The following is a 60948-nucleotide window of genomic DNA, read 5'->3' as shown; positions in this document are numbered from 1 at the left end:
CACTTTCCTCTGTCCTTTTCACCTCAGACCAAGGCAATTAGTCTCTCCATTCTGACAAAGTCAGTAATTCCAATGAAATTCAGGTTTTTGTGGAACAGAAGGTCTAAAAGACTAATGGATTAATGCACTGAGCCATCACATCTGCTGCCATGAACTAATATCCCACTTCCAATGCTAAGGAAGTGATGTGGGAATGTGTATTTGGGAAAGAACATTTAGCAAAGTGGTTAAGCTCAGCCCAAGCCCCAGATTTCCGTGGAGATCTGTTGAGTGTATCTTTTCACCAAGGAGAGGAACCTTTTATGTATCTTGAGGAAATGGAGAGACCTCAAATCACTTGGAAATTTCAAAATATTTGTTCCTCCAACGACTGTTATGTAAACCCAGTGCAGTCTCGCAGAGGAATCGTTCCTTATGTAGGTCAGGAAAAGGCAAACTCCTGCCCGAGTCTTGCAAGGGACAAAGGCAGATGCAGAAATTGAAGTATATTTTTCATTTTCCTGCCTGCTTCCCCTCGAGCAGCACTGGATTTTTCCAGATGTAGAGAAAAACAGCAGTTGCAGATATGTACAAAAGTTTATTTTACAAACAGCGACTACTTTGGAATAACAAAATTGCAAAAACATAGACCAAAGTTAGAAAACCAGCTCAGGGGGATGTTTTCTACCCGAAGCACAACTGAACAGAATTCACTAAGTGCCCCCAACCCTTCCCTCACCCCCCTCCCCAACCTGATGGAATTTCTTTATAAAGCTTTAATTCAAGATGTGAAAGACTTTAGTGGCACTGCAGTAATTTTTGATAACTACAGTTAATTGATTGACCATATTTCTATTACCTTTTCCTGACCTTAAAAACTCAGATCAGCTCTGATACATAACAGAAGTCTGATTCTGGAGCTATTTTTTCCACTAATAAGTATCAAATGGTAACAGTTCTATTTGTATATTTTGTTACACATGAGCCCTCTAGTTCTATTTTCTTAGTAAGGGACAAACAAGTTACATTTGCAATGAAAATGATGAAAGTGCAACAAATGTTACTGAAATATTTGTTCAGGACTCTCAGATGGCTCCTGCTGTTAGAAACCTGTCTCTAAATGCATCCTGCCTCGAGTAAGAAATGTATTTAATGTTAGAAGGCATAAGAAGCTTACAAAAGATTGACTGGAAAGGGTTACATGCACACACTTTGTCACTAAACTACAAGTGTAGGAAGGGGGAAAGTTCAGAATTTTGGGTTCTCATAGAAAAGTGAAAAAACCTCTGTGGCAAATTCAGCTTCAGGAACGTGCACACAAACATCTTATTCAGCTGCTGACGGACAGAAATGGAGGGAATCATCACAGTCTGCAAACTTCCCTTTGAACTTGCTTTTCATGTTTCACAAGTGTATGAAAAAAATTATCTAATTTGGGGGTAGTTTAATTCAATCAAAGAGAGAATGAATTGATGCCTAAGCGAGAAATAACCACTTTTAATTTTCAAAGCTGTTGGGGCCTGATGAGATCACACACACCAAAAAAAAAAAAAAAAAAAAAATCATTTCCAGTATTTGAAAACATTTGAGAGAAATGAAAGCATCTCCAGATATTACAGAAAGTCAGTAATGAAAACTATTATGATACAACAGAGCTAGTTAGCTCTAATCAAACAATGTTAAGTCTGTTGTGTCACTACAGACCCCAATTTGCAGGTCACATTGTGCCATTAAAAATCTGGTTCTCAGTACACAACTTTCTAAACCCCTGAAAAACTTCACAAATTATTTTACAGCAACTCAGTCAGAATATTGCAAAACTTACTCAATGGTCTTCAGCTTAAATCTATTTATTTTTTTGCAAATACCTGGAACATGGAGTCATTTTTGGTAATAAACTTTCAAAGTAAAGTACTGTCCATGCTTTTTATCAGGCAACCCAGTATTTTTGTAGTCCCATCCTTTTAACAATCTAGAGTTCAGTATCTGCAGTATCAATATCTGATATTCCCTATATGGAACATAGGATGGGATACACCTACAGGCATTTCATAAAGGAACCTCTATAGTTGGTTTTCTCAAAAAATTATCAAAAAGTGTTTTGGACAAACTCATGACACACTCAATGCTTTAACAACACCCAAGATGTGGTGGAGGATGCCAAGCACTGTAATAGGAACTGAAATGAAAGTCAAGAAGTGCTTGGAAACACTTTTTTAGTCTCTGAAGGACACTGCTGTTTATCACAAAATTCATTTTTGAAACATAAAAAGTTTAGACAAGTTGGACATTAAGCTCAAAACTCATTCACATCACACTTTTGCTCACTGCTTGTCAGTTTGACAATTCCCACTGTGCACCATCTCACCTTTTCCAGTAGAATTCCTCAACCTCACAGTTCAGGAAGGCTTAAGACAGAGTGGCAGCTTTGTTTTCATCACCTCTATCCTGTACAGAACGCAATAGTCGACAATCAAGACAGCACAGAATGCAGATTCCAGCATTAAAAAAAGCATTTTCATAAACTAGAAACGGCAGCCTTGGTAAGAAATGGACTTCACAGTTTAATAGTTGCTCACACACATTTCCCAGGAACAGGCACAAAGCCCTCAAGGTGTTTATTTATAAACAGACTCTGTTGCACCCGGAAAAGCGGTGGCAGCAATTCATCCATGGCTTGGAAAAGCTAATTCGAGGAAACAAAACTGCTGGGGTTTGGTTTTGTTTTTTTTTTAATTATCCTGTAAAAGTTGCATTTCACATAAAAAAATTAAAAAAATCAACTCAGCTGTGGAGCTCAGTCCTTCTCTCTGTGAGCACAGAGTCGAGCGAGTTCACCGGTAAATGGGAAAGTGTCAGCGAATTCAGCAACCAGCCTTCACCTGTGACACAATCAAAACAGTTTGGTTCTGTTGTTTGTTTGTTTTTTTAATATAACACTGAAAAAAATGATGGAACACAGTTTTCATCCTCCCAGAAGTGTTTTCAGCTGTATCTGCTGCTCTCACTGGGGCTCCTGTTGTTGGAGTAGCTGCGATCGCTTTCGCTGTCGGAGCCGTAGGACCTGCCGAGAAAACAAAAAAGGTTCAAAAATGCCTCAGAACTGCTTCAGGTTTGAGCTTCAAATTCAAATTTACATCGTGTGAAAAACATTGTTAAGATGGACACGGATAAGAAAAACAAACACAAGGTCTTTTACAGGGTGGTGTTTCTTATAACTGAAGAATTCGCTAAAGGATACTCAAAATTGAAATAATAATTAACTTTACGTGGTGTTGCCCTGGATAACTCAAGGCAAGTTCTCTGTAACTTCTTGCTTTTTCTTTTACAGCTAAAAACCATCCAAAATTAATGTTTTTATAAATGCTAGTAGCTGACTGAGAAATATATTCTAGCACATCTGATTTCATATTGCAAGCATCTCTCAACTAAGATAAGTTCACAAATCCTTGCTTCCTACATGTTGTATTTTCTTGTTTGAAGAAGGATCTTGAGAATTAGGCCCCAGAACCACAAGAACAGAGTGTGTGTGTGTCTCTGCAGTGTGGAAATTGTGTATTAAAATGGTTTGGCTTATCCAGAAGAATCCCAAGCTCAGCACCTGGCCAAACATCAACACAGTCCAGATGGTTTCAGACAAGCCACAGGAAATATTCCAATTACACAGAAATAAGCTTTCATTAGAGATTTTTTTTTTAGCCTCCTGCCTGCAAAGGAAGCTTTCTAAATGAAAGGTGAGCGTATCCTAATCCAATATTGCTTCTTTGAAGCTTCTCAACATAATAAGACAATGATTTTCCAAGTTTATTTCCACATTCTTTGTTAATCTACTTAATTTCCCCTCAAACACAAGATGAAAGTTGTCTTGTGGAAATGGGTGAGAGCAAAACCTTTAAGAGTTGCTATAAAGTTGGGAAAAAAATGAGTATGAGAAGGGCAGAGGATGAAAATTTACAGCAGTTGTAGAGACCTGTATGATTTATGAGTAATAGGGGACATATTAAAAGGTATAAAACCAATCATCAGTGCTATTAAATCTATATCTCTCTATATCTCCTGCTCCACCTCTGATCTCTGTGAAATGTGCTCAGTTGCACTTCTGTAAATCCCCTGGACAGAGCAGAATAGAATTTATTCCAGATTCATCAGATTTGCAGGTAAAAATATTCTTTCAAAATACATTCTAGGAAGTTAAAAATTAAGTCTGGATTTCAGTGCAATTTTTTACTTTCCCTTCCAGATTGTTTTAAATCCATATTTGCAGTTGAAAGCAAAAAGAATTTACCATCCAATGGAATTCTTTGCATACCAAGCAGCTTTTAATCCATCACAGGGCATTTGATTTAAATCTTGAGAGTTAGTTTACTGTGTAGTTTTTAAAAATCACTTAATACTATTAAAAAAATTAGAAATCATAGAATCATGAAGGTTGGAAAAGACCTGTAAGACCACCAAGTCCAACTGTTAACCCAGCACCAGCACTGTCTTCTCCATTAAACCATGTCCTCAAGTGCCATTTCCACATGTTTTTTAACATTTCCAGGGATGGTGACTGGGAAAATGTGAAAATTTTGAATGCATTCAATACAATGAACTGGAACTCAAATCTTTCTTATCCTACTTCTTCCCCATCCTCATATTTGGCATGTGAGGAGTTCTGACTTCCTCACTCACACACACGCTTCGATTTTAATTGGTTTTAATTATTACATTTTTTATGCTTGGGGGGAAAAAAACAGCACACTGGCCTTTCTTAAACATCACAGGTATGTGTTTAGCACATTTTTTCCCCACAAATCCAGTGCCAAACCACACCTGGATCTCCGATCGTAGCTCCGAGACCGTCGGTAGCTGTCACTCCTTTTACTCCTGCTCCGACTCCTGCTGTAGTAACTGTCATATGTGTAGGACCTACTTTAAAGGGAAAAGAAGGCAACTGTAAATTTATGATTTCTTGTCTAAAATGCTATTTTATATGCAGGCTCAAATGACATTTACATACAGAGATGAAGGGCTGGCTAGAAATTACTTTTGGAGGCTGCGGCAAACAATTCCGTGCTTTAGAAAAGTTTCAACACAGCAACAATTATCTTCAAAGCAAAAGTAAAAATGTCAAATTTACTAATCTAGAAAAGACACAATAAGCATCCATAAAGTTTTGTGGTTTCTCTTTTTTGTAGATGCTGTAAAAACATTGTTTGCTAATTTGAAAACCAGCAAAGTGATTCTGTTTATAACTCAATTTTATTTTAACAAAAAAGGGGGATGTGTTCACTATTTCTCATCTCGTATCATCACCTGTAACTGTAGTGCTGGGACAATTTGGTTATTTCCAGCTTTTAAGTGCCTTATATTGATTTTGCTTTGATTCAAGCTGTTACAACAATATTATAGTTTTAAGGACCACAGATCCCTGGAAGTGTCCAAGGCCAGGTTGGACGAGACTTGGAGTAACCTGGGCTAGTGGAAAGTGTCCCTGCCCATGGCAGGTGGGTTGGAACTAGATCATCTTTAAGTTCTCTTCCAGCCCAAACCATTCCAGACTCTATGAGATAAAGGCATTCTTAAAAAGTATTCTTATAAATATATATTTATATATGTATGGATATTATAGTATATATAATAAAATACGTAGCATACATGATACAAATTATTTTTGCATGTTATATGATTATAGATTAAAGTCTATTTTAAATAAATATAAATAAAAAGTATTCTTATTTTTATAAGAAGTCCATTTATTGCAGAGTTTGTACACAACTATAATCCATACCTGGATCGACTGTGATGACCATAAGAACTACTTCTGGACCGGCTTCGGCTGTAGCTTCGACTGACAGAAACAAAACCACAGAGACATCTTAAGTTAATAAAATACAAGGGAGCAGGGGGAGAGGGGGAGCAAGAGGAGCACAACATGTCTTGCAGTATCTCCAAACAGACTAACTTACCTACGACTCTTGTAACTGTGGTAAGAACTGCTTCGACTCCTTGAGCGATCTCTGCTGTACCACCCTCTGCTTCTGCTTCTCGAGTAGCTTCTTGACCTACAGTGAACAACAGGACAGAACAGAACTGAAGAGGAAGCAGAAAAAAGTTATAAATCTTTATCTTTTAAGCTAAGTATTTATTCCACGCTTGGCCATTAAGTTGATCACAGGGCAGGAGCACCTCTGAGAGCTGGGGGTGTTCATCCAGGAGAAGAGAAGGCTCCAAGGACATCTTGGAGCCCCTTCCAAGTGCTTGAAGGGGCTCCAGGAGAGCTGGAGAGGGACTTGGGACAAGGGATGGAGGGACAGGACAAGGGGGAATGGCTTTAAACTGACAGAGGGTAGGTTTAGATGGGATATTGGGAAGGAATTCTTGGCTGTGAGGGTGTTGATGCCCTGGCACAGGTTGCCCAGAGAAGCTGTGGCTGCCCCATCTCTGGAAGTGTCCAAGGCCAGGTTGTTCAGGGCTTGGAGCAACTTGGGATAGTGGAAGCTGGATGGAATGACATGGTGCCTTCCAACCCAACCCACTCTATAATTGTGTGACACTGTGCTGTTCAAAAGAAAAACATGAGCTGAGAAAGGAAAACATGCCTTGAAAAGATGAAAACTTCAAGTTCCCAGGGCAGGTTGTGGGAGCAGCACCAGCTTCTTACCTGTATGAATATGTAGAACTTCGAGATCGACTTCTGGAGTGACTGTAGGATATGGACCTTGTTCTGTGTCTGGATTTAGACCCAGATTTACTCCGTGATCTACTGAGGCTCCTGGATGGACTGTTGTCATCTCTGCTTGGAGATTCCTCCTCGCTGGAACTTTCTTGGTTCCTGGGCCGCCGATTGAGCCGGGCTGTTTTCCTGACCTCATCAAACAGAGACCCAGGCCTTACTTTATTCTTGGCTTTTATTTCAATCCTTAAACCTGCTGGTTTAGGCTCTGGTGCTACTGCTACACTCTTAACCTCCGTGGCTGTACTAATTGCTGCTGGTTGTAGGTTACCAACACCCTGCAAAGGCTTCCATTTATTGTCTACCATATTGCTTTGCGGATTTTCAGTCATTTCACTTTTCAAACCACAGTCTTTAGCACCAGACAGAGAGTTATTTTCTTGCCTTCCTGTTTCTTTTTCTTCTTTAACGTGAATCAAGTCTCTAATGTTGTTTCCTAGTTTGACAGCATCTTGCTCAGGGGTCTCAACCTGTAGCTCTTTTTTTATAGCAGCACTTAAAGCCTGGGGTTTAGGAGTGAGAATGACAGGAGACAAAACGTCCACATCCACCTTCCCTGGCGAGTTACGATCCGGAGTACAGATCTCCATGTTGTCATCTGTCTGAATAACGTCCTCCAATCCGTTCTGGTTACTTTCTTCAGCTTGTTTAATCTCATTCTTGCAGGCAGAAACGTTTATTCCTGAGTTTAAAGCACCAGTTGAAGCGTTTGTTTCAATGTTCTCTTTATTAAGGTTGCTGCGATCTGGGGAGGCCTCACCTGTGGTGTTTTTATCTAAAAGGTTTTCACTCCCACACGACTTTTCACCGTTTCCCATTTTATCTGTGACTATTTCATCCTTTTCATAAACTTGTTTTTTATCCTTTATGTCCCTGGTAAGCTGCTTTTCTTTTTTATCATCCTTGGCAACTGGCTTTTCATTTATCTCATCGTCCTCTTCTTCACCAAACTCGAGGGGGGGCTGCCAATGAAACATCTCTTTTCTTTTCTGGACTTTGTGTTTTTTCTCCTTTTTCCCTTTGGATTTTTCTTTTGGTTTTTTGGAATGTGATTTCTTAAGTTGTTTTTTCAACCCATGCTTGTGTTTTTTTGACTTGCCTCGAGTGTCTGCTGAGCTGGAACAGGAACTGTCGGATTCAGAAGATGACAACTGTTTGTTTGTCTTCCAATCAGAGTCCAAAAAGCCTTCGGAGGAATTGGATTGTTTCTTTATCCTTTTGGTGACACTGAGCTCTGTATCAGACCCTGAGGTGGCCTCTCCTTCTTCTTTACCAGAGGAGGGTCTGGAATCCCCCCTATTATGCCTTGCCTCTCCTCTTTCGGAATTTGACTCTGAGTCCCATTTGCTGCCTGAGTAGGATTTCCGTTTCGTTTTTGCCCCTCCTCTGGGTTCCTCCAGAAACTTCTCCTTCCCTGCTTTCCTTTTGGAGTGATCAGAATCCCGCTCACACTTGGACTTCTCCTCCCCTCTCTCAGAACTCAAGCTATTTTTATCCTGTTTCTGAGCGTCCCCTTCTAATGGAAAACGACTTTCCTTCTCTGGGACCGCTTTCGCTTTGGCGGAGCGCTCGCTGTCGCTGGAGAAGTCTGAGGATGACAAAGTGTCGCTCTCCTTCAATCCTTGGGAAGACTCATCGTAGTCTTTGGGATGTTTGTGAGGCAGGGGACTTTCCGAGCTCGTCTCCTGCCTCAGTTTGGAGCCCCGAGCTTTCTGATCGCTGGACGTGGATTTCCTTTTGTTCCCGTGCCTGTCCTCGTCGCTGAGGGAATAGTAAGACGTGGACTCGCTGTACCCCGACCGGTCACTGCGGTATTTGCTCGGTGACGGGGACCTGCCAGAAGAGCGGGATTTTGTCCTAGAGCTCGATGGACTTCTGGATCTTGTGTAGGATCTGGAGTAGGACCGACTTCGGGAGGACCTGCTCCTGGACCTCGGCCAACTCTCCGAGCTCCTGTCGCTGCGGCCCTTGGAATACCCGCTCCGATCGCTCTCCGAGCTCCTCTCCCGCTTGCGGTAGGAGGAGGAGGTGTTGGCCTCTTTAACGACCACCAGGCTGTAATTAGGTTGGGTGGGTATTAAATGGGTTGTTTTAGCTTTCATTTCCTGAATTCGCTCATAGGATGGCTTCCATGGTTTCTGCCCAGGTTTCCACCTGGAGGGAGGTGGACTGTCGCTTAAGGGTATCACAGGGAGGTTTTCTGGGACAACTGGTGGGACGACAACTTTGTCACTGGGCAGGAGAACTGCTCGGACGGGCTCGGCTGCCTTGGTCAACTTACTGTCATTTAATCGGGTTGAGATATTCCGTGGAGAACTGGGAACAGTCTTTTGCTGCCTGGGGTTAGAACTGGACCTTGACCTACTTCGAGAACGTGATGATTTAGAGGCTGATCTCGATCTAGAACTTCTTCGGGAGTAAGACCTTGATTTAGACCTGGATCTGGATCTGGACCTGGACCTGTAGTAAGAGCGAGACCCTCTGCTTGATAAAGATGATGAGCTCTGATCTTCCTTATCAGACTTGGACCAGTCCCTTCTGGATGAACGCCTAGAAGACAAGGAAGAAGAACGAGATTTCCTCTCACGATCACAAGATGACTTTGTCCTCCTGTGGAAGGAATGAGAAGATTCCACGTCTGATGAGGCCGAGGCTTTCTTTTTTTTCGTTTGCTTGTGCTTCTTGAAATGTTTCTGCTTTTTAGATTTCTTTTTATGCTTCATCTTCTTCTTTTCTTTCCTGTGCTTCTTGTGATGGCTGGAGTATCTCGTGGTGTTTAGATCAGCATAACCATTATGGGACCAGGACCTGGATCTCCGGGATGCACTTCTTTCATCCCATCTGCTTGTACATGGGTCACTCAACCTGGAAAACAAAGCAGAAAGCCCCACCCTGAGTGGAAATTCTTTTAAAGCTTTAGATAAATTAAGTATTCTTAAACTTGATTTTAAATCAAGATATAAGAACCTGACACACACACACACACGCACGCACACACACACACACTCTACTACCAGGCAATTATGTTCTGACTGAGCTTCTTACACTCATTTTAAGAATTATATCACTACCAAGAGCTACTTCTCTCTAAGAAATAAATCAGCCAACATCAGCAAATTTTGCATATTGTAGAACCCGTGTGAAGAGATTTAATGTTTTAATTACCCTAGTCTGCAGGACTTTGACCTCTACAACTGCAGGATTCTCAAACCACTTCTACATATTAGTATTATTAAATATTAAATATTACTATTATTACTAACATTAACATTGTTGTTATATTATTAGATATTAGTAAATATTTAAATTTTAAAACATATCTCAGTACATAAAAAAGAACCACCAGAAACATTTGCAATTATTCAATAATGGTTACACACAGTATTTTTCAGTTTTCCTTTTGAGGTTTCTGTCTCATAATTTGACAGAAGCTCACATTTAGTATCAAGTCAGACATTTTGGAGAGCTGGCTTCCATCCATCACACAGTTTGCAATTGCAGAAAGAACATATAACCAAAACAATAAAGGGTCGGTGGATTCAGTTGTCTCACTTGGTACCCAAAGAATCCATATCACCCAGTTTGGGGCTAAAGGAAACCATGGAAGTTTTAAGGTTGGAAAAGACCTTTAACGTGACCAAGTCCAACTGTAACCCAACACCACCACCTTGTTCACCACCAAACCTTGCCACAGAATCAACCGGGTTGGAAAAGACCTCCGAGATCATCAAGTCCAACCCTTGATCCAACCTCACTGTGGTTCCCAGCCCATGGCACTGATGCCACATCCAGTCTCATCTAAAACATCTCCAGGGATGGAGAAGCCACCCCCTCCCTGGGCAGCCCATTCCAATGGCTGAGCACTCTCTCTGGAAAAAATTTCTTCCCAATATCCAACCTAAACCTCCACTGGCACAGCTTGAGACCGAGCCCTCTTGTCCTACTGCTGGTTCCTGGGAGAAGAGCCTGACTCCCACCTGGCTACAACCTCCTGTCAGGGAGTTGCAGAGAGTGAGGAGGTCTCCCCTGAGCCTCCTCCTCTCCAGGCTGAGTCCCCCCAGCTCCCTCAGTCTCTCCTCATAGGACTTGTGTTCCAGTCCCTTCCCCAGCCTTGTTGCTCTTCTCTGGACCTGCTCCAGCCCCTCCATGTCCTTCCTGAACTGAGGGCCCAGAACTGATGTCCTGAAGAGCCACATCCATGTTTTCTCTGAACGATTCCAGGGATGATGACTCCACCACTTCCTTGGGCAGTCTATTCTTTACAATTTGTTCCATGAACTTTTTTTTTCCCCTAACATTTAATCTAAACCTTCCCTGGCCCAACTGGAGGCCGTTTCCTCTCGTCCTGGTACATCCACATGGTACATCTACACAACGTGTTAAACACTGTGTAAAAAAAACCCCAGACTATAAAATTTATGATAAGGATCTTACTTATCTCCTTTGCTCCACTTCTCCCCACTGGGAGGTCGGTAGGTCCTCAATCTCTGCATCTCCTCTTTCCAGTGAGGAGGGGTCTCACTGCTCTCGTCATCCTCGGATTCGGAACACGACCGGGATCGAGGGGGGGTGTGGTATCGCTGTGAAAGCACAGAAAAAAACCACATTATGCAGCTTTCTTACAGAGCAAACTGTGTCTTTTCATACCCAGGATGTTTTACAAAGCCTGAGGGGGGCCAGAAGCTCACCCTTTTTTCTTAAACATAAAAGGAAGGATGAAGGAAGAGGTCATGGGTTCCCAGTTACTGCAGATAACTACCTTTTTTATCAGGATGTTAAAGCACAGATGTTTCACTTCAGTTAGCAGACACTTAACTGCTCATTTGAGCAAAGACAAGCCCTATTCCAAAGTTACTGCTGTTCAGCTCTGCAGAAATGAGAATCCAGTTTAAAACACCTCCCAAGCAACAAAAAATAGAAAACCAAACAAAAAAAATAAACCACTAAAACTCTCCAAAACTCTTTCACAAAAAAGAATAAAGAAGCTTCATATTAAAGAATTATGCTTAGGAACAGCATTTAAGTAGGCAATAAGAGCTACTTGTACAGCAGAGAAAAAACCCTCTAATATAGTAAATTTTTATTTTCCACTACCCAGTTGGAGACACAATCAGGTAAACTCTGTGAGGAATTCAGATGCTCCTTGACTCAATAAAAAACACATCTGGATTTCACTCAATTATTTTGAGCCACTTTTGAAAGCAAAAGAGAGGGGAAAAAAAAGTGTTGCCCCCCAGAATAAAATCAGAAAGATGCATGTGTTGATTTATTCGTTTAATTACAAAAGTCTTTAAGATACCCTGTTTAAATAAAAAAAATAAGGATATTCTACCATACAGAGCTAATTTGGGCTGAAGGAATGACTACTTAAAAAGCTTTTACAGATGACTGGCACATAACAGGTTGTGAAGGTATCATGGATCTTTCTAATTTTCAAATAGTCTATTCAGGAGTATCCTGGAATCTACAAATAACTATTTTGCAAAATATCAAACAACTTCACCCCAAAGAGAAACTGTTGCTGATCAGATTATTAGAGATGGCAGAAAAATGTGTTTCTCCAACTGAGTGCTGGCCCTAAATGACACCTTGTTCTCCTTCTTCACTTTTTTCAGAAGTGTTAAAATGATGAAAAACATCAGAGAAATGCCAAAACCTGGCAAAAGCCAATTCCACTCAGCTTTGAGTTACTTTTCCCTAAATTTTTATTTACATCAATATGCAAAACCATTCTGTTTTAAAGGCTTTAGTGGATCCCAGGAGTGTCAAATACAAACACGAGCTGTCAGATGCAAAGGCAGCTGCCACATTTCAGGTCAAGGCAGGAAAATTCGGGTTGAGGTTCAACCACTCCACCACCTTGGTCCATGCTATGGCATCCAAGCTGTTCATTTTGTGGTTTAAAATAATTCTATCATGGGGGATCATGGTGGAAAAGTACTTCCCAAATCCAGTGGCTGTTATATAAGAAAAATCACACTCAGAGGAGTCTCAGTTTAAATCATCCTAATGAAGCTTTTCATTAGAATAACTATAGATATATTGATATCTGTATATAAACTGTTCTTTTTGAGAACTTCCACTTGCAAAAACATTTGGCAGAACCAAGGCTGCATTTTGCTTTATGGTTCCCCAAATGCCACCTGCTAAGCTGATCCAGGAAAAGATTCTCCAGGGGAAGAATATGCTGCAATCCAATAGAATCAAATGCACAATTACAGCAGCTTCTCTTAGTTTTTCCCCCTTGTACCGAGTGAAAAACAACAGCACAGCTGTGCAGCATTTTGGGCCTGGATTGTGAGTTATTAGAGAAGAAAAACCTTTGAATTATATATCAGAAAGGGCTGCAGACACTCAGGACACTGCTGAGAAGCTTGGTGTGTCTTATGTGTTGCAGTCCTAATGCTCAGAGAAAATACAAGGGAATCCAATGAATAGGGAAGAGGAAAAGCTCTTGTCACTTCTCATTGCTTTGGATCTTGTGGCTTGCCTGGGATGAATCTGCCTGAATTAGTTTCCATCTTTTAAAAGAAATAATTTCATTCTTATGTTTGGAGACTTCTTGTGGCTGAGAATTAAGCCTTTGTTTTCCCAAACTTCAAGAGAATAACAAGAAGGAATGAAAACCTGCATCACAAAATCAGCTACCTGACAATATTTCAACCTCCTAAACTAGAATGCAAATAAATACATGTGAATAAACACATAAATAAAGCATCCTACAAAGCCTCCAAGGAAAGTCAAAGCTCAAGGTCAGAGAAGACACTCTGGGTGAGAGGAAAGAAATATATAAATAAATAAAACTGTCACATACTATTGTGCCTCTTCCTTTAATTTTTCGTCCGGATTTCGAGACTGATGGTTTCTGGTCAGTCAGAACTGGAGTGGCATCAAGAAGCTTCCTACATAAATTAATAAAATATGAGCTTGCATGGAAAAAAAAAATCCAGTTAACTTAACCTAATTTTAAGTTAATAATGAAAAATATTTATCATCTTATTCATTCATTTTGAGGCAGAACTAAGAATTCAGCGAATTTTCCAAGAAATGAGACAATTTTGCAACAAAAGGCAAATCAACATGTATTTGTTTTCAAGCAAATGTGCAGCCTGATGTCTTTACACATAAATAAATGCTAACAAAGGACTTGCAAAATCCTGTTACAAGAGGTTAATTTGTGTTTGGGGCAGAAATCCTGAGGGCAACATGGGCAGAAGAGGTTCAGGACCTCAGTTCAGGAGAGCTCACAGGTTTTAAAGTCTTCTTGCTTAGGAAAGAAGAGGGAATTCAATCCTCCTTTTTACAGTTTGTGTAATATCCTCAAAAGAAATAGTTGCTAAATCTTTGGAAATATGAGTGATGTTCCAAGAAAAGAACAGGAGACTAAACCATTAGCTGAAATTAAAACAAACAAACAAAAAACCCCAACAAACCCCCATGTCTCCCAAACACAAACCAAAACCAAACAAAAACCACTCAAAAAACTCCCCCCAAAAAACCAAACAAAAAAACCCCAAATCCTCCACAAAAAAGAAAAAAAAACCAAACAAAACACAAAAACCCCCCAAACAAACAAACAAACCCACAAAACCAAAAACCCCCCCAAACCAACCCCCAAAACCCTCCTACAACCAAAAGACCAAAAACACCCCCCAAAACCAAGACTCCTCAAAAGCCCCCAAAAGCCCCCAACCCCCACCAAAAAAAAACCCCAAAAAACAAACCCCCCCCAAAAAACCCCCTAAAATGCCCCCTCAAAAAACCAACAAAAAACCCCCCAAAAACCAAAAAAAACTAAAAAAAAGCCCCAAAAACTCAAAAAAATCCCCCCCAAAAAACCCCAAAACCCCCTCCAAACCCCCCCAAAGCCCCCCCCAAAACAAACCCCAACCCCCCCCAAAAAAACTCCAAAAAACTCCCTCCAAAAAAAACCCCAAAAAACCTTCCCCCCAAAAAAAACCCCAAACACACCCCCAAAAAATCCCCCCAAAAAACCCTCCAAAACCTCCCCCCAAACCCCCCCCAAAAAACCCCCCCAAAATACCCCCCCCAAAATACCCCCCCAAAAAAATAAATAAATAAATAAAAAATCAAAACCCCAAAAACCAAAGAAAACCCAAACAAACAAACAAACAAAAAAAAACCCAAAAAACCCCAACCCAACGCCCCCCCCCCCCAAAAAACTCAAATCAAACCCCTGATTTTTGAGATATCCAGCACTGTAATGTCTTAGCTCAGAGTCCAAAAACAAGGAAACTTGACAAAGAAACAACCCAACTGCAATTTAGTGGAGGTGCAAAACACAAATTGAAATTATTCTCATGAACTCCTGACTTCCTTTGCAGCAAAAGAAGAATATTTTCTCTCAGTCTAACACTGATGAGTCCTAAAATTCCGGGTGACTGATTTTGAACTCAAGTTTCTTCTTTGGTCTAAGAAAGATGAAAAAAAATCACCTCTCCTGAATCCAAGTTTCCCTTGCAATTAAATATTTGCTGTGGTTTTACACTGGCAAATTTTTGTCTGGAATTTTTTTTTTTTTTGTTTGCATGATCTATAATTGAGTTTAATATGAGTGATCCTCGAGGAACAACGAAACCAACTCATGAGATGGAAGGAATATTACAGAGAAAACTGTAAAAAGGACAATTAAATGCTGGAATTCCAGCCACCACCTGCTCCCAGCGCTGAGGAACAGGGATGTTAACAGGAATATTTCATATTTCATGCACAGTTTTCAGCAAGGCAGAATAAAAAGCTCAGAGTTCCTTACGGTTCAGGCTCTACATTGACAACAGGCACATCTCTTCTGAGCAAAAATCTATTTTCAGGCACTGGGGGGATTTCTTCAGGACGTACCACGGGCTTGTCCCTCTTTGTGCTCACGTCCACTCTGTCTGGGACATCACTCTTGTCAGAAAGGCTGCTACAGGGAAAAGCACAGTCAGCTGTCAGCTGGGAAAACACCTCTTTCCCAAGAGAATTCCAAGATAAGCCCACCTGATGTACCAAACCTAAAGATGGTTTAACAACCCAACTGTGTTTAACAGCCCATTTCAGGCTAAAGGAAGGATGCCCCTTTATTACTGGGGAGAAGGTTCAGTCCCTGCTTTGCAGCAAATAATTTTGCTTTTAATTTATAACTTGCTATGAAATATTTTTGAATATCATCAAATATATATCAAAATCCTATTAATTTGCCTGAAGTCTCACTTGAACAGCTGTACTGAGCCCCAAATACTGTCACAAGTTGAGATCTCCTCATTTCCATGTTGCTGTAGCTTCTGCTTACAAAGATCTTGAATTCTTTCCTGGAAAGCTCTACTCAACCAGCTCAGCTTTAGGGTTTTTTTGCTTGTTTGGTTGATTAGTTTATAGTTTGTTTATAAAATCAAGCATCAAAATGCAAACTTAAATAAAAGCATTTTCATATTCACTGCAAGTGAATTCCAAGCCAAGCCCACCCCAAACCTAAAGATGGTTTAACAGTCCATTTCAGGTTAAAGGAAGGATGCCCCTTTATTACTGGGGAGAAGGTTCAGTCCTTGCTTTGCAGCAAATGATTTTGCTTTTCCTTTACAACTTGCTATGAAATATTTTTGAATATCATCAAATATATATCAAAATCCTATTAATTTGCCTGAAGTCTCACTTGAACAGCTGTACTGAGCCCCAAATACTGTCACAAGTTGAGATCTCCTCATTTCCATGTTGCTGTAGCTTCTGCTTACAAAGATCTTGAATTCTTTCCTGGAAAGCTCTACTCAACCAGCTCAGCTTTAGGGTTTTTTTGCTTGTTTGGTTGATTAGTTTATAGTTTGTTTATAAAATCAAGCATCAAAATGCAAACTTAAATAAAAGCATTTTCATATTCACTGCAAGTGAATTCCAAGCCAAGCCCACCCCAAACCTAAAGATGGTTTAACAGCCCATTTCAGGCTAAAGGAAGGATGCTCCTTTAGTATTGGGGAGAAGGTTCAGTCCTTGCTTTGCAGCAAATGATTTTGCTTTTAATTTACAACTTGCCATGAAACATTTTTGAATATAATCAAATATATATCAAAATCCTACTATTTGCCTGAAGTCTCCCTTTAACACAGCTGTACTTTTAATTTACAACTTACCTTGAAATATTTTCGAATATCATCAAATATATATCCAAATCCTATTAATTTGCCTGAAGGCTCACTTGAACTTATAAAAATCAAGCATCAAAATGCAAACTTAAATAAAAGCATTTTCATATTCACTGCTTGAAACCACAGGAGAACTTCTCATATTTCTCCCAAATTCTTAAGTTTAAGGGACTAGTCACCGTCTTTGGTTTGAGCTTCGCTTGCACCTTGGATCCTCTTTCCTCCTCTCCTCCTTCCTTCGTTTTCTGGACTGTTTGGTTTTAGTTCTTCTCTTCCTCTTTCTCCTTCTGCTCCTTTCATTTTCAGCTTCACTTTCAGATGAGGATTCTGAAGAGCTGGATGCACTGGAGGAGGACTCGGAGCCTTCGGAGTCAGAACAGACTTTCTTCTTCTTCTCCAAAGCTTAAAAGATATTTTAAATTTACACAGCATAAACCAGACCATTTTATATACATAAATATATATATATATATAAATGTTGATTCAGAGGAGCTTTGTGACCTTTTTCACGATGAGTTGCATTAAAGAATCACTATGACAATATATTTAATTGTGTCCAGCCTAAATCCATATTGGTACACACAAAAAATTTCCAGCAAAGATAAGCAAAGATCATTTGTAGTAAAAAAAAATAAACTAGTTTCTATAAAAACAATGCACAGGTTGCAAAACAAAGTTTAAGAACAAATTAGTTGCAGCCTTAGTTGTTGTATATTTTTTATTTCTAAAACTCTGTCATTCTCTCCTTTCTGCATCCTCACACCTTTACACAACCCACACTCTTGACTTGCTCTAAAAGACATAAATAACAACATTACACTGAAGGAAAGTCAAAAATTAAGTAGAAAATGCAAACTTGTAACACTCCACTGTTTCACAGCAACTGTCCAAACATATATTTAAGGGAATTTATATTCCATGAATACTTATAAAAAGGCAGAGTATGTTCACTCCATATACTGTTTATATTAATGTTATATGATCTTAAAATAAACCTTTGCAAAGTGCACAAAATCCAACTTCAAGAGAAGCATGTTTGTGCCTCCCTCTTTCAAATTCAGAAAAATAACTCCTAATTGTGAGTTTGCCACATGAATCTCCAACATGAATTACAGAGAGCAGGAAGCAGGAGCACATTTTGCAAGGGACAAATTTTAGGTCAGAAAACCTTTTTTCCCTTCACTGTGCCTTCCTCACCCACACCAAGACTGAAGTCTTGGAGGCTCGTAAGAATTGATTGAGATTAGAGATTTACCACAGTGATTTTTAGATGTTGGAATAATTTTTTATCTTCCCTGAGAGCAATGGGAAGATCCCTTAAGTTTGGGAATTCTGTGCTCACCATCCTTGGCTGATCTGGTCACGAGCACCCCGCAGTCGATGACCCGAACGTCTGCGTAGGGTCGACTTGCAGTGTCAGTTTTGAGGTTTTCTATCTGTTCTATGACTTCAAAACCAGAAATAACCAGTCCAAAGACAACATGGACGCTGCAGAAAGAAAACATTTAAGGTACAACCCATTTAGAAATGGCTCGTCGTTATTTTTCCAGCGGATTTCAGGGTTAAATGATTATTTTTCAACTGATTTCAGATGGGAAAAAAAAAATGGTGTGAAATAGAAACATTCAGCTCTTAATGCATTAAAAATAAGATTTTATTTTAAATTACTCTAATTTAAATGCTAAGATTACATGCAGCATAAACCAGAGATCCACTCTGCTCCAATCTGAGGGAAATACTTGATGTCAGTCTACTCACAGGGCGAACAGACCATAATCCCCCATCCACCCTTCCATTTTAGCAATTTTGGGCAACAGACATCAAGAGTCCATATATAAACATGACAAAAGGGCAGTTTTCTCCAGAGAAGAACAATTTATAGGTCTCTCCAAGCTCAGAATACAAATTCCCCACTGGCATTGCAGGGACAGTTATAATTCAGGAATCCTCAGTTTTGTTCTACGGCACCACAACTTCTCTTTCCTTCTTGTACTTGCCCCATAAATTTTGGGGATGAAAACATGCCTCAAAAAAGGGATTCAAAGGACTATTCAAAGATATTAAACTTGACAATTCAACTCATTGATTTATGGGCTGAGGGCAGCAACCAGTTTTTAAAGACATAATGTTAGGATTTAAGGCAATCCAAGTTTTTGTCCAGCTTTAGGAAATAAGCTGCAACTTGAAATTTTGATGGAATTCAAACTTTTGTTTCCCAGCTCGTTCTATTGTATAATCTTTCCCAGAATTAAGAATTTGTTTGCCCATTGTTGTCTACTTTCAATGTAACATGTGAAGGCTTAAACCCTTCAAACTTTAGCCACCACTGGAAAAAAGAAACTGGAAAGGATTCTTACCCATCGAGATGAGGAGCAGGTTTTGTTGTTCTGTTTGACAAACAGCAAGATGGGAAGATGGTAAAATAAAATAAAATCAGGGATTCAGATGAAGTGAAAGAGGAGAATGACACAGGGAAAAAAAAAAAAAAAGAGGTGAAGGTAAGACAAAAAAATAGTGAAAAAATCCAGTTACATACATTGAATTCAACGAATTAAAATTATTAAAACTACAGATTGTACAAACAGGCTTTTTTAAGCTTTTACATGAAATCTGTTTGAGGTTTAACTAACTGTGCATACTTGAAAGTTGTACCAAGTATCATTTTATGCATGCAGTAAACAATTTTCAAATATGTATCTTTAAATACTCATTTAATATAACTCTACACTTTGTAATCACAGAGAAGATACAATTTGGCAACAAATAACGGGTAACTAATGGAATTGAAATGGTTCTGAGGTTATTAACTTCTTAGATGACAAGGTCACTTTAAAGTCATGTATTTTAAAAAAAGAAGAGCTATGATATGTGAGAGATTCTCTGCTTCACCTCCCTCCCCCACTTCCTTCTCCCTCTCCATGTACCTGCTCGGCCTCAGGAACACAAAGCAACAGTTCTGCCTTAAATCAGCCAACACTTCAGCTCATGAACTCCCAAAAACCCACAGCAGGACATTATGTGCCACCCTACAGTTAAATCCAGACTTCCTCCCTATTTTCCAGCTCCTCCATTCAGCCTGAATGGGAAATGCAACTGCATTTTGTACCAATCTGTTTGATTCCACGACCTGGGGTCTCTGTCCTATTTCAAACCCAAAATAAAGTTACTTTTCCAAGTGAGCCTGAGCTCCTGCTGCACAGGGAACCCTCCTATCCAGACAAACATCAGAACCTGCTCAAATACTGGGGGAGAAATAAAGTAGTCCAGATCATTTGCAGTTGAAGTTACTTTAATATGTGAAAACATCTTTCCTCTCTCTCCTCCCAAGCATTATTTTGCTTTTCAAACCTTCCTCCAATGAGCTCCCCTCTCTCCAAATAAAAAAAATCAATCACAGATGCTTTTTCTAAATTTACAGTGGCACAGATTGGGTAGGATGAAGTCAGTTTTTCAGTGCTCTAATAAAATACTGCTTCTTAACCACGTATCTTCCCTGGAGTTTTGAGCTATTAGGTCACAAAACACTGCAGTGCTGGAACACATCCCAAAAGATGGAACTGTGGATCAGGAGTGTTTACACTCCTGATTTGTTTTTAAGCTCCAAATGCCAAGACCTTCCACTTCTGTAATGCTAAATAAAACAGAAAACTTCTTTGGTTTAACACAGGGGAATAAATGCTATTAAGACACTATTAAATTTCTCAATAGTTAGGGGGTGTTCTTTGGTGTTCCCTTGCTAATAAGGGGTATTCCTACAAGGAGAAAAATCCTTGCAGCTTTGGAATTTCTTTAAGCAACAGTTAACTGTGTTAACAACCTGCTGTTAAGTAAACACTTTAAGTGGGTTTAATTATAAAGCTGATTTAAAGGAGTGAAAAAAGAAGTGGGTTCCTTCCACGAAACCAATGGTATGGAAGATTTAGTGTTTGGAATTAGCTGGGAAAGGCAGCAGGTTCAAACAGAGGGGCTGTGGAGGCTGTAGCAGAATTTGAGACCAATTAAGTAAGGAACTTACTTTAGACTAGGCCTTACTGAGCAAAGAAAGGGACAGTTGGTGCTTAAAACCCATGCAGAGGTTTCTCCCATTAAACTGGCAATTTGAGAGAGAAAATGGACATGGCTTCTCTCTCCTTTCATGGAGTGAAAGCACAAGGAAAAGTGTTATCCCAAGGGAAAACCTTTTAGATGCATGACAAGGAGTTGGGAGACTGAACAACTTCCCACAGGAAGCAGATCCCCAAATCCTTGCTGTGCTTTTGAATGTTTTCTCACCTCAGTGTTGGGGCTGGAACAGGACATTTATTCTGTGAATGTGCCCTTTAAAAGAGCATTTTAAAAAGTTTTCTGCATCAACCCTTGAACCTTCAAACTTCCTCAGGAGCAAAACCCACCCCCTGCCTTTGCACTACGGAAACCTGAAGTCACGGTGAGTTCCTCCCCCAAAATGATATTTATTAGAACATTTCTATACAGAATTTCTATAATTGAAAACATTCAACATTTGCTTTATAACAGATACAATTTTCCAAGTTATGTACAGCAGGATCAATACCTTTCTTCACTCAGGTTTAAATGGGTCTAAGATACCGCTGAGGAGAAAATCATCTTTTTTTTTTGATAAAAGCATTTTATCACCCACCCCACCACCCCCCCCCCCCAAGAACTTCAGGCCTAACAAAGGGTTCAATGCACATAACAATATGATCAGAAAAACAAGAAAAGATAAAAACAGAAAGAAAAGGAAAGGACACAGCCTTAGAGGAATGAGACATTACCTTTGGAGCGCACGATGTAACACTGTTTCTGTAAATTTTACACAAAAATGGCAGAAATAAATTGTAATACATTTTCAGACAAAACTGTGTCTATGTTTTATCAAATACAAGGTTAAAATTCATATTAATCAAGTTGTATGCAGAACAAGGATGCCTAAAAGAGGGCTCTAAATTTTCTTGAGAATACAAGGTATTTTGAAAACTAAAAGTTCTCCTTAAAAAGCAAAAAGAAAACTACAGACAAACCCTGCTTGTCACACTATTGCAAAACCAGTCAGGAAAGAGAATCCTCCCACTCCCCTCTAAGTCTCAACCCAGCAATGCCCACCTTGAGGTAGGTGAATATTCCATTTCTGTGGGTTTATTCCCATGTTTGCAGCTTCCCAGGGGTTCAAATGCTCCACTGAACCCCCTCCTAAGGAGGAATTTCACAGGCACAGCAGAGTTTAAGTGTTTGGCTTCCCAAATCAAAGGTGTAAAGTCTGCAAGGGGACAACTTCAGACATTTCAGACTTGGCTGACAGCTCCCTTGCTCTATGAAGCTTTTCTAGAACTAAGAAAAATAAGTGTTTTCTTTTTCATTGATTGCTCCTGTCCAGAGTTCCACAACAACAGACCCACTGCAGAGGGGGAAAAAAGCCAAAACACCTGCACCAGTTAATACTGAGCTTTAGGGTCTGGTCTAATTCTGAGCAGCAGCAATGGTTTAAAAATGCATTAACAGTTGAGTTTAGCCACATCCTCCTCCCCCTCCCCAAAAATATTAATTATGCCTCTGCTTATTTGAGCACTGGAATGATCTTTTTGTTACTTATTTTGTCACTTATTGCACATAAAAGCATCCTGGGAATGTTTTTACATCAACTTTTCCTCAAGCCAATGGGACCTGCTGGTGTGATAAGTGCACATGAACCACTATTGCTCAAAGATAATGCAACATCAGCCCCTCTCATTTGACATTTTTGGGGTTTTACATGAATAAACTGTTCAATAGTTAGCTCAAAAGGTATTTCATTCACAGTAAAAAAAAAAAAAAAAAAAGAAATTATTAACTGTTGATTAGAAAAATACCTGTTTTGGGACACCAAAAAGACATGAACTGCTTTTAACGAGCTGGTAATATTCAGAAATAATTCGTAAAATCAAAACAAAAGAGTCCTCACAACTTATTTTATCCTTCATTTAGCAGATCAAAGTGGTTAGTTTGTTTGAATTTAGCAACTAGGCATGGCACCACGCATTTAAACATTTTTAAAACAAAAAAATAGCTATTTAGTTCTGAGCAAGCAAGCAGAGCTTGAGAGACACATTAAAGCCAACAACACCCTCAACATGGAAAAAAAAAATAAAAACCTGGCAGTAATAGGAAATCAGGCTCAAGTTTTAAATAGCTTTTGAACACAGAGGCAAGAATTTGGGCTGATAAGGAACAGAGTTCAGACTCCTCTCAAAGCTGCAATAGGGATGTATTCTTCAGCAAGCTATAGAGCTAAATACCTAGGCAATAAATTAATCATTACACACAACTTCCCAGGGAAAATAAAACAAAGAGGTTGGCTATTTTGTTTTGCTTCCTGTTGTTTCTTTATTGTTCATTCTGCACAGGCACTTCTCATTTTCTACTAAGTGTAGCTTGTCAGGTTTTGGATGACCATGGAAGCAGAGTTAAGCCCAGGTGAGCACTTGGAGGATCAAGAGTGTCATTAATTTTTTTTTTTAAGAACTTAAGACACTCATTTTCACAAGAGTTGCACTTATTTTAGTGGTGACTTTCCTTCCTGGCAGGTTGGGAATTGTCAAATGCACAATGGAGCTGCTCCAGAGAGACAAGAGATCAGATCAGCTCGAGTGAGAAGCAGAGGATGTGGCTCCAGAGGAACATTCCCCACAGGAAAACAGCCTGGAATATCCAAGACCAGACCAAGTATCCCCCCCTGGACTCTAAATCAGGGGCCTAAAGACATCAGTTGTATCTGTGCAGTGCTCTGGATGTGCTCCCCCAATAATTACTATTAATATTATATTATCAGCAGCAATTCAAAGCAGGTATTGGAGATCTAGAACAAGAAAGATGATTCTAGAGGGGTTCCTGCCAACCTCTGCCCCATCCTAGGGATTCCATATCTGAATATCCACGTGGAAACAGGACAGGTCAAGATTAACACACCCAGATGGTGTTTAGAACACCTGCAAAATACCCGAGGGTTCTAAAGGAAGTTATTCCCAGAAAAGAATCAGAGAGTGCTGCTCTCTGAACATATAAACAGCTGATTTATAGCCTGGTGCCTTACAACTGTCTTCAACACAAGCCTGGAATAAACTGCTACAACAGATCCCCTTGGGAAAAGGGAACTGAAATTCCTGTATTTCACCTGAATGGTCTCTCTCACAACGTGTTCCTTCAGAGCAGGAAATGTTTCTCAGGAACATGTGAACAGACTTGGCCTATTTCAAATATATCTGCATGAAACACATGATCCTCCCTCAGCCAAACATCCTCCTTTCCACCCAACTCCTGCTCTTATTCCAGTCAGGAAAAAAAGTGGGGGAAACCAGTGCCCCAGCACTAAACACAGCACCTCTGACATTACACAGACACACTTCTGACTCCTCATTCTACCCCTGCACCTTGCCAGTTTGCACCAGTGCTTTAATTTAAGGTCATTCCTTTCACCCTGCCCTCCCTGGAGCTTCCCAGCAACACTTCCACTGCCTTTTCCATGCCCAGTTCTCTATTGTTGCTTAGAAATTCTTCAGGTTCAGTCATGTCAGAGAAATTCCTGCCAGTCAAAGAAAGCTGAGGCTATTTTAGGATGAGTCAGATGCCTGTTTACATTAAGATGAGTCTGGAGCTTCTATTTCGGGTAAAACTGACCACTTTAAATCAACTTTTAATGATTTTTAGGCATTGCAGAGTCCTGTTGTGACTGGCTTGTCAGTGCAACCTGCCAAAGAGATTTGCTGCCTGATTAATTCCTGTAAGGACTCGTTATTCCAAGTGACACTTTTCACTGGTAAGCAGGGAAAGCATTCCTGATGAATAAGGAAAACTGTTTTAGTCAGGATTCTTGCCATTATTTCAGCCCTACTTGGACAGATATATAAAAGAAAATCACTTCTTTGCACTCCTTCTCTGTTACATTAGATGTGCACAATAAACAAGAGTTCTCAGCCCTTGTATTTATGAAAATAAATGCAAAAAATCTAAAGAAGTTCAGAAGGGGATGAGCTACTTCCCTCCCTACAGATCTAATCAATAAAATTAAACATATTCAAACATTAAAAAAAAAAAAATCTAAGGACTGCCTTTCACACACTTTTCAGGTTATACATTTGAAGAACAAAATTTTCCTAATGGTAAACTGCAGAGAAACTGAGCATTACTTGGAGTATAAAAAGCACATTTTAATTTCAGCTTGAAGTAAATCACTAAAGGAAGTGAATATTTTACTAAAGCAAAGCTGTATGGATGCACAGTACAGTCCCTGAGGGCATCAGACAAATGCTACCAAGCAAGAGTAACTGCTTTAATAAACTGCATTTTAAAGTTCAGGCAGAAACTACCCAGAGAAAACCTGCAGCAGTTGTTTCCCACTTGGAATCCTGACTCACTTCCCTGACTCCAGGGCACTGGAGTGTCATTTAAGACATCCCAGGATATCCAGGAAGCCTGGTTGGGGCAGGAAGGCAATCAGAACATCCACATCCATCCCTCCCAGCAGCTGAAAGCTGGTAGGACACCCCCAGAGCCTAAAACCAGCTCTGGATTCCTACAGGCAGCTGAGGGGAACCCACCTTCCACAGAGATAACTGTGTTTAAATCTCTTTCTCTGAATTCCCAAACTAACACTCTCTCTTCATGCTGATTTCAGGAAAAATCAGATATTTTTTTTTTTAAGAAGTCTGTATCTTTCAAAATACTTCTCTATTTGGGGAAAGTGCTCTTAAATTCTGTTCATTTATTTTCCTGTCCAACTTATAATTTAGCATCCAACACAACCTGTGTGGGGAGAGACAAAGGGGTTCAAACCTAATCAAACCAGCTGAGTCTACTAAAGCCTAAGGGGAAAAAGATGACTTTGGAATTAAATGCAGGAGAGAAAAGAAACTTTAGAGCCCTCAAATGACAGCTGCTTGACTCATGTGACATCATTAGGTTTTCATGTATTGTTCAGATAAGCTTAAAAATGGAAAATCATGGCAAGGGAACCCAAAGGAAGTCACCACGTAGTAAATAGTGAAGCAATGCCTTCAGAGAGCTTATTTATATAATATATATCTTTATATTCAGGGTATTGTTTATACAGACTGTTTTCCATATTAATGAGCACACAGATGTATTCAGATTAATATGTAAGGAAGTACAGCATCTACAATTTCCTTTGAAGGTAACAGAAACCAAGTTTTGAAGCAACTTTATCACTATGGATTGCCTGAATTGTGAAAGACTCTCTCTTAAGGTTCCTTGTGCATTTTCCATTTTTGGGACATTTTTTTTTTAGGAAGAGGCCTAAAAATGTCTCTTATCTGAACTCCATCAGATCATACTGAAGATCTTTTTCAGGCAAAGAAAAATAAAAAGAAAGATTCTCGAGGACAATTTACTCCTTTCCTGCAGACAGGGAAGCGCCATTCATTCCTCTCCCCCAAGAAAGATGGCAAAGAGGAAAAAAAAAAAAAAAGAGTTTTTCTAGTGAAGTAACTACTCTAAACTTTGCTTTTGAAAACCCCAGGGTTGTTTCACAAAGTACTTCTCAGCACAAGACTGAAGTTATAAAGTTGCTCTTTCCAAATACAAAGTGTTAAACATTAACATGAGGCAGTTTCTAAGAGGGAGGAATAATCACAGGAAAATTAGCAAGCTTAAAAATACTGATAATGAACCTAAAATACAGCTGCTTTAACCAGAAAACCCTCAATTATCAGACCTGAGTATTTACTGAAAGTAGTCATGTGTTTTCTACAATTTGAGCAGAATGTGGCTACTAGAATGGAAAGGTTTTTTTTAAGCAGTGAAGAAAAAATCTGATTATCAGCACATAATTTTACATAGTGTTGGTACTAGAGTATTGGTTTAAGCACAAGTAAACACAATTATGCAGGCATATATTAAGAAAGCATGTCAGAAACAAAACACAAAAATTAATAATAAGAATAACGATAAGCAAACAAAAAACCCCAATAAATAAAAGCCTAACTCATTCTAATCCTCCTGAAAAAAAAATAAACAAAAAACCAAACAAACAAAACTAAAACAATCCCCCCAAAGTAAATCATAAATCATCACATTTTAAGGAGCACATGCAAAACCATGTATAAATCACCTTTAGATCTCACTCCCCTTTGCATACAATCATAATTTGCAGATAATCTGATACAATTTGGGGCGCAGAGAAAAGCAAAGAATTTATTTTCTGGACGCCGAGAACTGAACGAAATCAGCCCTATTTTGAGGGTAAATTAAAAAAAAAAAAAAGCAATGAACAAGGAACATCCAAGCTTCTAACCCTAGTGCATTTTACCCCTGCATCCCAGCTAAAACTCAGGTGGATGAACACGGATATAGAGAATTTTAGCAATACCATCTTTCTCATGAACGGCGCTTCTCTGGGTAAGAAAAGCTCGACTGTGGGATCAACATCTACTCACATGAAAAATTGGGAACCATTGGTATGTTTCCCTCGGTTTGCCATTGACAAAAGGAACGCTCTGTCATGTTTGAGAATAAAGTTTTCATCTGTTTGAAGAAAAAATATGTTTGTCAGATTTTTTTTTTCCCCTGACAAGGCAGGCGGGTTTTTGTTTTGTTTTTTTTTATTTAGTAACTTATGGATGCTACGAGGAGAAATTCTGCTGCTGCTGGAGAAACGTGAACAGGGTGGGGGGAAAAAACAAGTTTAAATAAGTCTCTTGAAAGTTAAAGTTGAGACAAAGCAGAAAAGTTTCAGATATAGTGCAAACATTTCTAATGAAAATAATTAAAGTCGTTATTAGTGCCTTTGATTAACATTAGATTCTCACAGATTTGGATTTTAATCCAGTCTTATTTGGATAAGAACAAAGTTGGCAGAATTACTAACATTCTAAAACAAGACTTAACATACATGATATTGTTATTTATATTCCAGGTGGAAAGACCAGGAGAAAAAGCCATTTATTTATTTCCCTGGCATGGCACTTAAAGATGCCAGCTATCCTTTCAAAACTGGAAGGCTCAAAACATACAAGGGGAAAAAAAACCCACCTAAATATCTGAATCTAAGTATAAAACCAATTAAGACTAAACTAAACATGCATTTTATATTCCAGTGAATTAAAGAGGAGCTCTGGTTGCACAGCATAATAATATAAAACCTTCTGAAGGTCATTTTCAGAAGTAAAAATAGTAATTTGAGTGTACAAAGCTGCAGCTTTTTAGATTATATATCAAAACTCAATCCTGCATATTCAGCACTCACCATGTTGAGAAACAAACCTTGAGTAACTTCTTAATTTATGGATCTATTAAAGACTTCCCCTGACTAAAGATTTTAATACTCCAACATCAAACTAGGTCTCTTTTTTAAGAGAAACTTCATGCACAACCAGGCAGAGCTACTTGCAACACATACAGAACAAATACATCCAGTGTCTTAATATTTGAACACCACAGTAGCCACCTGTTTTTTCAGAAACAATTGTCTGTCTTTTAAACAAATACTTCATAAACTCACCATTTTCCTTCCTACAGATTTTTAAAAGAGGTAAATTTAATTTATTTACAAATCCTTTGCAAAGAAAATAACTCGTGTAGCTTGTAAACAACACTTTAGAAATGAACACTAAGCATACAAACCTTGAGTAGGGGAAGGGGAGGAAAAGGGACATTAAAAAAAAAAAAAAAAAAAGAAGAAATAACTGTTTAGAGCTGGAAATTATGGCAGGATTCTCTCTCAGAATAAGTCATTAACCCTCAGAAAGGTTAGACACAGAACTCTTCATTTCTCCAAGCAACACAGATATCCATCTACAAAGGGATGTATCAGTTGTCTATATATTTACTAGGGAGGGTACAAGGGAACAGAGTTTGAATTTGTGTTACTGAGCTTTTGTCTCTTACCTTTTCATTTTGCAAAAGACCACATTCTCTATAAACAAAAGAATATGTTGACAGTTTTAGGCAGGAAGATAGGAGTTTATTCATGAATAAAGTTGCCTAACCTCCATGCTGAAAGTCATGTTTAACCAATAATGTTAGCCTTAATTAATTGTCAGTTAAAGTTAAATATTAACAAAAAAAAATTATCTGAAAGTCATGCATATAAAAAAGAATTCTCATGCAACATTAGTTTCATGCAAAAGGTGATCTATGAGTAGACCTGTTTTCATTAAGTAGTTTGGGAATCAAGACTTGTTTATCTCAGAACTGAATAAAGAATCTGCAAAGACATATTTCCTCTTACCTTTGAAATAGCCACCATAAATAGATTCACCTCCTTTTCCATTACCTACACATCAGAAAGCATCAGTTAAAACTTTTATTTCATTTCTACAAAAGCTGTACATAACATTCCACCAGTGTTTTACAAGGCACTGCTACTTTACTCAACACAGGAATATTCCTCCTCCACAATCATTTGATCAGGCACAAGATTTCAGGACACAGCAAAAAAGAAAGATTTTTGGTAAGGAGAGGGATTTCTGGGAAGGACAACAGGATAAAACATCCTGTTGTACACAGACTGCAGGGAAGGAAACAAAGAAACTCCTGGAAAATCTTCCTTCAGATACTTTTAAACACTTAAGCGTTCGCTCACTACTTAATTGTTAAACTTATTCCAACAGTTTTGTTCCTGTATCAGTGTTGCCTCTGCTGCAGACACAAGAGTGTAAAAGCACTTCCAGTTTGGATTTGAATGGTTTTAATAAGATAGAAAATGATAAAACCCTCCAGCAAGGATTTAACACATCAGTTGATGTGTCAAATGGCACAGTAACCAGTGGCACAATAAACCAATCTTACATCAGCTGAAATATCCTCGAACTTCAAAAATTAACAAATGGGTGATCTGGGCTACACTTCACAGCTAAGGAAATATTTTTATGGCATTGCAATACTTTTCATGCCATTTTCTGAGGTTCTACACATTATAACCACATCAGTTACAACGTTTCTGTTCCCTTTAAAAAACTCCCCAGTTTTCCAAGTGCTGTTTTACCTTCGCTGAAGTCCCCCCCCTGAATCATGAAGTTTTTAACCACACGATGGAATGTGGTGCCTTTGTAGCAAAGCTTCTTTCCCGTTGTTTTGCCAATTCCTTTTTCACCTGCAGAGGAGGTTAAACAGAAAGAATCTACAGATTGTCACTGGACAAATTATTCCATGGCTTTTACCTTCCCAGTGCCCATGGATATGGGAGCCATCAAATACCAAAGCTATGAAAGATAACACAGCCCTACCTGTTGCCTTTTCACCATCCATAAATAGCAGAAAGGGACTCTCAGGTGAAAATTAAGTTGTTCCTTAAAAAAATGTCCTCCCTTTCCAAGGAAGAGCATGTTAATCCACCCAAGATAATTCATAAGGAAACAAGAGTTCAGGATAATGATGGGTTAACTGTTTTCTGTGGTTGTAGCTGCACTCAGCTGCAGCTCACAGAGTCCTCTTCAGAGCACTTCCACATCTGGATGTGCCAGATGATTCCCAGGAGAGAAATGTGAGCTCAGAACAGGCTTCAGCTCGGTTTCAATGTGATCCACACTTGGAAAAGTGGGATTGAGCTGCTCCAAGCATGTGTCACATCTTCACCAGTCCATGCACAGTGTCAGGCCACCCCTCAATGCCAGCTGGAGGTCAGGGGTGGTTTGTGAGGCAGCTGATCCCAGAACCTCAAGTTGCATTAACATTTCCTCCCAAATCCAGAAGGAAAACCACAATGGGCATGTGGATGGGGAGGTGTAGTAGGTTCATGAGGGATTTATACTGCTCCACTCAGGGAATGCCAAGAGACACTTTAGCTCTTGGGAAGAGGGGAGCTGGCAGAACATGGCAATTAAGAATATATACATTATGCCCTGTGCAACAGCTGAAATCCCATATAAACCACATGTACAGGAGTTATTTTGTAAGGAGACAGGATAAATAAATCAATATTCACTTTCATACCACCACTGGTTATGAAAGAGGCATTTGACAGGCAGTCAGAGGACATGTAACCAGCACATGCCCTCAGAAATGCAGGTACACTCCTTACCCAGAGACAACCCCACCCTTTACAATCTATTATTCCTCCACCCCAAATTAACTGACAGCTCAAACATCCCAAGTTTGCCCTTCCAAACAGCCCATCCCTGCCAGGATGAGGGCAAAGAGCAGTTTGTGGCACAAAAGCCATTCAGGGCACTGCTGTTTATGGGACTTACAGAAGTCTTCCCTCAAATACAAGTTCTTTTCCACACCCACCATCCAGGCCTCCTCCTACCCCAGTTTTATTTTCCACAGGAGTCAAGCAAGCAAAGCTATTTATTACAGGCATGGACACACCCCCTTTCACCCCAAAACATGCCCCTCTTTGCTACAGCATTGGGAACCCCACCTCAATCAATCCCAAGGAATCTGTGCCCCCAGTTTTGGCCATGTTCCAGCACGTCCCTCAGGCTGTGGATAATCCCCTTGGAGAATGGGATCCTGCATGGCACTTGACCATGGAATTGAGCTGGGACACTGAGATGTGAGCTTTTAGACCACGGTTAGAAGTTTTAATCTCATTTTTTACCCTCCTTGACAGCATTGCCACAACTTTCCCAGGCAGGGAAAACACAGACCAGTTTCTTCCACCGGTTGGAGCTGCAGCACCTCCCCGAGCTCAGACACTTTTCCACAACAGCCAGCACAAAGCTCACGGGTTGGGCTTTTCTTTTCTGAATTTTTTTGCCCTAAATGTGTTTGATTTTTGCTTGAAAGAGACAAAATCTCTGAGCTCCATCTACTTGTAACTCCTCCTGCCTAAGCAGCTCTTTCCATGTGCTGCAAATCACTTGGAAGTGGGATGTGGAGGAGGAGTCACCCAGGGATTGTAAGGGATAACCCCTGGGCAGGTGAGCTTTGCCAGCCTGACATACACTGAATTAGGTGCTGAGTGATCTCCATTATACAGCTATTTAGCTCCTCAGATAAGCCCGTGGCTGTGTTTTATACTTGTATAAACAAATAATAATTGCAAGTCACCATAAAAATTTGAAATATAAGCAAAGTTATTTACCTGAGCACAAGCAAAGGAAGTTTTTGCAAGTCTTCGGACAAATGTCTGAGAAGAGCTGAAACATAATTCGACCAACTAGAAAACAGTAATAAAAAAATAAAATTAAGAGGTTTATAACTCTTTGGAATAATAGGGGAAAGTCTCCATATAAATAAAATCAGCATTTGTGAAAGTATCATTTTCTGAGAAAAAGCTGCTTCATTAAGCAGAATAAGAAAGCATCTTAAATATGCAAATATTAAAATAAGCTGCAAGGAGGAACAATAACAACTGTAAAAAATTAAGTAATATCATTACAGTTAATTTATTAACAATTCTAATGACCCCATTTTGATTTGAACCTGGAAAGCCAAACCGACTTACTAAAATAGTTTATCATGTCAGATCTGTTTTGAGAAAGATTTGCCATAAACACAAGCCCTCAGAGAGCTGGAGGAATTCCCTCCCCAATTACCATGTTTATACAAATGCATTAATAATCACATCTCCACAGTTTTCCCTGGGATCATGACCCAAAAAGTCCAATTTAGTTTCATACCATGTTAAGGATTACAGATGCATTGGTGCTTTTGGTCTAAAATCCTTTAGTTTAAAAAAACAAAACAAAACAAAACAATAAAACAACAACCAGATAAACCAAATAGGAAAGATGAAAGGCAGGCAGGACTAATTGCCAGATACTATTAACTAAATATTACTTTCTCCTTTTGTTATCTACCTTCTAAAACTACATTAAATCATTTTTCAGCCGTATTTTAATAAAGAAAAGTATTTTAAAACTGATTCATATTTTCTATTCCATTTTCCAAGATACTGAGATGCAGAGTACCAAAAAAAAAAAACAAAACCAAACCCAAACCATTCCCAAATATATGAAATCTTTAGAAAATACATAATTAGCACAGAAAAAGTTGTATCTACAGGTTGTGAAATAAAACCATAGAAGCCACACTGTTGGCCAGCATTACAAGAAGACCAGTAACAATCTATCAATGAGCACTACACTCTAGTGGTGCACACTGGTAAGACTTCAAGGATCATTTTAAAAAGTAACTGCTCCAGGAATAACTTCTCTTTTCTTCCCTTTAAAGAAAAAAAAAAAACAAACCTGAAGTTGAAATGTATTTCATTTAATGCCAAAAAAAAAAATTAAGAGGCTCCCAAGAAACTGCATTAAGGCTTTGTCCAAATATATACAATTATAACAAGGTGAATTGTTGGTTCAAAAAGGAAGGAATGAAATAACACCACCTGAAGTTTGTACTCTTAGGTAAAAATTCCAGCTGCCTTCAGCTGTTGAAATGTCTGTGTCTCATTAAGTGCAGTAAGAATGTTCTCTAAGCATTCATCATTACAGCAGGAAAATCTAAAGGAAATGGGCAGGGAGAGTGTCCAAAGAATGAAGAAATAGGGAATATTCATGGATCTCACATCAAACAGCAGCTCTGTAACTACCATTATGAAAAGGGAGTTATTTGGAGGTAAAGAAACCATTATAAGCTGTGAGGATTGAAGATCCATACAAAGAACACAATGGAGGAGACACTTCAGCAGAAAAGTTACCCATTTCCATTAGAGCCCAGGAATCCAGGAGAACAGAAGTCCCATTCCCATTCTTCTGTTGGAAAAATGCTGAACTGAAGCAAGTGCTTTAGAAAGCCATGGACACATTTCATAGAATCATGGAATAGAATCTCAGACTGGTTTGGGTTGGAAGGGAACTTAAAGATCATCTTGTTCCACCCCCTGGTAAGGGCAGGGAAACCTTTCACTCTTCCAGGCTGCTCCAACCTGGCCTTGGACACTTCCAGGGATCCAGGGGCAGCCACAGCTTCTCTGGGCAACCTGTGCCAGGGCCTCCCCACCCTCATAGCCAAGAATTTCTTTCCAATATCCCATCTAAACCTGCCCTCCTTCAGCTTAAAGCCATTCCCCTGTGTCCTGTCCCTCCATCCCTTCTCCCAATCCCTCTCCAGCTCTCTTGGAACCCCTTTGGACACTGCAAGGGGCTCTCAAGTCTCCCTGGAGCCTTCTCTTCTCCAGGTGAACACTCCCAGCTCTCCCAGCCTGCCCCAGAGGAGAAGATCCCTCCTGCATTCACTGTGTGAAATAACACATGATGTTTTCCAGGGAAGAAGTTGCCACTATCCCCATTCTCCTCAGAGAAGAGAAATACAGCCCAGCTGCTGATTCCAAGGTTCCAGTTGCTGATTCCAAGGTGCCAGCTGTCAAATAACTGGGAGGTGACAGTGCCTGCAGGCTCCAGAAGGGACTTTTAGCCTTAGGCATAAATTGTAGGATTCTGGTTGCAAGTCCTACTTATAATTCCATCATATTTAGCACTTTAAGCAGCAGACACCACTTCTTTTTTTCTGGTGGAAGAACATTACCTTAAGTTCTTGAAGATGACAGCAGAAGATGGAAAAGGGCACTTTCACAACTAAGGCATCAAGACTTGAACATGTCTTTCCCTAAAGCTTTGTCAGTAACAAGGTGCTTGTAGAATCATGGAATGATTTGGGCTGGAAGGGACCTTAAAGATCATCCCCTTCCATGGGCAGGGACACCTTCCATCAGACCAAGCTGCTCAGAGCCCCATCCAGCCTGGCCTTCTCACACCTTTCAACTCCTACAAACTGTAACACGCATTTCCAACACCCAGAGGTTACAGATCCAGACTAAAAGAAGACTTTCTCCTCCATAAAACCTGAAGTACTGCTTACCCAGTTCTATCCAACAACACAAAACTGCTGCTGCCTCCTCATCCAACAGAAACCCCCCGCTGTGTATCCATCTGCTGGGTTACTGGCTGTGTTTTACTCCAGCTCCATGAATGCCATTATCACTGGAAGGTTATATGTTCCCCTGACAAACAGGCAATTAAATGTGTCAGGAAAGATCAAACACATTTTCACACCTTGGGCAAAGATGCAGGAAATGACAGCCGTTAATAAAAAGATTAATGAAAATATGCACGATTAGAACCTATAAAAAAAAAAGTCTCATTTTAAACTCGAGGTGAGGTACATGCAGATATAACAGAGATTAAAAAAGAAAAAAAAAAAAAAGCATTTGAGATGCCACTTATTTCCTCAGATTTAGACACTTCTTCTCCAAAATGATCCCTCACTACTGAGAGAAAATTTCCAATGCTTTCTTCAGCCTCATTTCCCTGATGCGAAGGTTTAAGTTAACAGATCAGGGAAGGAGCTCTGTGACTAACCATAATATTTGAACAGGAAATGAAAACAAACAAACAAAAAAACTGCTAAAAAGAGCCAGTCAAGCAGGCAAAGGCTGCTCCCAAACCTACCCAGAGCCCTCAGTTGGCTTGAGCCACGAAACGAGCCTGCACAGAGATCTCACTTGCTGGGATTACATGTACCTATTATTTGTAAAACAACACTTCAATGAAGTATTATTTTTTGGCAGGCTTTTATTTTTTAAAGCTTTTTAATAGAAATTAGAGTGATGAAAGAGGTACATTAATAATAATTATAATTGCAGCACTTGCTGTTTGTGAAGTCTGAGATTTTTGAAGCTGGATTTCATAAAGTGCTATCTGAGGCTAATGAGCTGCACCAATTAGAGAAACTTTGTTTTATTTTGTTTTTGAACTCCCAAACAAATTTTTCTGCTGAGGAAGAACAAGTATTGATTCAAATTAAGTGGTAAAAATTCGGGGTAGGAATATCCATGTTATGTTAAAATAAGGGCAAAGTTTACTAAAATAATCATTGATTTCAAATGTTTACTGTTTCAAATGTTAATCCTCCAATTAAGCTGCTTAACTTTTCCAGAAGAACTTTGGGAGCCAAACACAAATTGATTTTTAAGTTATTTTCCATATCATGTGAACTGTTTTGCTTTATTATATTTAGACCACACCAGTATCAATTTATGATACACACTCTCAAAATAAAGCTAGTTATTCAAAATTATACCTATTGGGTTTGATCTTTTTCTCAGAGTAAAACCAAGGAAAAGGCACTTTTCCCAGGATATGAGCAGGGATATCCTGCTGAAGGAGAAAGGAGGGATTACAACCATGAAGACAGTGATGCACAGACTGAGGCCAGGAAGGCTGCCAAGGGCCCAAAGGCTCAGACAGATTTGCATTCAAGTTTAAGTAACAGCTCACTAAAAGGACTGCATTTGAATTTTATTAGTTTATTTATCCCTAAAATTTGTGAACACTAAAGGCACATAAATCTAAAGACATTGCTTTAAAGTAGAAGTGTGGCTGCAGTGTAAGAAAATAAAAGCTTACTGGGGAAAAGAACAGATTTTATTTAAAAGATGACTTGAAGGAATGGATGTCCCAGTTCCCCCGAGCAGAGGATCTGCAGTCCTGACCCATTGACACTTTGCTAACACTTCCCTGCCCCTTTGCAAGGAAAACAAACTTCTTTGCCCAGCTCCCTCAAACACTGCCTGGAGCTCCCTCCATTCCACTCTTCCCTGGTCTCCACAAAACCAAACATATTCCAGTACTGCACACAAAAAAATTCACAGAGATGTGGAAGTGAGAGGCTGCACTTCTCCTTCTCCTGGCACAAGAGGATGCTCACTTTGCCTTCCATTTACTCATCCAACTTGTTCCAGGCCTCAAGGTGAGTTTTCAGGTATTTTATCCTGCACTGACAACAATCCTACAGGATGACTGGAACACAATTTTTATTAAACTAGTTCCCTGCAATCTTATATCTTGTCTCCCTTGACAAGGGCTCCCCACACAGGATCCTCCTTGGTTCCTTCTCTACCAGACACAACTGAATTGCAAATCAGCTCAGGGACAGTCCAAGTGCTGATCTATTTTCTGCCAAAATACAACTTTTTCCCTTCAAAGGACTCAAAAGTTAATGTGAAGGCAGTTGAGAACAGTTTCTGTCTTTGGGAAAGGCAATAAAACCCCCTCAGGCATCCCTGGGTTACTACTGGAGGCACAGGACTACAGTGAATTTTACAGCAGGGTTTGTCTCACATAAATTTATAGCAGCTGAAATCCCAAAATACACCAAACTTCAGGCAAAAGGGACGAGAAAGAGAAAAGTAAGGAAAGAACAGACTGACTGATAAGGGAAGGGACATACCAGGAAAGGAGAAAACTGAGGTGGAAGAGTGAGCAAAGGGTCAAACAACAACAAAAGACAGGAGAAAAAAAGAAATGAAAAAAATTCTTCTGTGAATAAAAATGAAACAAAGCAATAATTAGTAAATATAACATACTTTATGAGGGACAAAGTCAGTCAGGAGTGGGGTGAGGAGGAGAGATGTGGGAAAAAGTTCTTGGATGGCCACATGAAATGCTAGAGCAGCATCTGTGACATCCTAGTGGGACATCTGTTCCAATTATCACGGTACCTGCAAGACTGGAGCTTCACACAGACTTTGCCTCACAGAGTAAAGACAGAATTATTTAAATAGGCATCTGCTGCCATCCCCAAATTCTTGGAATGCTGTAAGCACTTTAATCCTATGTGCACGCTGCAAGCAGCCAAATCCATTGGTGAGGGGCCCAAAAGAAGGGAGAGGTGTTGCCTGTGCCAGGATCAAAATAAATGTTTACTCCTGATTTATTCCCCGTTTGCTGTTTAAAAATTACAAGCCACAACGTGCATTCAGAAAAAAAAAATGCTTAACAGGCAACTTCCTAAAAGCAGCCTAAATTTAGACTCAAAAAACACTAAGCCCACAAAGTTTGCCCCACTGTAAGAGGCACACACAAGCTGGCACCAAGTTTTATTCCAAGATTCTGTAGCTAAAATTAAAACATGGACACAAAAGCTGTAAAAAAAAAAAAAGCTTCTGAAAGCACAAGCAAAGTGACATTATTCATGGCTGCATTTTCTAAGGGATCTAATTAGAGTGAAATTAACCTTACTTTTAATTGCTACAGGTATTCTGACAAACGCTGGGAAAGCAAAGCCTGGGAGGGGGGAAATGTTTTTGGACTCCAAGGAACCTCCAGTGTTAAAAAGGACACAGGTTTGTGTTCTGCAGGCAAAGAGGTGCCTCCAGTGCTGCAAGAGGCACATTCTCTTGTCTCTGCATTTTGTGGAGATGTTAGTTCAGCTTTTCAGTGCAGACAGGGTGGGGGCAATGCCCTATTTCTTTGCTAACAACAAACAGCAGGGCTGTTCTCCTCCTCAGATCTGTCTCCCAACATCTAACAAAGATGAAGGAGGAGATGGGCTCGTTTATTGAAGTCAAAGCAGCAAAATGTTAATCTGGAAATCTGCTGGCAGTTTAGAAGTTAAATTTAATACCTCAGTAGTGTCAGCAGGAGAGCACAGCTCTCAGAGTTAGTGCTTGGTGTCATCTGGAAGCACTGATTTACCACTCGATTCAGCTTTTGAAGGTCATCTCACAGCTAAGGGAGCAACGTTTAAGCTTTTTAAATATATCCTTAACTCCCGAGGCACAGTTGCACAGTGAATTAATAAACAGGCACCAGAACAAAGCAGAATGACAAGATCGTGCACAAGTCCCACCACCAACATCTTACAAATTGGCACATTTCCCTGCAAAAACACCAGTCATTAGTCAGGTGCAATAAACCCAGCAGGGCCCCGAGTTTGAGACGCAGCTGGGAGATTCCTGTTACTTTGAAGAGAAAATAAATGCAGACAGCCACAAAAAGTGAGCCAGAGCCTTGGGTCTGCTCCAGGTAACCCAAGCTCTGCACCACCAGGAACACAGACGCTGCAATTCCTCCCTGACACCGCTATCAGTCATCAATCCCAAACAGATTTGGGGGGGAAAGCAAGGTAATCCACTTTCACTCGCGATGCACAGCCGAGGGCTGAGGAGGGGACGAGGCAACAAAAGCGATTATGAAATGGGAGCAGCAACCTGAGCATAAAGAGCAGAGGAAACGGTGCAGGGAGAGATCCCTCACATGGAGAGTCAGAACAAAAAAAACCCAAAAACCTAAAAAGATTAAAAACAAATGCGATGAAGAACGAATTGTCCTGGTTATAAATCAATGCCATTAAACTACCATCCCTAACTGGAAACCTGCACAATCTCAACATTTTTAGTCGTCTCATCCCATAGTAAATCCGAATTTAAAGCAACAGAACATGTCAAAACTCCACTTACATCAACACTTTTCAATAAAACTACTCAGAAAACACACTGTTAATCAAAATAACTCAGACAGGGTCTACAATAGCAACAGATTTATAGATATGCCCTATCAGGTCTCTGAAGTCAGAACAGAATCAATCTCTCTTTTGAAATTGTGGCGAAAACAAAAAGCTAAATGGGTTTCAGTTACATCTGAATGCAGCCGAAATTTGGAGTCTCAGAGATACAGCCTCTTAATTCAAAGGCTTTCAGAGAAACATTAAAGCAGAAAATGAAAGTGAAAGCATAAATGAAGCCACCCCGTACATTCATTTTCTCTGAGAGACAAGTAGTAGCAACATAAAGCACCGAGTTGTGTGTGAGACAACTGACACGCACCGATAAATACACATTCATAGAAGGATGGGTAAGAAAATCTGTACAACCATTTTCACAGAGAGGGGAAATCACCAGAGGGAACCAAGCAGCTATTCCAGGATTAAAACTCACAGTCTACCACTCATGGGAATTACACTTCCCATAGGGAAAATACGAGTTAAGAGATGGATTTATTTTAATTATTTTTTTTTTAAAAACTGCCCACTTGGTGAGATAACCTATGACTGAATGGTCAGTTCTTCTTTTACATTCAAAAGACTCATTTCGAGGGGGAGGAGGAAAGATTTAGTCCTGATGACCTCCTGAGGTCCCTTCCCAATTTTAATTACTGTATGATTAAAAATACTTATAGGAGTAAATCTCCAGCCTCCTCACGGCTTGCCCCAATTTTCCACAGTTTATAGAGCTGGTATAACAAAGGTATAATAGAAAAGGTGTAACACGTCACCAGACAGCTTTTTACCTTCAGAAACAGAGTTTACGAGCCTCTCCAAACCTTTAAATTCAGGCGTGCAAATAAAAACCGAACCCGGGAGAGAACCAGGAGCGTCCAGCACCGCAGAAAACACCAGAAGTTATTAAAAAGTAACTCAGAAATAACACGTCCGTCGCCAAACTCGCTGCTAGCGGCTCGGGCCCATCACCAAGGGGCGAAAACGCGGCGGAAAAGCCCCCAGAGCGCCGCCTCACCTGGCTCCCTGTTGATCTCGATCTCGAAGAAGCACTGGGGCCGGTCCTGCACCCCCATGGCCGCCCCTCGGCCTCGCCACCTGGACACAAAGCACAGAAGGAGCCCCCGCGGTCCCTCCCCCCGTCCCTCCCTCCTCACCCGGGGCTTCAATTACAGCGGGGCGGCCCCTCCCGCCCCCCGCCCCCGCCTCAGCCCCGACCCTCCGCCGGCGGCGGGCGAGACTCGCCCTCAGGGCACTCGGTTCCTCCCAGGCGGGCTCGGCGCCGTCGGCGCGGCCCATCCCCTCCTCCCATCCCATCCCATCCCATCCCATCCCGGTGCCCTCGCAGCCCTTCCCGTCCATCCCTTTCTCCGGGGTTTTTACCTGGCGGCTCCGGCGCTTTGTCCCCGCACGGCGCCCCCCGGCTCAGCCCCCGCTGTCCCCGCCCCGCCGCCAGGCGGCGCCGCCGCCGCCGCCGGCCGCCATTACCCGCCGGGGCTCAATGGCCGCGCCGGGCACCGCCTCCTTCCCCGCCTTTCCCGCCCTCTGCGTGAGGGGAAGGCGGCGCCGTGAGGGGATGAGCGAGGGACCTCCCCCGTCATGTTTAAAAGGATGACTGTTTGGTGTTTTTTTTAAAAATAATAATTAAAATAAATCCAACTTTTAACTCGTGCTCTCCCGGGATGGGGGCGGGGGCTTGGTGCGGGCGACAGCGCCATGAGGGGATGAGGGCTCCGCTCCCTCCATGGCGTGACCGACATCCCCCGGTGCCGTGCCGTGTTTAAAACGATGAATGCTTTAAAAAAAAAAAAAATAATTAAAATAAATCCAGCTCTTAACTCGTGCTTTCTCCCTGTGGGAAGTGTAATTGCCCATAAGTGGTGGGCTGTGATTTTAAATCCTGGAAATAGCTGCTTGGTTCCCTCTGGTGTTTTCCCCTCTCCGAAGAAATGGGAGCGCAGATTTGCTTACCCATCTCTCTGGACGTGGCTCAGGGAGGAAGAAGAGGGGCTTTACAGAATAAGTAACATGAATAAATAGCAGAATAAATAACCATTAGAGAATAAATGACGTTTACAGAATAAACAATCCCCACAGGGGGATGTTCCCCCTCATCATCATACCCGGGCAGGGCTGTGGAGCTGAGCAACCTCCCCCCTCAGCTCCTTCACCCCTTTAATTCGAGAAGCCTGAGACGATTCCCTGCAAAGGGAAAATATTTTTACGAGCATAAAAAAAAAGTCCTCAGAAGATTATGTGTGGAAAAATGTTCGCTGCAATGCATTCATCACATGAGGCTGCCCTGGTTCTCCCTCAGGATGGGAACGTGGGATCATCCTGCCCCTTGCTCAGCCTCAGCCCCGCTACATCTTAGGATTCACCCCCCAAAATGAAACCCAAGACATTCTAATGATTGCAGCAGGCCATAGGTTATTTATTCGGAGTTGGGGATTTTTCCAGAGCGTGAAAATGATAACCAGAAATTGAAGCGTCAAACTGCTCAGGAAGGAGTATTAAATCTGTAAATCCTCAGCCTAACGCAGCCTTCTGGCCGACTTACTTCAAACTGAGGATGTCCAGCAGCTTAAAAGAGCTTTTTGTGTAGCCCATCAATTTAATTTATATAAATACTCCTGTAACATTACCTTTATTAATCCCAGAAAGAAGTTTTGTCTGTTTCTAAACACTGAGAGGGCACTTACCCAGTCCTCACCACCCGAGGAGCAAAACGTTTCCAAATGCTTTCCAAAAGTTGTACAAACCAGAACTCATTGCAGGAATTTTCCCTGGCAGCAGAATCTGCAATTATGTCCTTGTCTGAGGAGAAATTCAGACGAGGTTTTAGATGAAAAAAATCCCCTGCTGAGAATAGAGTAGCAATGCTGAAATCAGAGGATATTTTAGAAGTTGGGAATGCGGCAAAAGTGGTTTTTTTTTTCAGATGTAATTTGTCTATAGTTTAATGGTTGCTGTCACCACAGTATTTGAGCATCTCATGAAGTTTTAACAGCTAGATTCTGTCCTTATTAGGGCTGATACCACATCATTGTGCAAGTGGTCCCTAAGGAATCCTGTCACTGGAGTTGTCACACAGGATTGCTGGTTCCTTGGGGATACTTGCATGGTAAGCTATCAAAAAATGTGAAAAAAAAAGTGTAGCACAGTCTGGTCCTAAATTATTTAGCTGTGAAATACTCTTATAAAGCAGAAGGGTGTTATTTACCTCACTTTTACATGATAACTGAGAAACAAAACTACTGAGAAGTTGAGTTATAGTAGGTCTGCAGGAATTCCTTGCTAGAATCAAAATTTGACTGCATGTCTCCTTGATTTCCTTAATCTTCAAATAAATTATTAATTCCCTTTTACCTGCACTTTTTTTGCTTTTCTGTCCTCAGAATGTGAACTTGCTAGAGGCAGATGAACAAATAAATAAGTAAAAAGTCTCAAAAAAAGACATGGAAATGAACTACTTGCTCTTGATGAAAGTAGCAAACACTGTGAGCAATAAAAAAAAGTTAATTTCAAGCCCTGATTATTTTAATAAAGACCCAAATTGGAAAGAAGTTCTGATCCCTTGAGAGATAAGCTCTTAAGATCGTGTCTAGGACTAGAGCTGATAAATATGCAGCTTGATGAAGAAAGAGATACCCAAAAGAAAGACTTTCTGAAGCACATTCTGAGGCCAGTCCTTTGAAACATGAAACACTGAGTTACAAATGAAGATTTTTAACTCGTGTTCCTCTCTGGGAGCTGCTGCAGATGCTGCTCTGGTCACATCCTGTGCCCATTGAAACCAGTGACAAAGTCCCCATTGATGGCAGTGACTCTGGCTGTAGCCTGTGTGAGGGGGATTATGCTCGGTGTAGTTATGAATAATTACTTCTGTGTAATTCTAGTTTTTTGATAAGCCATCAATTTGTGAAATGCCCCCTTTTATAGGCTTAAATTTTCACGGTCAGGTTCCAGTCCTGTGGACAACTTTTGCAGGCACCAAGATCCGCAGATCCAGCTCATCCCACCTCAAATCCACTTTAGACATTTCTTAGTGATACAGTTTATGCCTAAAAATCCACATTGACAACTCTTGGTTCCAGCTTCTCGGCTGGAAGCTGCATTCTTTCCTGAGGCAGAGCCTGTTTGGCTACTGGAGATTGAAAATTAGGAGGATACAAAGCCACTGTGGAGCAGCTACAGAGCCTACGGGCACTTTGGGGTAAAACTGCTCGAATTGGGACACAGACTGTATTTTCCAAAGTGCCTTTGATTGCCTTAGTAATTATTAGTCTACATGTGGCCATGGAAGCTTGAACTAAGAAGCTTTTGTTTAGGTATTTATAGAGGCTTTTCCTTATCTTTTTTTTTTGCAAATTCCATACATGGAACCTGAGTCTGAAAAGGGAAACAAGGGGGGTTTTTTTCTGAGTAACAGGTTGTTGGTAGAGGACCTAGTGCCTGAAAAACCTCTACTCTGCTGAGTATTTTCCTACTAATTTGTTGCATAAGGAGGAAAAGGAATTTCCAACAAAGCTTTTCATTATCTGGGGCGTTTGGGTTGAGGGGGGTGGTGCTGAAAATACTTCTGTGAGACAAATTCACGGCTGCTTGTTCCAAATCTCGCTGTAGCTGCTCTGCAGATTCTGTTTGGAAATGGATGTGAAGTGTTGACACCAGGAGAAGAACTGAGTCAGAGCTGTTCCCAGAGGTCACTGAACTCTTGAGCACTGAGAGATGCTCAAAAGTTTACAGAATTCTACAGTTCTGTGGAAAAATTCTACCAGCCTATGGCAAATTCTACAGTTAAATTTAAAAACCTGTGTTACTGAAGAACAGATGAGCAACTGAAGTGCTTCCTTCAATCAGTCAACCACACAAAACCACTCCTTTGATATTTTTTATAATTATTGCAGACCAGAAGAACTGAAAAATGGTTTTAATTATGCAAAGCCTCGTTGCTGAGCAAACAAGAAGCTAAAAATGAAAAGCCGACGGGCGGTTTGTCTGTTAAGGAAACTGAAACAGAGAAAAGGTACTTCATTACAAAATCCCCAGGTCAGCATTTGAGTGCAGAGTTTAGATGTTAAAGGGAAGGAAATGGTGTGTCTAAAGCAAAACTTCTATCCTAGGACTTGCTTTTGCTGAAAAGGAGCATGGATGTGGTTACAGGGATATCTGTAACCTCAGATATCCAAATGCTCCCTGCAGTTCTCTACACTCAGGCTTCCCTTTCCTCTGGGATTTCCTGTGAACCCAGTTAATACCTGAACCACTAACACGCTTCCTAGAGGATTACTGAGCTTCCCCCCATCCTGCCCTAAAGCTTTAGGAGTGTTTCCATCCCTGGTGTGAGTAGGTGGTCCCATCTGCTACCCAGGCAGTAACCAGAACTGGTTAATGACTGCCCCAGCAGAATAGAGATGTCAGCAACTCATTAATCCATTATGTGGGAATTGCTTAATGGGGCAGGGAATATTCCTGTACTTCTGGCCTCTTCACACCCTGAAACCCCCATTTCATCTAAACTGGTGTCTGGGGCTTTAAATGGAAACGATACCTGAAGGTTGTTACCTGCAGCTTGCTGAGACTAGAAACAAAACCAGCCAGGTGCTGAGGGGCAGGTGAGTTTGGGAGCCCTGAGGTTTCCTCCTCCAGCTGCCTGTGCTCTCCTTGGATGAACACAGAGCTTCGATCTCCTTGGCTCGTGAATCTCAACAGTGCCAAAATCTCATCCAGAAAACAAGCAAAAGCAAATGCTGTCAAGAAACCCGAATATGAGTGAGATCAGGGGCTGGAACAGCATTTAATGTGGTTTCTGTGTAATTCTCTGAGCTGCTACAGGATGATCCCTACCTCTAAACCTTCCTGTCTACCTCCCTGCTTATTTCATTAGTAACTGAGTTCTCCCCAAATAATTAAAAAAAAAAATTTGCTCTTCTAATGTGTGTAAAGAGCTTGAGGATTTTACATTTCCATAACCAATAAATGTCTGATGTGTGGGTTGGTGTCTTGTGAGTGTCTTGTTGCATTTGGCCTGATCCAAACCCCAGAGCAATTGGTTATTTTTTTAATTTACTTCAAGGGGTTATAACTCAGGGATATGGAAAAAAAAAAAAAACCACCAACCCTGATGTCTTGTTAGTAATCAAAACTATTCTTTAAGCAAAGGAAGAAGTTCTACTACCTCATATCAGACATGATTTACCCATGCAATAATACTCGAACTGGGTCAAAACCAAGAGATTTGTTTACACAACATATAATTAACCAGTGAAACTTGGTGCTGCAGGAAATCATGGAAGTTAATGGTACAATGTCTGGGTTTGCATGTGGAGTCTTGTGTGGAAACCAGTAAGTGGGACAAGCTACAGAACAGCAACACAAGGGAGTTTTTACCCTTTCCAATAAAATTAGACTGTTTGTGTTACCGTGTTCTTGCCACCTCCCATCTGTTTCTCTGTGTCTCTTATCTCCTGTATTAAATTTGGAGCTCTTGGAATGGATGACAACAGAGGGCTTTTACTAGGGGCTTTGACAACCCGTATCGGTCTTCTGTCGGTAAAAGGAATAAGGCAATTTTGCCTAAAAGCCTCCTCTTGTTCAGAAATGACACCGAGGTAGGGATTGGAAATAAAAAATGGGACTGAACAAGCAGGAAAAAAAAAAGGGAAAATTCATACATATTGCTGGAGGCAGCTACATGGCCCCATAAGAGGCCTGGTATGAAGTGTAATATCCCCAGGATCACTCAGATTCAAACTAATATTTAATTAATAGCTTTTTGAGGGGAAAAATATACGATGATTCCTCTCCACTGGATTTTTTTCCCCTTTCCTTTTTCCCCTCAGTTTAGTTTACCTTTTTGCCTTTGCATTATTAAAGATGTGTAAACCCGGCTCGGCGTTCTCACCATCTGAGAACACTCTGTTGTGCAGCTGGAAATGCTCGAAACTGAGTCAGCTCAGGTACTTCAGAGCTTGTTAGATTTAGCTCAGACAGTTCCTGCAGCCTGGGGGCTCGCAGGAGGGTTTGGTAATTGGCTGTGGTGCAGATGTACCCAGAAATTCGGGGCCCTGCCTATGCTGGGGACCATCAGAGCAGCTCTGCAGACCAGCAGAGGTTCATCAGTTTGCTGTGCTGAGCCAGAAATGACTTCATGCAGTGCTGGTGGGACACCCTGTCTCTGCTCTCCCAAACTTACTGCTTCCAGGAGTGGGACATGTGGCACGGAAAGGCTGGAGCCAGTTCCAAGCAGAACCAGCCAAGCTCTGGCAGGGCTTTACCAGCCCAGGTTCAGCAACTGCATCTCTCCTAAGCCCAAACTGGCCCCAGAACAAGGGCAGCTCCATTTGTATGCACTGCTGATCCCGAACCATTAGGTCATATGGAAACCACACTGACTCCACACAAAGCCATCTCGGGGACAGATAAATCCATACAGCTGCCAGGGCTTTAAAAATAAAGAATTCAAGTCCCAGCACAGAAGGAACTGGGGGAAACGTGGCGGCCCCCGAGAGCTGGGAGGTCAAACTAATTGATACAGCGCTTTGTTCTGGCGTTACAGCGGTGAGTCTGCAGCTGAGGCTCCAGAGCAGAATGATAATGGCAGGGAGAGCAGTGGCAGGAAGGAAAAGCCCAGCAGTTGGCAGAGCCGTGGCTGTGACGGGGTGGGGAATTCTCAGGAGATCTGAATAGGCAAAAGGGAGCAGCTCCCTGCGCTTGAACCTGGGGGAGGAACGGGGAATCCTGGGAACAAAAGAGGGCACTGAGGAATTCAGGTCAGCAGGTCAAGGGAGATGATTCTCCCCCTCTACTCTGCCCTCATGAGACCCCACCTGGAGTTCTGTGTGCAGCTCTGGAGTTCTCAGCACAAGATCGACATGGATTTGTTGGAATGAATCCAGAGGAGGCCACGGGGATGCTCTGAAGGCCTGAGCCCCTCCACTCTGGAGCCAGGCTGGAGGAGCTGGGGTTGCTCACCTGGAGAAGAGAAGGCTCCAGGGAGACCTGAGAGCCCCTTCCAGGGCCTAAAGGGGCTCCAGGAGAGCTGGAGAGGGACTTGTGACAAGGGATGGAGGGACAGGACTAGTGGGAATGGCTTCAAACTGCCAGAGGGCAGGGTTAGATGGGATATTGGGAAGGAATTCTTGCCTGTGAGGGTGAAGAGGCCCTGGCACAGGTTGCCCAGAGAAGCTGTGGCTGTCCCATCCCTGGAAGTGTTCAAGACCAGGTTGGACGGGGCTTGGAGCAACCTGGGCTAGTGGAAGGTGTCTCTGCCCATGGCAGGGGATTGGAACAAGATGATCTTTGCAGTCCTTTCCAACCCAAACCGTTCTGTGACTTTGTAATTCTACAGAATTCTGGCTTGTGGATACAGGCAGGATGGATTCCTGCAGGGAGTTCCTGCAAAGAAGTGGGCGGTTTCCATTGGAGGAATGAAGGATCTCCAGAAGTCCTCGACTGGCACAGTGTGCTTAGAGAACAGCAGCAATAAAACATGCAGTGCCTCCTGGTAGCAGCACCAGTAATAACCATCAAGATTAATATTGATGTTGATATAAATAAAGCTATATGCAATTATGATCAGCTACGGTCAGGAAGGTATTATTTTTCCGGGATTGAACAATTAAGTGCAGTGTGTGCACTTACAGACAGAGAATGTTGGAAGGGAAGGATTTATATTGTTTTCTGAAACGTTCAACACTGGCCACTGTCAGAGACAGGAAACTGCATTGATCTGTTTGGGAATGACAATTTCTCTTCCCTGCAACAGCAGCAAAATATCTGTGCTGGGAGTTCAGTGCTTTGGCCTCACTTAATTCAATATTGAAAGGTTGTGGTGGGCACAGATACATAAAACTGCTGGCGTGATGTAGTGAGAATCTTGTTTATGCCTCTGTATGGAAAAAGTTTGTCTTAGGATAAGGCAGGAGCTTAAAGTAAAAGCTGAATGTAAACATGAAAATCAAATGTAAATCAGGGATCAGCCAGTTTCCAGTCTGCTCCCTTACAGTGCAAGCCAAAACTTCCCTCTCAGTGTGAGAAATTAGGACTGGCCACATATGAAACCTCGCAGAGATTTCCAAAGTCATAGAATTATAGAATGGTTTGAATTGGAATGGACCTTTTAAAGGTCATCTTGGTCCAACCCCCTGCCATGGGCAGGGACACATTCCACTAGACCAGGTCACTCCAAGCCCTGTCCAACCTGGCCTTGGACTTCCAGGGATGGGACAGCCACAGCTTCTCTGGGAAACAAGACTCTTCCACAGTCACTGGCACCTATGGCATTTATCTAATCCTGAGTAAACAATGTAAACCAGCAATAAACTGCCCCTCCCCCAAAAAAACCCCAAACTCACAAATCCAAGACCCTTCCAAACAGATGATTTTTTTTCCTTCAGAAATATCACAAATCCTCAGCTATTGGTGCCTCCGGAAGGTTAAGCAGGATGAACCTGAACTGGAGAGGTGTCATCTCAGTGAGATATCCTGTACCTACATGTCCTAGTTAGGACAGCTGAGATCAGTTCATCATGGTGGGTGTAACCCAAAACTGTATTCTATAGCCTTCCATGTCATTTCCCAGAAACTAGACTATTGTTGTCAATAGACTATTCGCACCCTCTGCCCATAGAGCATGGTGGGTGTAACCCAAAACTGTATTCTATAGCCTTCCATGTCATTTCCCAGAAACTAGACTATTGTTGTCAATAGACTATTCGCACCCTCTGCCCATAGAGCATGGTGGGTGTAACCCAAAACTGTATTCTATAGCCTTCCATGTCATTTCCCAGAAACTAGACTATTGTTGTCAATAGACTATTCGCACCTTCTGCCCATAGAGCCTGACTCCTCAGGCTATAAACTAGGTGTTAAGAGGCCTGTGAGATAGGAGGATGTTTCTGTCCTCACACCCTTTGTGAACTCCCCGCCCTGAGGAGAGTACCAAGCATTCCTGCCTGAACTGGAGGATATATAATCTTGGAGTTTTGGAACATTTTTCAACCCACTCGTGGGATCCAGAGGACGGCTGCATCTCATCGCTCTCAACCAGACTTAGACCACCACTGGACTGCGATCACCAGTTCTGGCCAGACTGCAGCAGCTCTCCCACCAGCAGGTTCTTCCCCTCTCCCTTTACTTTGGACTCAAACAGGGCCCAAGGAACACCACTTTGTTCAGGTCCCAGGGTACTGGGTTATACATTTGGGTTTTTGTGGGTTGAGACCAATTGTTTGTTTGTATTATTGTACTTACTGTATTATTTTAATAAATTGTTATTCTGACTTATAATCTCTCCTTTGAGTTGAGTTCATTCCCCCTGCTGGTTAACTTTTAAACCAGCACACTACAGTTTGTCAAAGGTTTCCTGATTAAATTGTGTGCACTTGTCAGTTGAAGAGAGATATCTGTTGTTGTTCTGATGGATTATGGATCAGCTGGGAAATCAGTTGTGTCACATTCTGCTACACCCAGATTTAGCCCTGGTGCTCAAATCTGTCAAGTGTTTATTCAGGGAAACTTGAGGGCCTTTGGGAGAATAATAATGAACAACTGAGCTTTTTACCATCACAGTAATAATGGAGTTTTAATGGTGAATTAAGGAACAGAATGGGAGAAAATCCAGCCATGAAGCTGTTGCTGCCAGTTGCTACCTAACTAAAGAGTCAGATATGGAAGTGTTAGTGGGTCTGGGTAAACAAAGGAGTGATATAATCACACAGTGTCTATAAACATAAATCAGGATCAATAAAATACTTGCTGCACGGATTCAGCCTCAGATTCTGAGGCAAGAAACAGCTATAAACCCATAGATAGGTTTGTTTATAAACCCAAGGGAACTGGGGTTGTTTAGCCCAGGGAAAAGGAGGCTCAGGGGGAACCTTCTCGCTCTCTGCAAGTCCCTGACAGGAGGGGGAGCTGGGGGGGGTGTCGGGCTCTGTTCCCAGGGAACAAGTGACAGGACAAGAGGAAACTGCCTCAAGTTGTGCCAGGGGAGGTTCAGATTGGATACTGGGGAAAATTTCTGGAAGGAGAGGGTTGTCAAGCATTATTACAGGCTGCTCAGGGAAGTGGTAGAATCACCAGCCTTGGAGGGATTTAAAGGACGTGTAGATGTGGCACTTGGGGTGGTTTAGTGGTGGCTTTGGCAGTGCTGGGTTAGTGGACTTGATGATCTTAGAGGTCCTTTTCCAACCCAAACCATTCTGTGATTCTATTCCACAGTTCTCTATTCCTGGGCTTTCAGATCTTGGCTGCACTAGAAAATGTCTCTACCACATTCTGTCGAGTGCTGGCCAGTCCAGTGCTCGTGGCCAACATGTGCAGAGGTGGCCAGACTGAGAGGCACAGAGCAGAAAAAGGCTTTGAGTACAATTTCTGACCCGAGCATTGGATGCACTTGGGTCTAGTTAAAACATATGGGCCAAGGAAAATGATTGGAAAACCTCATTAGAGGGTATTTAATCTCATCTCCGTGGGCACGTTTTCTCCTGCGTGCCCTGCTGGCACTGACAAGTAAGATGTGGCTGAATCAAATTCTCCTGGCATTATAAATGGAAATAAACTGTGTCCCCTAATTTTCAGGGAAAAACAATTAATTTAAAAAAACCCTGTGTCTCTGCCTTAATTTTCTTCCTATTTTCCTCTCTGCCAGAGCACCACATCAATCATTTTCCTCCTCTCAAGTCAACCTCTGCTGTTGACTTGTCTCAAACAATTGTAGGATGAACCTGCTGTCAGAAACCACCTTCTGATACTTGGCCTGACTGACCCCTGGCAGGAACTCACTCCCACCTTCTGTACACCTTTTATTTGTTGTTCTACTTACAGGGAAATGAAGGGGAAAGCCATAAAAATAACGAGCACGTAAACAACTCTGCCGGGGAGCAAACAGCTCTGAGGAAGAGCCGTGAAAAATCACAGGGAGCAGAGAAAGTCTCCCCAGATAAATGTGACTATTTAGGGCACCCAGACAGTAATTGCTGTGTTTGCAAAAGTCATTGTGAATGTACCACGTTATTCCCAGCAAACATCGTGTTCAGTGTGGATGCAGCCCATTTTCTGTTCCCCAGGATGGTGATTTTCTTATGGTTTGTTCTCTCCCTAATTGTCCAGAGTTTCCAAGTAATTTTCCTTTTTCTTTGGCCTCTCACTTGCGGTTTTATAGGTTGTTACAAGCGCTGGTGAAATGTGATGTGTGAAAACTGAGAGCAGTTAATTTGGAGTAGGTGTAACGGGAGTGCTGCAGTGCCATGGTTGGATGAGCTTTGTCCTAGAAGGCAGATTTCTGGGAGAAACAATATACATGAGCAGAGGCATCATTTGCTGAGGGTAATGAAATGTGGGCTCTCGGGAGGAAAACTGAGAAAACAAAATTGAAACCACTTCTAAGCCTGAGCCTTCCTCCCTGACTGCTGGGATTTGTATAAATGCAAATGCACCGTCATTTCCTACATCCTTCCGTGCTTAACACCCGCCAAATATCCTCCTGTTTGGCCACTGTTTGTTCTGCAGGATGCAAGGGATGTGTGGGCATCTCTCAGGAAGCAGCTCTCTGGATCAGACTGCACAGAGGTGGATGTGGGAGCAAGATGAAGATGGGAGAGTTTCTGTGAGGGTGGGGAGGCCCTGGCACAGGTTGCCCAGAGAAGCTGTGGCTGCCCCAACCCTGGAAGTGTCCAAGGCCAGGTTGGACGGGGCTTGGAGCCACCTGGGCTAGTGGAAGGTGTCCCTGCCCATGGCAGAGGGGTTGGAACAAGATGATCTTTATGGTCCCTTCCAACCCAAGCCATTCTGTGACTGTAGGATTGTTCAGGGCCAATTTTTGCTGTGTTCTTTTGCACGTCTTTATTAAGACCAGTCACTCTGTAGATCTGAGGCAAAGCTGCTCCTCTTCCCCATCAGCAAAGGAATCAACTGGGTAGCAGATGACTCACCTTCTCCTGCTGCACCACTGCCAGGGAACATCTGTGCTACCATCACCTCCAGATGCTCATCTCCCGAGGCCAACCCCAAATGATCCTAATTAAATTAAATCGAATTAAAATCTATGGGCTTTTTGAAGCAAAGAAGGCTGTGTCGCTTTTTTAAAATGCTTTGTATTTTTGCTCTACTCTCCCATTATAATACCCACAAATTACCTTTGTTTTGGAGAACAAGTTGGGATTTTCCATTATCCCAAAATTTCAAAACTTTAAAGGTCATATTTCACATGGTGTGGCAAAGCACTTCCCAAAGGATGGTTAAATGTGGCACTTGAGGACATGGTTTAGTGGTGAACTGGGTTGACAGTTGGACTCAATGATCTTGGAGGTCTTTTCCAACCCAGATCATTCCATGAGGCATCTCAAAGGTTGCATCCCTGCAGAGGTGGGGTGAGCAGTAACACCACTGTTACTCATTGGATGAGCAGAGTTACACCACGTAGTGTCTGTCAGTGTAGGTGCCACAGTCCCTCCTCCTGTGTTCAACCTGTCCCTGGCATTCATTAAACAGCAGCACATTAGAGGAGCTGTTAGCTCTGATTCTGTCAGACCTCAATTCCCCCTCCTAATTACAGCTTTTGATAAGCTTTTGTAAAATTTGCAGCTCTCCATTCCTGTGCATTCAGCATGGCAGTGCTACAGCAGCAGGGTGTATTTGTGTGGTGGATGATGTTGTTTCTCCAAAGAGCTAATCCTAAAAATCCTCGGGGGGAAAAAAACCTTCTTTGAACATTATAAAACTGCATATTTGCCTACTGCTAATTAGGCAAATATAACCTCCAGTCTGAATCTTCTTGGAGACTGGGGACGAGAAAAATACCCTGAGAGCAGGTGGGGAAGGGTTAACAAAGGAAACTCCTGCTGTGGAATTGAAATATTCTTTCTGGCTGGGAGAAAGCAGGAACACTCATCAAGCACACAGGCTCTTCATTTGGTGTCTGACAGTGCCCCAGGGGACAGGGAGATGCTGCAAACCAAGGTCACTCCTCCCTTTTTGAAGGGATGAATTCCTGCATGCTGGCTCTGGGGTTGGACCTCCAGCTCAGCCAGACCCATCAGTGACACAGGGTAGGCAAAAAAAAACCCTGAAAAAGACAGAAGTATCAGCACCCAAATCCTCAGACACAGAGAGCTAAAAAGGATGAGGAAATTATCCAATCTGACCTCATTTGGGACTGGATTTTCCCCAATTATTTCTCCATAGAGTCTGACAATTGTCATTTGAGGGGGCACTAAAAGTCAGTAGCCTGGGGATGGCAGCCAAATTAAAATTCCACCTTCTCAAGTTGGGAATCAGAGGAGAAAATGAAACAGTTTTTAGGATCAAATTCTACAAAGAATTATGTATGCACATACCCAATGGACTAGATGGATATATATAAAGCAATGAGGATGGTCAGACAGTAGTAGGAACACTTCTCCATGGCTGTCTGTACTGTTCAGTTGTTGGCATTGCTTTGGGATGGTGTTGGGATCTGCTGACTGACCCAGGCATGGCCTGAGAAGGTCGTGGGCCAGCAGCTCTTGCTGGTCAGCAGAAGAAAGAATCCACCCTGTCCTGGGGGAAGAACAGGAACAGAGATAAGCCACATCAACAGGAGCCCTGATCCCAGGTCAGAGGATGAACCCTGCCCTTCTTTATTTACAGGTATGGATATAATTGATCAGCCTATTTCTGGGCCAAAAAAAATGCCTGAGCATTTAAACTACATCTTGCCAAAGCTTTTCAGATGCCACAGCACCACCTGAGGAGGAGGAGGAGGAGGAGCAATTATGTCCTTATGGAGGGAGAACTGTCATAACATTTATCCAGAGCTGAATGACCTGTTCCCAAGAAATAGCAAAGCTCTCCAGTATCAAGCAGCTGACAATTTTTAAAGCCTGAAGATGCTGTGATTTACAGGGGGAGCCAGAGCAGAGAGAGAGGGAGGCTCTGTGTTAAGGAGAACAAACCTGCAACCAGCTCCCTCACAGACTCTGCTAAGTCCTGGTCAGCTTGGGAAGCTCCTGGCCTGTGTCTGATCTGAAATGTTAATACAGCATGACAAGAGGATGTTCAGAGTGAGAGGAGCCTTTCACTGGGATTTTACATGTGCCACTGAGCTCTACAACCCCCTCCCTTCTCCTCAAGAAGGAACTGTGGCTGCCTGTGCTGGAGGGAGCTCTGATAACAGTTCAGTCATAACCTTGGGTCATTCTGCTCTGCTAGCAGTGTGTAGGAAGACCTGCTGTGGGAAGACACATTTGGGTTTGGATCAGGGTTGATGTTGGGGTTTGGCAGACTTAGATGAGATATGAGGAAGAAATTCTTCCCTGTGAGGGTGGGGAGGCCCTGGCACAGGTTGCCCAGAGAAGCTGTGGCTGCCCCATCCCTGGAAATGTTCAAGGCCAGGTTGGACAGAGCTTGGGGCAACCTGGGCTAGTGGAAGGTGTCCCTGCCTGTGGCACGGGGTGGAACTGGATGGGCTTTAAGGTCCCTTCCTAACCAAACCATTCCATGATTCTATGATAAGAAGACTGCCATGAATGTTTCCTGGACCCTTCTCTTCTCCAGGTAAACACCTCAAGCTCTCCCAGCCTGTCTCTGAGGGTTTCCAGCCCTCAGAGCATCTTCACGTCTCTTTGAAGGGTCCATGCAGGAGACAAACATTGCCTCATCACTGCCCTCGTGGCTGCCCCACTGGTTTGATCCCAGCAAAGGCAGAGCCTATTGGGAGCATCTACACAGTGCTGCACCCTGAACTGGTGGCCCTTAAACGCCTCCTCGAGGTGAGTCCAGCCCCTGAGGACTGTTGTTTGCACACCAGGAATTTCACACCACCTGCCTCTCAAAAACAGGACCTTTGTGAGGTGTGGGGACAAACAGTGATGGGGGAGGAGGTGACTGTCACAGCCCTGAGTGCACCGACGGGTTCTGCAACCTCCTCCCTGCCCCTCCTGCCAGTGCTCAGGGTCAGCCCTGACACAGGGCAGCTGTAACCTTGGATCTGCTATGGAAATGTGAGAATTCCTGCTCGGTGTTTTTGCCCATGAACCCTCCAGCCCTCGACTTGAGAGCTGTGTTTCAGCACAAGCTCTTGCCCCTGCTCCTTGCCTGAGCTGGGGGGCAGGTCTGGCCCTGCCCTGCCCTGCAGTCCTTCCTGGCAGAGGGAAGGAAGAAGAGGGAGGTCAGAGTAATATAAAAAAAGTCGAAGCTTATTCCCATTCCGTTCATTTCAGTATTAAAATGGTGGGATTCTTTCCCAGCATAAATGTTTAATTGATTATTAATTCCCTTTCCAGAGGCACCGTGTCCTTTAGTCCCTGTTTCACACGGACTGCAAATGGAGCACAGAATGAAACCCCAGTGATGGGGCTGCATTTATCAAAAAGCACATCTGCCTTCTTGCTTATGCTGGTCAGGCTTTTAAAAGTCAAAGTACTCGGGGCACCCTGCTGATAAAAATATTCCGAGCTGCTGCTTGACTCCGGGGTGGAGGTAATGTGAAACCTCCTCAAAGCAGCACTGACTTGAACACTCTCACCTCCTCCTGCCCCCTCCTTTGGTTGCACCACATGCCCTGGGGCTCTGCTCTGAACTGAGCACGGAGCTGACAGGGCTTAGAGAGAGGAGTAGGTGCATCCCCTCTCTTTTCTGGCTCCGTTCTCTGATCTGTCTCTCAGCTCTCCTCACCAAAACCACCGTGTCAGAGCGGGACAGGGATGAACAGCGAGGCGTGGGAAGACTTCAAGCCACCTGTGTCACTTTGACCTCCTGTGAAACCAGGGCAGAAAGCAAAAAGCTACTGGGAGCTGCCTGGAGGATCCTTCCCCTTGCTTTGTCCTTGGAATGTGAGCTGTAGAGTGAAAGAAGAGGGGAAGCCCAGAGGCTTGCTCAGGGTGCAGCAGGCAGTGGCAGTAGGAGCAGTGGAAACAGTCTGAATGTAAATCATGGGAAAGACACATGAGAACTCAGGGTAAATTCATAATTAAAAAAAAAGAACCCCAACCGACGAACATATGCCAGAAGGTCAGTGTGTATTTGCATATTTCAATATTAATACAGAGGAAGAAGAGATGGTTTTCATGCTGTGCACAGCTGAGCTGTAGAACTCCCTGCCAGAGGTTGTGGGTGTAGAAAACTTACCTGGGTTAAAAGAGAAATTAAGACAGCACTTTAGAGAGATCTCTTGAGGATTACCAAGTAAAAAAAAAACACATCAGGGTCATGAAATCATCTGAGATGAAAGTAGTTGGAAGCTCAAGTTGGTTGGGGGAAGTATCACTTATTCTTTGACATCTGCTTATGGACACTTCTGAAAACAGGGTAGTGGACTACTTGTGCCTTAGGTTTGAATCAGAATCCTGCCCTTTGCCCTTATGACAGGATTTATTTATTAACAAGAAACCATTAAGATGAATATGACAAAGCTGAATAATTATTTAATGACTCTTCTCGTATTAAAACAAACCTGATATGCTGAGAACATTGAAAGAAGCCAACATTACACTTCTTAGGTCTATGTAATGGGATGCATTCAATTCAGGGAGAGCAGCCAGACAGATAAACCTCCCACGTGTTCATCAAATGCTCACAAAATTGAGGATTTACATTACAAATCATGACATGTTCTTCTATAATAATAACATAGAGCAAATAGAAGGATTTACCTCCTGTTACAACATTAAATAAGCTGTTCTGGAGGTTAACAAAACGACTTCCCAAATTCCTAGGAAATGAAAATTTAAGGCTTTTCTTCCTGTGTTCCTCCATCACGGGTGTTTTGGGAGGTAATGAAATGAGCACTGTGATTTGATTCAGAGACCAGCATTACTGTGGGAATGTAGAGTTCAGCCAGGGGCTTTCACTGATGTGGTGGTGACACAGAATGTTTGGAGACATGACTCATGACAGCCCGTTACCCTGCCGAGAGAAATGTGGCTGCTACAGAAGAAACACTGGCTACAGACCAGGGCCTTGAGCTACCTGGCCTTGCCAGCCACTATCAGAGGAGTGTTGTGACCCATTATAAAATCATGGAATCATTTAGGTTGGAAAAGACCTCTGAGATCATCGAGTCCAACCGTTCACCCAGCACCGCCGTGTTCCCCACTAAACCATGTCCCCAAGGGCCACATCCACACGCCTTTGGAACACTCCCAGGGATGGTGACTCCATTGCTTCCCTGGGCAGCCTGTTCCAATGCCTGACCACCCTTTTGGTGAGGAAATTTTTTCCCAATGTCCAACCTAAACCTCTTCTGGTGCAACTTGAGGTCGTTTCCCCTGGTCCTGTCACTCGTTACCTGGAGAGGAGACAAACCCCCACCTGGCTACAACCTGTCTTGGATAAGATATGAAATCTCCACTCAGAAAATGACTGATATCTCCTCCAGCATCTTTTCACTGAGGCTGTGGTTCCTGGACAGGTATAAATTTGAGCATGCAGAGGAGGTTTTAATCTTACACTCTTTCCCCATTTAGCTGATGCTTTGGATTCACTGTTTGCATATCTAAGATCAATGGTTTTGGAAGGGACCTTGAAGACCATCTTGTTCCACCCCCTGCCATGGGCAGGGACACCTTCCACTATCCCAAGTTGCTCCAATCCCTGTCCAGCCTGGCCTTGGACACTTCCAGGGATGGGGCAGCCACAGCTTCTCTGGGCAACCTGTGCCAGGGCCTCACCACCCTCATAGGCAAGAATTCCTTCCCAATATCCCATCTAACCCTGCTGTCTGGCAATGCAAAGCCATTCCCCCTTGTCCTGTCCCTCCATCCCTTGTTCCCAGTCCCTCTCCAGCTCTCCTGGAGTCCCTTCAAGCACTGGAAGGGGCTCCAAGATGTCCTTGGAGCCTTCTCTTCTCCTGGCTGAACACCCCCAGCTCTCAGAGGTGCTCCAGCCCTGTGATCAACTTAATGGCAAGCATGGAATAAATATTTATCTTAAAAGATAAAGATTTAAAACTTTTTTCTGCTTCCTCTTCAGTTCTGTTCTGTCCTGTTGTTCACTGTAGGTCAAGAAGCTATGCCAGCAGCAGAAGCAGAGGGTGGTACAGCAGAGATAGCTCAAGGAGTCGAAGCAGTTCTTGCCACAGTTACAAGAGTTGTAGGTAAGGAGTTGTAGGGAAGAATTTCTTCCTAATCTCTACTCTTTCTCTGCCCTCAGACACACAGCACTGGTTTAACTCTGCTATTCAGACACACATAAGGTGCATCCACATACCATAAATAAGTTTGTGAAATGTATAAAGACTGCCAGAGCCTCCTTTTTCAGACTTGGGTGTACCTTTCCTTTTAAGCAGAGCTGTGTGCTGTCAGCTGGATAATTCACAATTGTTTACCTTGGAACCAGCACCGTGGCCTTTTAAGCCCAGGGTCTGTGCCCAGCCCTCCTGCTCACTCAGGAAGTGTTGGGGAAGACATTTGAGCTCCAACAAGCCATTATGTCTATTTTAACACAATCATCAAATGCCAACTTGTATTCACCCAGAAAGCTGCCAAGGGTTTTGCATGTCAGTGTGTTTTCCTCTAGTTTAATTGAAACCTCTTAGGGCAAGTCTCAGTATTTGCCATGCTCTGTTCTTTCCTACTCATGGCTGGGATCATTAAATCCTTGCTCATTGCTCCTGATGGCAAGCAACCTAATAAAGCAGTCCTTTGTTTTGTGGTTGGCATGATAATTCAAACAGAAGGTCAGGCAAAAAATCATGTTTTCCTGAGTGGGTGAGCACCCTGCCTCTTTCTTACCCCCATGCCATGGCCATAAGAAGTGAATTTGCATTTAATACAAGAGATGAAAGTGTAAAAACTCATTCAGTGACTTATTTTCATAGCAAGGCACTGCTGGCTGGCACTTCCACAGCTTCCCAGGGATTTAGGGACTACTGCAGGAGCTTGTACAATCCCCTTGGCTGGGCTGCCTGACCCTGCACTGACCCACTGTAGAGAACCTTGAGGAAGGAAACTTTAAAATATATTCAAACCTTAAAACATATATTTATCTGCTTTGGCACCTCTTATCCACATGACTTGGCATCCTTTCCATCACTTGGCATTCAGGATCAGGAAAGTGCCCTGGCTACATGGCAAACTGGGAGCTGCTGCAATTTCAGACTGTGCCCTGGGTTTGCTTAGTTTGTTTTTGTTTGTTTGTTTGTTTGTTTGTATTAACACAAGATTCTCCCAACACTCCAGTACTCAGTGGTGCATGATTATGTTTATTTTCTTTGCCCCAGATACTCAGTCCATGCTTTACTCTACAGTTTTCACTTTGACATAAGGATTTTCTGCTTCAAAATGGAAGCAAAGACTGGCTTCAAATTCCCTGGCAAAGCTTCTCATGCAGGATACAGATCATCTCAGCTTATCTGGCTCAAGCCTGTCTGCACATAACCTTGTTTTCCTTGGAAGTTCAGTGTTGCTCTGTGCTTCATTGTTCACATTTCTCACAGGTGGAGCTGTGGCAAGAGAAAAATCACCTTATTGTGTCTCTTCTCCACCACTGGGCAGATCACTGCTGATGTAGATGGAAACATTTGTTCCTTATAATTGTTTGGATTGAGCCTTCAACCTTGAAGTGTCCAAGGCCAGGCTGGACAGGGCTTGGAGCAACCTGGTTTGGTGGAAGGTGTCCCTGCCCAGGGCAGGGGTTGGAACTGGATGAGCTTTAATGTCCCTTCCAACCCAAACCATTCTGGGATTCTGTAACACAGATGGGAGTACAGATGCAGCAACTGCTCAGCAGTCAGTGTACCCACTGTGTTGTGAACTTGCTTGGTCACCAACTTCCTAAGAAAGGTCTAAAAACTGGAGGAAAAAACCTACCAAGCCACTTTAAGTGGTGACAGCAAAGAGGGAGCTGTTCTCTTCAAAGGCAGAGTGAACGAGATCAAAATACACCAAAACACATCCTGCATGGCTGCAAGAAGTCTTTGGAATTAAGCTCATCTATTGCTGTTCCCTAGCATCCCAAAAACATCCTTTTTCCCTACATGACCAACAGGAAGAATCCAAGGAAACCCTCAGCAGGGATGGAATCAGATCTGTGAAAGAATACAGACCTGCAGCAGTGTGGTGCTTTCCTGAGAAGTGGAAGCTGTTAGAACAGCAGATATTGTCTCTATGTCAAGATTTTTGGAATTCAGAGCTCCCTTGTTCAATAGTGATTAATTGTTTACTATTTTTACTCAGCTGTTTTTTCAGATGAATGTCCTGGGAAAAGAGAGTTTGTGATGTGTTACTGCCCCAACACTCACAATGAGAATCACAGAATTGTATCAGAGAATGGTTTGGGTTGGAAGATCATTAAAGCTCATCCAGTTCCACCCTCTGCCATGGGCAGGGACACCTTCCATTAGCCCAGGTTGCTCCAAGCCCCATCCAACCTGGCCTTGGACACTTCCAGGGATGGGGCAGCCACAGCTTCTCTGGGCAACCTGTGCCAGGGCCTCACCACCCTCACAGGGAAGAATTCCTTCCCAATATCTAATCTAAATCTCTCCTCTTTTAATTTCAAACCATTCCCCCTTGTCCTATCTCTATCTGACCATGTAAAAAGCTGCTCTGCCACTTTTTTATAACCCCTTGTAAGCACTGAAAGGCTGCCATGAGGTCTCCCTTGAGCCACCTCTTCTCCAGGCTGAACAACCCCACGACCATGAACAACCTCAAGGATCAGGGGTCGATGCCAGATGTGGAGCCTCCTGACTTGTCTCTATGCCTGGCACCCCCAGGAGGAAGGAAGATGGCAAATCTGCTTTGCATCCCAGCTCATCTTGAGCAGCAGCTCTTAATTAAAAACAAAAATCCATCTGTCATTTGGGATGTAGAGAGTCCATCCTGAAGCACCAGCACAAGAGCTGAGCTACAGAGCTTAGTTTTGTTTCACCCAAGAGCTCCCAGAAGGGCCAGGTGATCTGGCTGCGGTGACCCAGCTCTGTGAATGTATCACTGGGAAAATCTCACCATTTCCCCCCTTCCTTGGCTGCTG

The 60948-nt window shown here is 42.1% G+C and overlaps 1 protein-coding gene across 9 annotated transcripts; it reads right to left on the bottom strand.

Annotated features, from left to right (window-relative positions):
• Positions 1-1813: 1813 nt before the first annotated feature.
• On the bottom strand, positions 1814-40466 carry NKTR (natural killer cell triggering receptor). 9 transcript variants are annotated; one of them, XM_051768331.1, is made up of 17 exons: positions 40375-40466; positions 40010-40089; positions 31850-31924; positions 29807-29914; positions 29051-29095; positions 27258-27345; positions 19191-19220; positions 18176-18321; positions 17013-17235; positions 15471-15620; positions 13512-13599; positions 11132-11277; positions 6626-9562; positions 5931-6026; positions 5753-5812; positions 4795-4890; positions 1814-3043 (listed from the first exon to the last, which is right to left on the bottom strand). In XM_051768331.1, the coding sequence occupies exons 2-17, from the start codon at positions 40065-40067 to the stop codon at positions 2965-2967; spliced, it is 4425 nt and encodes a 1474-aa protein (XP_051624291.1). In that variant the 5' UTR covers positions 40068-40089; positions 40375-40466; the 3' UTR covers positions 1814-2964. The 9 variants fall into 9 exon arrangements, with proteins under 9 accessions (XP_051624291.1, XP_051624288.1, XP_051624290.1 ...); XM_051768328.1 differs by having other exon boundaries at positions 4795-4893; positions 15471-15623; positions 40375-40465; XM_051768330.1 differs by having other exon boundaries at positions 15471-15623; positions 40375-40465.
• Between the last annotated feature and the right edge of the window lie 20482 nt (positions 40467-60948).

The sequence above is a fragment of the Manacus candei genome, unplaced genomic scaffold (genome assembly GCF_025592945.1).
Source record: "Manacus candei isolate 608988 ecotype Guabito, Panama unplaced genomic scaffold, ASM2559294v1 h1tg000094l, whole genome shotgun sequence".
Taxonomy (NCBI): domain Eukaryota; kingdom Metazoa; phylum Chordata; class Aves; order Passeriformes; family Pipridae; genus Manacus; species Manacus candei.
The sequence above is the reverse complement of the archived record's forward strand: the minus strand, read 5'-3'. Positions and strand labels throughout refer to the sequence as shown.

What these genes read in the sequence shown, in the direction of transcription:
- NKTR (XM_051768328.1), bottom strand. Translation starts at nt 40,067, where the DNA reads ATGGGGGTGCAGGACCGGCCCCAGTGCTTCTTCGAGATCGAGATCAAC. An exon ending in CGAGATCAACAGGGAGCCAG is followed by an intron (nt 31,925 to 40,009) that starts GTGAGGCGGCGC and finishes ACTGTTTTCTAG; the next exon opens with TTGGTCGAATTATGTTTCAG. An exon ending in CGAAGCTCAAACCAAAGACG is followed by an intron (nt 15,624 to 17,012) that starts GTGACTAGTCCC and finishes TTTTCCCTGTAG; the next exon opens with CAGCCTTTCTGACAAGAGTG.